Genomic DNA, 66,794 nt, shown 5'->3' on the forward strand with positions numbered 1-66,794 from the left:
CTCTTTCAGCAATTCAGAGACATAAAGAGTTCATTTTGGAAAGAAAATGGTATACTTCCTCGATTTTCCATGTAAGGAAACTTCCGGGGAGAGAAAAACTCCCAGTTGAATGACAGAAGCTTTAGCTTCAACTTTTTCTACAGAATATCCTCAGTCACAATGCTTTAATGGAGAGTTTAAATAGAAGTAATATTTTGCAAGAGTTACCTAAATGTAAGTGGATTTCCCTAGCTTCCTTTCTCAGAAAAATGCATTTTTAATGATATATGATTGGATAATTTCACATTCCAATAAATGAAAATGCTCAGTGTTTGTTACGAATGTAAGTCACCTAACAGTTATTTGGGTTGGAAAATATATAAACCAGGATAGACATTTTAATACTGTCTCTTTAAGGGAATGCTAAAATTGTAATTGGGTGTGGTTCCTCAAACGGCCATAAGATGGAGCCAGAAACCTGGCTTGTCCTGTTCTGTTCTGGTGTTTCTGGAGAGTGTTGCCATTCTCCATTTTTCCCTATTGACTCTTATTCTTGGATTTGATGTAAGTCTGTTACTAAACTGTTTTTGATACTGGACTTTGTTATTGGATTATCCCTGGACTGAAAACTGACTGCTTCAACTGTGAATGACTTGGACAGTTTTGTTGAACTTTGCTTAAATGTTTATTGGAAGTAAAAACCTACATTTTACTATACAGTGTTTCTGTGTGCTGTTTGTGTGCTATTCTTCACCACTCTCACTACATCTCCTTGTGTGCGCTCATTCTCCTAACAGGGAATTACCTCAACAGTGTTCAAATCCTTCTATTTTTACAACTCTGTGCTTCCAAATATATCTTTCATCTCAAATATGTAAATGCCACCCATACACTCTTCTACTTGACATAGTTCATTGCAACAGTGAGGTGGGGGCATATAAATTTAATAAACAGTTATCAAATAATCCAGTTCAAACAAGAAGTGTCTCTGCTCTCTTTGAGTTCATGAGTATAGTCACAAAATGGTATTGGGAGCAATTTTTTAAAACACCCATTTCGCAGAGTGGCAATTGGTAGAACTAACAAACAAATAACTTGCCTAAAAATCATAAGCTCGGGTATCTTTAAATTTTCCCTCTCTGTTCCAAGACCACTCTGCCTTGTTCCTGTTTTCTTTTTTTCCCCAAGTCATCCCAGCAGTTAACTTTTCTTAAAACATTTCGTACAAAAAAAAATGTTCGCTTAGACTAGGGCTGTCAAACTCATGGCCCGCAAGCCAGGTGCATCACATGCTGGCCATGCTCATGCCTGGTTTAGCAAAGGGGGAAAAAGTCACGATATGTCACATGACACTGCCGTGACGATGCAAGTTTGATACCCCTGACTTAGATAGAAGACAGAATACATGGACTCTTGTTTTTTCTCTCAGGACTGGCTCACAGCTTTCCTAGTGGCAATTATGCTTCCTTCTTCTTTCTCCATTGCCTCTCCTCACTCTATTGAATTGCCTTCTTTGGGTTACACCAGCATCTCCTTAGTTATCTCACAGCTGTTCCCAGGTTTCTTTACTTATCCAGCAGAGAAAATAGGACCATTTGTTCATCTCAGTCCCAGGGAACAAAGAAAAGGAAGCCAAACTTTCTACCTACAGATCCACGTAACATTTTAAGAAAATGTAAATAAGTCACAGTAAATCACAATTAGTTTATAAGACAGTACTGTAATTAAATCTACAGAGCACTTCACCACCTTCGTCTATCTCCCCCTTTCAGGGAGTGTGTCTCCAATGATAACTGAAGCAATAGGCATTTGTTTTCTTTCTTTCGGGATCATTATATAAAATACAACATTGTGGTCTCATATAAGAAAACATTGAGCACATTAATTCTGCTGGACTGAAAATGAGTTGTTCTTCATGTCCAAGAAAATGCTGTGTGTGCTTTGACAGCCATTATTTACCATCCCACCAGAACACTACAAATCAAAATTTGTGGGGTTTTTTGGGGGGTGGGGGGAGGCATACCTTCATGTTGAGTATAATTTCATACTGTCCATCAGTGTCAAACTAAAGTATTGGCAAAGAGAGGCATGAAGCCATGAAAAGCAAATTTAGCAAGCAAAACAGAAGCATTAGACAACTGAAAAGAGAATGGAATTACATAGAAATGGCACTGGAGAAACTCTTGGAGCAAGGATTTCTTTAGAGTTATTAACAACACTTCAGCACTGTAGTATTTCAGTAATCTCAGATCTTGCCACCAAATATGCTACACTATAAAGATATGAATATTCTTCACAAAAGATATTGTCAAAAATTACTATCCAACAGAGAAAAAAGCATGCTAATGTCATTATGCTGATAAACATGGGAGAAACCACTGTACAGAGCAGATCATGAATGAAGATTATATATTTAATAGTTTTCTAATTCTACTTTTAAAATCATAATCGCAATCTGAAGTTATGATTTCAAATATCCAAGAGTAAAAATCTAAAAATCTTCACTTCTTTGAAATTTCATTGAAAGTAAGATGCTGCACCTGGCCATTGAAAACTTGGTATCTTACTGGTAATTTAGAGAAAAAGAATGAGTTGAAAATATGAAGAGGTTATGCTTAGTTTCTTAGCTTTTGCCCAAGGACATGCTTCAAAATCTACATTTCTTCCTGAAGCTAAACAATTTTTTAAAAGCTGTTTGGCATACCAACCATCCTCCCAAATTTGTTCTTATGTTTAGGAACAGCTGTGCAGTAGTTCATAAGACAGCTGTAATTTAAGTTAAATTGCTCCCATGTATAGGTGTTTATTACTTATACTGAACTTCACTTTTTGAATCAACATATATAATAAAACTTCTCTTCATGACACAGTTATTTGACCATATTTTTTCTACAGCTATGAAAGTGCACAAAGTGCACATTACTAAACCATTAATTTGATGTTTGATGGCAACTAAAATCCACACAGAATATTAATAAGAAAACCCAAAAAGCAAAATGGCGTTCTCTTTTCTCCTTTTCTCAAGTCATTTTTTTTATATTTATGGTATCTTGGAAATAGATAGAAAGTTAATATTCAAATGATAAGCCGTATGGTTTGTATTCATATTAAAATAAGATAAGTTTCTACATAATTTAATTTCTGAATACACAGACATAAAAATATTTACTCTCCTTGGATGGGCAACACCATCCACTCCTGAAGCTTGCTCTTTACTTTAGGAGAGCAGAATGCTATAGGTCAGTTAGAAATGTTTTCTGTAGTAGTGCAATAACGGTAATCAGACAAAGTATTTTGCTACAAACAAATTTCATTTCTTTGATTTCACTGCCACTGAAATATCCAAAGACAAAGAAGCAGAGAAACCTACTTCCAGAGGGCAATAACTGTGTTTTTCTTCTAAAGAAAGCAGCAAATGAAGCAGCTCTTCAATTCACAAACCCCAAAACAGTTACTTTTGGTGTGTAAACTGTTGTACTGTCCTTTCACTTTCCTTTTTCAATTCTTCAATATGTGTATCCAAGCGTTCTAAAATATGATGGGACCTTTCTTCTTCTTCTTCTAGGAACTTTGCAGCAATCACATCTACATTTGCGGTAGGCAGAGGACTCTAAAAAGAAAATATGTTCAAGAATGCTGTGAACCAAAAAAATCAATTTTAACTTAATGATTATTTTTACTATTTAAACAATGAAAAGGAGAGAACTATACTACCTCTTTCACAATATAATTTCAACTCTAGCTGGTTTACTAGCTCCAGAACTCCAGAATAGCTAGGCCACAGTGATATACATCTTACTAACTTTACTCCTAGATTACTGCAACATGAGGTACAACTAATTCAGGAGACTGGACAGCCACTTATCAGAAATGGTGTAGGGTCACCTGCTTGAGCAGGGGGCTAGACTAGATGACCTACAAGGTACCTTCCAACTCTTTTATTCTATTTTTTTTCTATTATATTCTGTCCATGTATATCAATCCTTGCCAATTAGGAGATCTTAGGAGGCACTGTTTGTAGTGCCAAAAGGAAATGTTATGAAGCATTACCATAAGGAATGGTTGTGGCACTCCTTTGGTGAAGCAAGTCAAGTAGCTAGTTATGAGCTAATTTACATGTCCTTTAAACTTTATTTGAAGCATTTGCCTCTGACTCCTATATTGTTCGTACTTTATTGCATTGTATAGCTTTTAGTTTTGTTACTTTGTATTCTGCACATTGTTCTTAGTATTGGATACAGAGAAATAATAATAAATTGAAAATCAGAAGGCAAAGCTTCAGTTCTGCAGTGAGTACAAGAATTTAACTGCAAATGGAATCCCAATTTAGAAGCTGGATACATAAATATCTGCATATTTTGCAATATATATATATACACACACAAACCTGTACATGTAAATGTATATATATATGAAACCAAATCACTTAAATGGCTACTTTATTTGCATTTATGATCTCTGAAATTTTTTTTGACCAAGATTGAATATTTGGTTGCATATTGAAAAACATTTATTGAAAATGATAACTATCATTTGGCTTTTAAGGCATCTAGGTTTAATTTGGATACATACTCCTAGATCTGAAAGTTTCAATGAAATATATAAGACTGACTTCTCAAGCCTTTAACAGCTCCTTCTTAATTACTGTCAGTCCTTAGCAACCATATGACCTTTGAAAACTGAATATTCAAAAATCTTACTATTAGTTCATAATTAATCCTTATAAGCAACAGGTTACATTCTTCAGTTTATATAAATATTTATATTCTATGCATTTTTGTACATGAATTTGCTTCTGATAGTTAAATTAACAGTCAAACAACTAGTGACATTCCCAGTCATCCAGGTCAAGGTTGTCCCAAAGGTGCTTTTTCAAGAGGCAACTGGAGTTTCTGGACATTTTGCTTCTTATCCTAGAAACTTCTTCAGTTCTGACTGAATGGTGGGGAATGGAAGGATTTATACTCCTTGCAGAGAACTGGTCATTTGCATTCTTTTAGCAAGTCGTTAAGGCCACCTGGATGTTTATCTGTGTCATCAGGGTCACCTGACGGGTATGGAGCCTTCTTGGAACTGTTGTAAGGACTGTGTTGTAGATCACAGATGGGAGATGGCACATTCCTCCCCCTCTGTTGAGAGAGGGCTGTTCAAGTTTGACATAGATGGCCTCTTTGACCCCTCTTTCAAACCAGTGGTCCTCTCTGTGGACTTTGCTGTCTTCAAAAGAGTGGCCTTTGTCTTTTAAATGCAGATGGGCTGCTGAATCTAGTCCTCATCTAGTCTTCAAAGGAAAAAACAGACAGTCCAGTTGCCTCTTGGAAAAGCAGCTTTGGAACAAAAAGTTAAACATACCAACAGTTAAAGCACTCTGTATATCTATCATGTTTTAGCACTCATTCCAGCAGTCCCTTCCCCAGCCATGTGTTCTGTCCCATATTTTCTGCTAAATTCAAAGCTAATGGCAAACTAGCACCAGATTTACAAGTATTGTTCCTCAGCATTTAGAGAACTGCTTCCACTTATTATAGTTGGGAATTGGGAATTTATGGTTCTCATCTTTTTGTTCATTTCTTGTTCCAGTCAATGCAGATTGAAAGGGAAATAGCATGGCATTAGTGAGTGAAAATATTTCAAAGGGGACATACTGAAATGAATGCAAAACCTCACAGATTATGGTATCATCAGAAAATAGTATATCCTTTACAATCATGTATTATGCTTACCAAGGGTAAAAAGTCTTTCTCATGCTCTCTTGATACCATGTAAGAAAATTCTGGGTCTTCACAGAGCAAAATGTCTGATCTCTCAAGAGATTCATAAGGCAAAGATTCGACACTGTTTGTTCTATGAGGTAGTCTAGCAGCTGCATTAGAAACAGGAAGCATTCTGGATGGAAAGTATTTTGCTCTCTGGAGTTCCTCCTCATAATGTTGAACAGTCCTGTCATATTTAGCTTGAAGTGCTTTCATTTCTTCCTCATGCTTGTACTGCAGATCTTGCATTTTCCTGTAAATTTATTAGAAATAGTATGTTAGATCCAACAGAACAATGATTTTTAGCTTAAAATCTGCAAAAATGTTTAGTGGCTGAAATCACACCCAGAAACTACATGAATGCAATATAATCCACAGCAAATTTAAATGTGATTTCCCTCTGTGCTATTCAAAAGGCATATATTACAAATGCTTCTACCACATGAAACTGACTTTTACAAAACATGAGGGAAAAAGAGAGAAGAATATCTCTTTTCAAAGTTCTTTCTGTTTGGCAACAATGTAGAAAAAAATAATCAAATCTCATTAACATTTAATAAAATATGGGAAATGGCTAGAAATTATAACAAGATTTTGAAGTACTTCAGCATTTTTAAAAAAATCAAAATCTAGTATTTGTTAGGCTTTAAAAAAAATCTTCATTTTAAAAAATCATATAAATTCTTACTTGTTTTCTGCATTTGTTATCTCAGTCACCTGATGCTGCAATTGCTGCACAATACTGTCATATTTGCTCTGAGAAACCCAAGACGAAGCTTCCAAGGTAGTTCTAGTTTCTGCTAATTCTTTCTGTAGTTGCTTATTCTGAAGTTCCACTTGATTTAAAACCTTATTATAACTTTCCTGGAATTCCGCAAAGGAAGTACTTTTTGCCTTAAAGCATAGAAACACATTAGAAATATTTTTTTTGTTGTTTAATGAAACTCAGTTGCTTCTAAAGTTATTTTTCTGTTTTAGCGATTTAAGAAATTTACGAGTCTTTTATTAAGAAAGAACCCCATTGGATGTTAAGTCAATCACAAAATATCTGAATCATTATCTGACCTAATCAAATCTACAGACCAAAAGTTTCCCTTATTCATCTCAAATGAATATGAACTTCAAAACCACTTAGTAGATCAGTCGCAAATCAATGTGTTAAACATGTACTATATTTTTTGCTCCATAAGACACAATTTTTGTCTCCCAAAAGTGGCCAGTAATGTCTGTGCATCTTATGGAGCAAATATTGCCGAATCCCCACCCACACACCAATCCCCCGTCCTTTGGCCATTTTTGGCCTCCGTATGCCCCATTTTGGGCCTCTGTTTGCCCCATTTCGGCCTCTGTGCATCCTGTTTTGGGCCTATTCAGGCGATTCAGACCACTGCTACTGATCACCGCCAAATGGCCGTGAAAATGGTGAATGGCGGCAAACGGCAGCCACGATAGGTGGCAACGATTGGTGGCGATAGACAGCGGTAGCAATCCCTGCCAAAAACGGGATGCGCAGAGACCAAAAATGGGGCACACGGAAGCAGCAATAGCAACAGCAGAGATCAACAATTCCCACTGCCTGAACAGCTGATTGGCTGTATTCTGGGAGATTGATCTAACCACCAATCAGCTGCTCATGCTAAATCAGGCTGCAATAATATGCTGAAGCTGACCAGACTCTTTGGTATTTGCTGCAAGCATGCTAGCCAGATGAATACCAATGGATGCTGGGAGGCAGAGGCAGAAAAAAAATTCTTGTTTTCCTCCCTTAAACCTAATGTGCGTCTTATGGTACAGAGCATGTTATGGAGCAAAAAATACGGTATACAGTGTCATAATTCAGATCCAAAACAATGAGACTGTTCTCTGATTGCTAAGGATACTCAAAAACTCCTAATACGCCATTTAGTAGAAGCTATGATTAGTATTTTTCCCATATAAAAACCTAAATTAACCATAATGACTGCAATGAATCTAAAAGTCTTATTATGGACAAAGCCAAACAGATGCATAAACACAAATTAACATAATTTGCATAAACACATAACTTATAACTGCTTGCCTTGAGCAAAAGAATTTCTTAGTTGTCATTTCCGTTTTGTTTCTTCATTGTTACATGGAGAAACGATTAAAACTATTGGAGTTAGTTTCTGTATCCTAACTCATTAAAATTAATTTGCAAGAACTGCAATTTTTTTCTCGAATTCAAATAGTTCATTATGAATTTTCAAAGAAAAAAATCCTGTATAATTGTTAATTTTGTAAAAAGTATATTTTTTTTATTCTGAGGTTTCATTTGGTACAAAAAAAGCTAAGTCTAGTTTCATTTTATGCCAGATAAAAAACATTTGTAAGGGCTCATTCTCTTATGGAGTCTCTGGAAAAAATATCTTCACTTTATATAGAAATCAAGAAGGCAGCACTGAGACTATGAGCTTGCACTGACATCTAGTGGTCATATTAAATAAAATAATACTTTATTTACTTCTTTAAAAAAATACTCCACAGAATATATTGAGAAACAAATTTCCTAATCAACTTTATACCCCACTATTACTCTCTATAGTAGATGCACACAGTAGTTTGTTTTGGGGGAGAAAAATTATCTAAACATCTTCAACTATGTATAAATGTTGCATAAAATTATACTTGTCTATACAACAAACCATCTAAGCAACTCAATGCATCACAGGAAATAACAGAGTTCATTCAAAATATATTCTACCTTCTGCAGCTTTTCTGACAGATGGTGATTTTCTTGTCTGAGGGCTTCCAACTGAGACAGAACAGCCTTAAGACATAAATTTATTTTTTTAATTGTTAGTATAGATTAGATACAAGAAATAAATGGTCTCTTGTCTATACACTTATCAAGCCATGTGGACTTTTGTATCATAAATTATTTCAAGTATGAGAAGCCAAACTTGCATATTCGGAAGTTATTAATTATATTTAAATTTGAACAAGTGTTACCAAAAACAATAGTGTACAATAATGAAACCAAAAAACCCTCAAGTCTCACGTTACTATTTTTAATTGAACAAGTTGTAATACTATATTATAAAATATTGTAAAATTCAATTATTTTACCTTGTGCTCTATCGTTTTTTGCTCTGCTTTTTCAATCTCTATTTTTAGTTGTTGCTCTAAACTTATAGTAGAACCCAAGGAAGAAGCAATTGTGATCTCACGCTGATGCAGTTCCCGTGTTAGCTGGGTAACCTCAAGCCTCATTCCTTCCAATTCCCTGCTGTGACTTTGCTCTTTATGGGATAGCTCTTCCTTCAGCTGGACAGAATTGGATACAAATTTGCAGGTCAACATTTTTTGTGATAAATCATCAAGCATATTAAGTAATACCAATTAGCATAATTTCCTCCCATTACCTTGCTAAGGAATCATACTGCAGCAATGTCTCAGAAATCCATTTATTAAGTTACAGTTAAAACATTCCTGTCTGAAGTTGGAGTGTTCATCTGGAATCCTTGTATTCAATCAAATAACACCTAATTGACGATTTCCTGTATTTTCCTTGAAACCAGCGAACAACAGTGTACAAATATGACCAAGTAAGGCTGCTTTTAGAAAACAGTTTGAATTGCTAAAATTCTGCAGCTTAGGATGCAAATTCAACAAAAAAAGAACAACCTCCTAAAGCCATTCATAATAAATACCAGCTGCTCTTACAAAGTTGGAATGATGGGTTTAGTATAAAGCTGTAACCCTAAAATTCCGAGTATGGCTCAAAGAAACGATGGTATCTTAAGACAGTACTCTCAACTCCTCCAGATTTTATACATTATTCCTGCAGGACCATCATCCATCTTGGTCTGAGATAAATATTTCATATAGACTGTAAGAGAATGTAAGACAGAATGCTTACATTGCCATATGCAACTTTCAACGGGCAACTTAAGTTCAATTTAGATGAAACAGTCATTTTAACAAGCCAAGCTGCTGGAACGTGAACAAGCTTAAGCATTCCTTTTTCCCCCCACCTAATGCCCACAAACATTTCAATAGGTCTTAAAACCACAGCCTCATGTGAGATCAGAACTAAGAAACTTGAGTTAACAATTAAGCCATTGCCTCTGAAGTCAGCAGTGTGAAAGAAACAGATAAATCTCATACATTTAAATTTCTATACATCACAATTTAAGCTTGAACTACAGTAGGTATTTTTATTTCTTGTGATGCTGGATTGAATGAGTAAGTGCAGCTTCATTATACTGAGGACATAACTTTCATCTAAACAAGTGAAGATGGCAAATACTGTCATATACCTCAGCCCTTGACATTAATACCCATAACGATTTTGAGGGATGGTTAAATTTGAAGCCTTCATTCAGAAAACAACGAAGAGCTATAAATTTAGTGACAGTTCTTTTGTGCTTTATTTTTTCTTTCTTTAGCTTGATTCATATTCAAAATTTGTCTCAAGTTGAGAAAAAGAAAAACAAAAGACAAATATACCAGTAAAAATAACATAGCATTTGATAGAAGGTATCAGGTGGTATCTAACACAAAACTGTCCTTAACCATATTTCTAAGCATACTCTCTCAACTTCCATCTTCCATTTAATTTCAAGCTGCTGCTTTACATTACTGACATCTTATTGTGCACAGATATGCTCAGTTTTTCTTTTTAGCCAAGGCCAGATGACTTTCTCTGTCTGCAATTCCTTGCATTCAACTATTCTTCTGAAATTTTGGAAATTCTGCTAAAATTATAATAATGATACGAGACATAAGGGAAGTTCTTGTCATTTTTTTAGAAATATTCTACAATAGGCACTTTAGACAGTCCAAGATATAAACAGATATTAGTCTGTACTTTCTATAGCTATCTAATTTTACTTACATAACCTGAAATGGAGACTGGGCTATTTTCCATAAATAATTTACTTTTAAAATGGAAAGGTCATCTTGCAGCCATGAAGATTACAATAATGGAAGCAGGGAGTATTTTAAGTTGCAAAGAAAATGATCTTAAATTCTGGATTATCTTCTTCAATATAATTCATCCTTCCTCTTTCAGTACCCTTTAATGATAAATTGTTTCTATGTCTACATTTCCACAATGTAAGAAATTCCATATTGTCCCAATCGGTTTTAATGATATCTAAATTGGGTATTTTAATGTATTTATTTGCACATGAGATCCACACTTTTTTTATCTCGGTCTTGGCTTTGCACAGCTGTTCTTCAGTTAGTCGAAGCTCCAGTAACTTCTCCATTTGCTCTTCAGATGTCTGGATGCACTTTCCATCTGGAGATCCCAAGCTACATGCAAGATACATGCAAAAATCAAAAAGATACAGAAAGATACATGCAAAAATCAAAAGCAAGTAGTCTGTAAGCAACATAATGCCAAATTTAACAAATCCAACATATTTTTGTTTCATAAGGTTTTATTAATCTGAACTTGATACATATCTAGTATTTCACCCAGCACTAAGGTTAACAATTCAACAGAAGAAAATAAAAATGTGTAAATGGCCACTGAAGATGTATATCATGATTTCTATATTTTCTTTTTAAAAATGAAGAAATTTTTGAGGTCTTGTACCTGCCCTCAAGTTGAATCACTTCAGCACCATCAAACTTCTGGCATAAATGTTCCTCTAATTCTGTTCCACCATAGTAGTTTTCTTTGGCTACTGTAGTCTTTTGCAGCTGCCTAGACAAAACAATTTAATGCTTGAAGCCTTCTAAAAAACAAATACTATTATACCAGTTGTACAGGGATGCATTTCAGTAGACACTCATGACATAGATGAAGATGGCAATGTGTCTTTAAAATAACTTTAAATATTTATCAAAATTATAATAAAAGAAATTCTACCACAATACTACATCAGTAGGTATTATCAGTCAATGACATGATAACATAACCTCTTACCAATCATCTTTTTAAATTATCTTAACCTTAATTGTCGCTGGTCTTCCTAATATTGGAACACTGATTTAAAACATTTTATTAGAACATTAAGGGAGCTAGTTTGGTTTAGAGATTAGAGTTTGGATTAGAGCAGGAAAACCCGAGTTCCAGTCCTGCCTTATGAAGGTATCTGGGTGACACAGAGCCATTCAGTCTCTCATTAATTGTCCATGTAGTTGTTGGGAATCAAAAGTGATTTGAAGTCAGTCACACACACACACACACACACACACACACACCAAGTGAGGTAGGATATTACTTTTTAAAATGAGGTGGGTGGGTGGGTGAATCTCTGGGCCTAATTTTAAGGAAAGAGGAAAGGGGAAAATGGGGAGAATTACAAAGGATCGAGAAGTGGAAAGAGTGATTCCCTCTGGGCTTTTGGTAAGAGAAATCTTTTCTTTTCCTAGTAGACTCATATGCAGGACAAGAGAGAAAAAGAGACCACATGAGAGCATGCCCATGCTACCTACTGGTTCCAGTCTTATCTCCTTTTGGCAGCAGTTCACAACAAATTTAGGAAAGATGATGAGCTTTAAAAATACTGGAAACTTAATGAATTCAATTAGGTTGAAATTTCATGCATGCACTGGGCAGCAACACACATTCTTACCACAGCAAAAACAGAGTCTCAGAAATGTGATTCACAATGCATAAACTAGCTGAACTGAGAAGTTCGAATCTAGAGAAACTCAACAGCCAGAGGCACATTTTCACATTATAATAATGCACAAATACGTTTTGATAACGTTTCATTATATTTGCTCTGCAAGAATATTAAGAAAAAGTTCAATTTGCCAAATAAAATTATACTAATTTTCTATAAAAACTGTTGGCTTGCTGACTTCTCTCATACAGGCAACAGTTGTATTGACAATCAACATAAAGGAAATCCATCTGTTTTCCTAGTAAAAGAAATATGAAAATATTTTAAATTATGTTATAAATCTATGTAATCAATTTTCTCTTCCTAATTAAAGAATAATGATAATGCATAGCAAACTAAGTTCAATATTTTCCTCAATATTTGGTGACATACCTGATAAAAGTTTCTTTCACATTCAGAGTTTCAGTCAGCTTCAACAATTCTTTCTGTAATTGTTCATGATAAATCTGTAAATTCGTGATGAAGTCCTCCTGAGACAGCAGAGTGGCCCTGAGCTCCATCTTTTCATCATGAAGAACCTTCAAAGGAGAAAATGAAACTCAACCAGAAATAAATATAACGTATGGGATTAAATTTATCTTTCAATAGAGAATACAATCCCTTTTTTACCAAACCATGTTTCCTACTTAACCTCAATGGAATACTCGGAACAAAGTGGCTAAATAATAACATCCCAAGTAATTACTATTACACACAATATATTTATTCAGCTTCCAAGCAATTCATTCACACACCTCTAGGGAGTTCCGAGAAAGTTTCAGCTCGTGTAGAAGCTTTTGTTGTTCTTCCAGAATCTTCTGGTTAGTATCAGTCAAATCATCTACTTTTATGTTCAGCCTCTCCAGTTCCAATTCATTGGCACAAATAGTGTCATTGGCTCTTTCCAACTTGCTGGCTAAATGATGGATTTCAGATTGGCTTGCCAGTTCCACAGATTCAAACATTTGCTTCCTGCTGCACAGTTGAGTCTATAAAGTAGAAAGCATTATTCTGTTAAAATTAAGCAATATCTTTCAAGACTAAAAATTAAATTGGATGCAAATGTTACATGTCATTCTATTTTCCAATGTGAGAGGATTTTTTTCCCAAAGCTTATAATCCATTGTAGAAATAAGGAATTGTGGCTAGAAAAATTTCTCAGAGCGACTCAAGATATATTTAACTCTATCAGATCTTTAGCCAGCCACATCCAATTAAGAACATCATTCTATTGGGCCAAGGAGAAAATCGACCATCTTCAAGTTCCATTATCTGCAACTCAGTTTTGGTCCTTAAAAGAAAAGTTCAAAGAATGAATCTCAAAGATTGATTCTCAGAAGTGTTTTGAGAATTTCTGAAATGAAGAAATTCATTTTTCTAGGCTTCCTGTCCATGAGATATTCAAGTGCCTCCAAAGCAAGCAGAACAAAAGTCCAACTCAAGCTAGAAAAAGGGTTATTATCCCTGTAAAAGATTCAATATCAGGGATAATGAGACATCTGAGGCAACACTCTTTATTTTTCCATGTGAGCAGTACTGTAGATAAGAACTGATACATATTCTGGCTGATTATTGCAAACAGCCAAAATTTCTGAACTAATTCAAAAATAAAAGTTACTGTTACAGGATTTATTTTAAAGGCAGGAATATCGCATACCATTTTTTATTCTTGCTCACAAATTTACATTTTTTTTCCTCACACTCTTCATCTTTCAGTTCTACTGCAAAACTGAGAAAAGCAATGTGCTTGGGCTGCAGAACAAGTAATCAGAATTTAATACAGCACAGAAGGCTGACGTGGCTGTGATCTATCAAAACAGTAGAAGTTGGGAGAGCACATATGTGAGCAGTAACAAGCTAAAAAATATCAGAATATTAACTCAGAATATTTCAGTTATATATCACATGCATATTTTGTAAGATACCTATACTATTTATGAAAATCATTTACATCTATCACCTATACTGCAGCACACTATCAGACGTTTAATTTCTACAAAGCCTTTAACAACATAATTTTATAATCATACTATTTGTTTTCTCACCCAAAACATTGTTTTTGAACTTAATAGTAAAAAGGACCAGTGCCCATTAGTTACTGAACCGATTTTAGATTATTTCCTGACTATATGCACAGTGGTGCTTGGAAGTTTATCAACCTTTTTGAATTTTCCGTATGTCTACATAAATATGACCTAGAACATGATTCTACTGTCTACACAAATAATAAAGCTAGATATAGAGAACCCAATTAAACAAATGAGTCAAAGCATTATGCTTGTTCATATATTTATTGAGGAAAATGACCCAATGCTGTGTACTTATAAGCACCACTTTACATACTGAACAGGACAGGATTATACCACAATGGTTGCCTGAATAAACACTTATGATTGCCATAAATTATTTCCTGGTCTTCCCGGCAAACAATTCAACTTAACTGTACCTGAACTAGCTCAGACTTCTCAGCTAAAGCCTTCCTCTGTGCTTCCAATGAAGCAACTTGCTGCTGGTACTGTAGGCGTTGCTTTTCCCAATCTAAAGACTTTTCATGGAACTCCTGGAAAAGATAATGACTATTTATTTACAGTCTGGATGCTTAACAGTATTCTGGAGTTCCTTACAATATTAAATTAAATTCTGATATTAAGTTATTGGATATTATTGACTGCATAGACTTAACAGTTGTTTTTAAGGAATTAACATTCTGCTTTCCAAATAAACATTATAAGTAGAATATACCTTGCAAGTATGGCATAGCAAAATCTGTTTCAGAAACAATGTAGAAGAATTAATGAAAGAAAGATTAAGAACAATTTGGATAAAAGAGTGGATGCTGCTAAAGAACAGAAAGCTCTTGAGGTTAGAAAGATATAAACTGATAGTTGAGTGGCATGGATATTTGTGATGGCATGGATCTAAGAAGCAGGTGGCTGATCTCGCTAACATAAGGTCTCTGTCTATTTCTTCAGGCGCAATAGAATCAAACTGTTCCCAGACAACTGGGCAAGACTGTACCTCTGTCATCTTCCCTGGACCTATACCAAAGTTAGAATCCACATTGGAACTTATATGTAGGAAACATAAGAAAAAAGAACATGTTGGTGGAGGATCATGATTAAATATACTTTTTTTAACTGAGCAATTATGCAAAACTAAGAATCATTAATTTCAATTGGAATTATACTGAGGTAAAGGTCTCGCAGTTCCACATTTAAAATAAAGATCTTGAGATTTTTCCAAACCTATTCACATCTATTTGAATGTATAAATTCTGACCAAGACAATTTTCCCACCTACCTCTAATTTCTTGGTCAAAATCTTTATTTCAGACTGATCCTCCTCTTGGCTCTTGGAAGATTGCCTAGTTCCTTTTAACTGTTTCTTCATCAATTTTTCATAACTTCTCTTCAACCTAGCTAGCTGGAAAAAAGAAAATAGTTTTAACAGCATAAATACTAAAATACATTTTTAAAACACCTAGTCTGTTTTCAATGACTAGAAAATTCATATTTATAAATTAAATTAAGGAGAACTGTGAATATTTCTGAAATGTTGCAAAAACTAAATGGACTGATAGTTAAGAGTTCTTATTATGATTTTGTTTCACTGAAATGTCCTTATTATAACAAGTGCAAATTAACCATTTCATTGAAAATACAGTAAAGAAAGTAAATATCTGAAAATTCCAAACTGAACTATCAAATCAAGCATAAACAAAAGATCAGGAAAAGAGAATAGAAATGGAACAAGATAGTCTAAAAGTTTTTAAAAAGTAAATAAGGAAGCAATATTGCCAATAAACTGAATAATGTTATATTTCACTTCAAACAGTATGTATACTTCTTTAAGATAAGGATTTTTAATAAAATCAAATTAGCCTGCTATAAAAGAGTTACACTGTTGATGGAAAAGAAGGAAGTGGGCATTGCACAAGGATTTCATTTTTATCGTACAGATCAATAAGCATAAACAACCAATAGCAACTTGGGATACTACAAAGAGAGATATAATTATTCTTAAAAGTGAAAAATATCCCCATTATTGGATTTTAATTACTATTAGGGCTATATGTAAAGATATACAAGCTGCCTTTCATCTGACAGATACGATTATGAAGAAACCCACTGGCAGTTCTGCTATCTTTCAGAGAGCTCACCTCATTTTGGACTTTTGTTAATTGATGTTCATATTCTATAGTCATCTCATGATTCAGTTTCTCCATCTCATCTAATCTCCGGCATAATCTCTCCGTCTGGAAGATAATAGTAATAGAGCTTAATACAGAAAATTCTATCTGAGAAACATTACTTGGACAATGGAATGGAGAAACAGCAAACCTATCGAGCCACAGAACTAAATATATAAATATTTGTCCACACAAATAACAATCCAGCAATCCAAAGAGTCAGATCTGTAAATTAGTAAAGCAGACTGTTTTACTCTTCCTTCTTCTACCCCATACCACTTATTTGCCATGATAAGGAAATTAATAAACAAGGTTATTTTATAAATTGAAAGTAAAACTGAACCAATCTTCAGAATCATTTGCTGATATGAGTAAAAGTAATTGTCCATATTTAAATAAGAGATAAACAAAACTGGTGGGACATTATCATAAATAAGTCTTCCTATAAATTGTAACAACTATTACCCACTGCAAACATACTCTCCTAGAATCAAGATGTACAAGCAAGGGGTTGCTAAGAAGTTTCAGGTATTCATAATTACAATCTGGACCCACTTTACTCTTTGTAGAAGTAAATAGCTCAATATCAAAATTGTCTTAAATTTATTCGTGTTGGCATTGCCTAATTCAGGTGCTCTGATATTTTAAATATTGGAGAAAGGCCTAAGAGAATAAAACTTAATTTAAAAACTGGTTTTCAAAAACTAGTGGTCTTTCACATTACTCTCTTACGGGAAAAATAATCAGATATCATTTTTTATGAGTCGATGCGCCATAATGTAGTATTCTCTTTAAGAAAGGATATGCGACACTGAACTTTTCTATGCTATCAATTTATAGCCAAAACACCGCCCAGTTACTTTCAGTCACAAAGCTGATAATAAATATGTATCATGATCACATCCAACCAAATCACCAAAGGCAAAATGTATATTGCTGCAAGTCTCACCATAAATCCTCATATGAAAAAGTTCTCAGAGTCCAGTGCCATTTTTGCAATCTGATAAGAGATTGCATTTGAGATAGAAAAATAGTTTTCTTAGCTATTGCTGTTATGTTCTTAATCTTTACAATATTTTATCAATGACCTGTTAAATGATTTTGACTATAAAGTGTGAATCAAATCATGATACAATAAATAACACATAAAACCTTTCAATAGAGAAAGAATGGGAAAAACAGATGTTAAAAAAAGTAATGGTGAATCCACCACTTTAACTATGGCTAGTGTATACCCTTCATTTGACAGCATTTTTACTTAGGGACCAATCCCTTTAAATGACCTCCAGAAATGTTTTAAAGATGTGTTTTAATGGGGTCAATATCTGTTGTAGAATTTTTCAGAAAAAAGGTAATGTCCATTTAAATAAAATGAAAATTACATAAGTTCATAGATACCTCTTTGCATTTCTCCTCTGCTGCATTTTTGAGGGAGGACAGCTCCTGGTCTCGGAGTTCTAAACAAGACTCCAAAGCCTGAGTTTGAGTATCCCACTCAGCTTTTTTGTGAGCCATCATGATATCTATTTGCTTCATCAATTCTTGCAGCTCTGCCTCACATGAAGTCTGGAAACTTCTGCTGTCAAGAAAATAGATGGTACAATAATCAGAAAACTGATATTAGGTAAGCAAAGCTTTCTTCATTTTTTTTTTTTTTTGTGAGATCAGCCCCTAGCCATTGGTAATATTCTGTAGCCAGGCTATGTAGCAGATTTAGATTCTCATTCAAAAAGATGCTTCAGATTATACAAAAATGCAAACATAATATCCATCCATAACTTCTTAAAGCAGCTCTACTTATTCCTGGCATTGTGCAGCTACGTAGAATAAGTAAAGATAGTTGTTGTTTAACGATCACTTGTTAACAACCATTCAAAGTATCACAAAGCTGAACAACCGGTCCTTGTAATAGTGGCTGTAAAGCATCTATGGTCATGTGATCAGCATTTGCAACATTCAGTGCTGGCTTCCCACAAGCCAAGTCAATGGGGAAGCCAGCAAGAGATTGCAAATGGTGATGTGGCATCACACTTAATGACAACATGAGATTTGCTTAGTTAGATGTGTCAGAACTGCTATCGCTAAGCAATGCAGTCATATGATATTGAGCTTTGGGGGAGGGAAACTTCAAACCTACTAAAGACAAATGGAAAAGATAATTTGATAAGAAAACACAATTACAGTTAGTGGAAATGAATGTCTCAAACTTTTCAAAACCTTGACTGGAGATTTTGGTTCTTTCAAAGCAAAGACATAGCAAGCACAAAAGGAAAAACATTCTTTTAATAAATAGAAAACAATGTACAGTGTAATTCTACTCAGATAGAAGATCTAAAATGAATGAACCAACTGAATAAATTCAAAACGCAGCTAGTGCTTTATATTAGCAAGCTGACAACAAAGAGGAATAGCATTTTTTCCTTTCCTGCTTATTTTCGATTATAGACTTTAAAAAAACCCTCTCATTGCATTCAGTAGAAGTGAATTTGTATAAAACATTCACTGCTCAAATATCTTAAGCATATCAGAAATGTTAACTTGCAACAGTGCTGTCCTAGAATCTGTGAATTCTAAGTGTGTCCCAGTCTTGCCCATGACACGATACTCATTTTTACTTCTACCAATGTTACAGCACTGACATCAAAATGTAAGACATTCAGATTTTTATATAGGCTGAATAAGGACATTTAAGGTCCAAATGTGGTATCTAATATCCCAGTAAACATAAGACTGCACTTTTGTTTTTTCAGGTTCTCTACAATAGTGGCCTCCAACCTTTTGAGCACCAGGGACGAGTCCGTGAAGAATGGTTTTTCTGTGGCCCTGAGGGGGCATGATTTTGCGTGCTGCCTGCATCCCCCACACATACAGATTGTGCTTCACTCATTTGCACAGCCTAATTTCTGACTGGGGCCAGTCCAGGGGCTGGAGACTCCTGCTCTACAAGACAGCAGGTTTTTTTTTTTTAATTTCTATAGTGAAACAATTATGCACCTACTTCATTAATTACTCTAAATAAGACCTGGGCATTTCACAGCCCCCAATTCACATCTGCGTTTTAGGTGACCCTGTCCGGCTTGCATGAGGTCAATCAGAAATTAAAAATCAAATGTAAATAAGTGCACTGCAAGGAACTGGAGAAGCAAGTTGGATCCAGCTCAGCACAGTTACCATCACAGCATTTGCACAAAGACAAATTCCTTGTATGTTCAATCACACTTGGCCAATAAAGAATTCTATTCTATTTCCATTCTATTTCTATTTCTATTCTACTTCTATTCTATTCTTTTAGTTGTCTAGTGGCCATAAGAGGGCAAGGAAAGCACTTTTTCTGCACCAGCACAGTACTTGCCCCTCACCTGGAACACCCTCGGGAGTTAAAGTGATGGAGTTTGAGGACATCAAATCAGGTTATATTGGTTTGGCACTCCACAACAGTCTCAGTTTCTCATATAGCCCGTTGGGAAAATTAATTACCCATCCCTGTTCTAAATTGTACTAGGTATACAACAATTTAGAATATGTACACTCAACCTCTGTATACCTCTCAATTCTGATGCCCATACAGTGTTATTTTTTCATTATCAGAACTATCAGTATAATTATATATATTTTTCTGAAACTGAACATAACTGATGTATGTGTTCTAAAATTAGAATAACCTAATAACTATTCTTAGTTCTACATAGCTAATTCTTAAGGATAATTACTTTATATGGAGTGCACTTAAGTGCACGTTAAAATGGCTTACATATCTCTCTGTAATTAGCCTGAATTAATCTGTACAGCAACTTTAAAAGGTAAGTATAGTACTACTGTTTTAAACAACCCTTGCAGTTACATTTAAATAAGGTATTAAGAAAGAAGCAAAAATATAGCTGTTTCTGAATTACAAAACTTTCCTAAGTTTATTTAAAATAATACTGAACAACACCATTGTTAAATTGGTTTGCTTTAGTAAAAAGGGATACAAATTATAAATGAATGCACTTTTCTTTTTCCCAATTCAGAATTTTTGTATTGGAATGGAGAAAATCACTCCAGATTGGTGCATTTAATAAATGTGGATATTTTACTGACAATTTGGTAAAGGAGGTAGCTAATATATTTTTGCTTTTATATCATATATTATTTTAATAACATTCTCAAAAAATAGCAAATACACACCTGCCATGTCTTTGGGTTTGCATTTTTTCCAACAATGCCTCCATCCTGAAATCACTTCTGTTAAAGCTGCTAGGAGAAAAATGAAAATTGTGGTACAGTAAGCTATCATCATTTCTACCACTCCTATCAAACTAAGAGTACACACACAGTTGCTATATGCCCTACAATTAGAAAAAGGGAAAACACTGAAGAATTACACAATTTATAGTAGTTGATAGTTAACTCTTCAATAGCTTTACAGTCTAAATATTGGGAAGACTATAACCTATAGTCTATAAACTAAAAATAATACAAAAATAAACTAGCAAACAACATTTGCTGAAACTTTACCTAAGCAAGCTTTATTTCATACTATATTGTCATAGTATTATAAAATTAGGGATTCTAAATAGCTTTGAAGCTATTCATAAAAACATATTTGTTGCAATTATTTTTACTTTGTGTCTCTTTTTCAAAACAGGAAAAGGCATCACCCACCCCAAAACATGCATTATAGTTTATTTTCAGATTGAAGAACTACAATTACCCAGGAGATGTTTCTTTTAAGAAATGTTGATGTATAGATTAAACATCTGGACTAGAATTATTTTCACATACACAACAGTTTTATTGTATTTTTACAGAAAAACTGCCAATTGATACTAAGATTAGAAACCTGAGATATCAGGGGCAAGCATACTGCCTTTATAAGACTGCAGACTGGTTCACAAATTGACCTAGCAAAATTTAGCATCTAACATATCCCATTGAAAAATTGCACCACATGAGCCAAATACAGAAAACACCTAACCCTCATTATTTGTGGGAAGCCATTTATGTTAGGATTTTGCAGATATTTAAGATATTTGTACTGTGATTGTAAATGTTATTGTATATATTTTATTGCTTTTGTATTATTTTAACTGATCTTAGTTAATTATTTCTTCATTTTGATTGTTGCTGGATTGTACCTTTCTGAAAGGAATAATTTGGTTTGTACTTTAAGTATGTAAAGAATCCACTGAGAGAATCCATTGAAAGTCTTATCTGAATACTGGAAAGATCTTGCATATCTGCTCCCTTCACCATAGAATGGCTATATTTAGTCAGCTATATGTAAACCAGCCTGGACTGCTTAAGTTTGCCAATAAATTGTTAAGACTAACTACTAAGTACTTACTCCTTAATAAAGTTTCTTAAATTCAGAATTTACCTGAAAGTTGCCATCTAGTATTTAATACTTAATATAAAAAAGACATCATTCCATTTTTTTCAGATTTCTTTCTTCTAAAGTCCTAATTATTTTCATTTCTATTAAGGCAAAAAAATAACATATAATAAGAAGCTTGCCTCTTAGATTTAATAAACATTTTCAAGTTTTGCTATTTTATTGTTCATATTTTTCTCCATTCTTTTTTCAAACCTAAGAATCACCAGATTAAAAATTCACCAATGACATTTCCTAAACTATATTTAACAGCAAATTACACTTTTGACTGTATCCCCAGTGTGTCTAAAAACATATTCAGTCAGTGGTGATTGGTGCATATTTATTTATGGTATTTCTTATCAGACTATTAATGTAGCAACTTAAAAAGGTCAATGAATAGAGAACATGAGGTGATGGGGTAAATAGAATTTAAGAGTTAGTAAAGACCTAGCACATCATGGCAAAAAATATCCTCTAAAGATTCACAATAATTAATTGAACTGCAGCTAGTTTAATTAAGCTTCTAATAACTGCCTAAATACGTACCTTCCTTTTTGAAGTAAAAATGAAGATTATTTATTTATATATACCATATCCAAAACAAATATCTCCCATCTTTTTTTCCAAGTGCTGATTAGCCAACCAACTAGAGTGCAAGTTTGTTACAAATTATTAGAGAACCACCCTACTTTAAGTATTACACTGAGACTTAAATCCGTGAACTGAGGCTTCCTCTGATATGAAAAGAAGTGCATCTTGATTTTTATTCAAAACTTCAAGCTTTTCAAATAGGACCTGCTCAAGTATCTGTAAAATAGGATCTCAAATCATTTTTAAAGTCTGCATTGGGCCTTCCTACCCTGCTTAGAGAGAATACTCTAATACTCCACCTAACTCTACCTGACTCTGTGGTTTCTTCCCCAAACCCCAAAAACTTTAACCTTAGACTGTCTACTATTGACCTCACCCCTTTCCTAAGAGGTCTCTAGGGTGCGTGCATAAGCGCCCACCCTCTTGCCCACCCTCCCTGCCCTATTGTTTCTTTTATTTTTCTTATATGTATCCATGTATTCATAACTATGTTTTTACTTATACCTATTATCTTGTAAGCAATTGACAAATCAAACAAAATAAAATAAATACATAAATAAATTCTTGTCTCATCTGTTGTGAAGAAAAGTAGTTGGGCAAAGACCTGTAAATGAGACATGGGGATTGAAAGACCGCATTCGCACGATACTTGCCCTGCATCACGGTTTATTCATTTAATCCAATTTTCCTGGATTCACATAACATGTTGAACGACAAAGTAACCCCACCGGCTGGGTTCGCATCACAGATGCTACAAAATGAGTAAGGGCGAACCGACAAGAGAGGACTAAGAGAATGGAAAGCAAAGCATCAGGAAGGGAGCCAACTCGGCGGCCAATAACTGATGCCAACTATTCAGAGCACTTCAGAGACATAAGGTTCCCCGCCAAAAAGGAATCGACGAAGCGTACAGACGACCAACCCGCACACCAACACCACCTTCCCCTGAGTTCTTCCGTTACCTCCGAGCCGCTCCGAGGGGAAGAATTGCGACCGCACCCCCCACCTTCCCTTCGATCCTCTCTCTCTTTCTCTCTCTATGATTTACGCCTACTAGAACCGCTCCCTGTGACGTCACGTCCTTTCGTTCCAAAATCGCGGAACGGCGGTGTATATCGCGTGCTGCAGGTGTGGGTCGAGGCGCTGGCGTTGCGAGGCGAAAGCAGAAAGAGAGGGAGAGTTGGGGTGGGGCGCGCAACAGAAGGCGGTCCCGAAATAGCCCCGTTTGGGGGGATGAAGTCGAGATGGATAAATGTTAGGCTTCGTACAGGGGCAGGGAAACTGTAAGAATGTAGTCTGTAGAGATTCTCAGTCATCCAGTCAAATATTTTTTCTTACATGTAGTTACCTCCTTTTTCAGGAGGCAACTACATGTAAGAACGTAAGTGCTGCTAGTTTCGTATGCCAGGAGAGTTTTGAAGGTCCTCAAGAAAAATGAGACGTGGTTGTGTTTATCTATAAGTACTATTTATCTGTAAGTTATACAAGCAGCCTTGTAAAATAAGTTATTTCTTTATTAAATGGTATTACAGTCAGCCCCTGCAACAAGACACTTGCATAGTGTGTGTATATATCCAGATAATTAAAAGGGATGGGAGGTTAAGAAATACTAAGATAAAATGAAGCAAGTGGTCTGGACTTATTAAGATTTTCAGAAAGATGCTGGCAAATTCGGAATTCCTAAGTATATTGTAGATAGGAAAGTGCTGTGACAGGATTTATAAAGGTTAAAGAGCAGAAATACCTCCAGATGGATATTATTTAATGCTATCCATTATGTATACCTGTATTTTCCCTTCATAATAGTCTTTTTAAAGGAAAAATATTACAAGTATTGATAAAAAACACAATTGTCATATGTTTTTTTTCTGTCATACTTCCCCCTCCCCCTCCCTTTTTTCCCCACTAGTCTCTTAAAAGCTGCAGTTAAGACAAAAAAATTGCAGGGCAAAGTCTCAAAAGTATATGAAGCAGTGAATATATGAAAGATGCTGAAATACAGAAAAAAACAACCATTGGAAATGTCCAAAAATCTATATTGGTTCTGTTTGTCTTATTTAATAAGTTACATTTAATAGGGAGAAGTTCAACACCAATTTTGAAGATTATACTAAAAACATTTTGAGAAAAGAAAAAGCACTTTGCGAAATGTTGCCAAAAAGTTTCTTGCAAACTAACTGGTCTACTAAAAGTGGAGTTAACATGATATGTAATATACAGTTTCTCTATATTAGATTTTTAAAATATATAGGTATAATACGATCACTGCTGATTAGCATTGGAGGGATCTTGGTGTCATACATAGCCTATTAAAGCAATGTATGGCTCAGGAAGCTCATTTATGCTTCTAAAATTGTAAAATAAAATAATGAATTTTGACTTTTTAGGAAGAACTCTAGTTTTATCAGATATGGCAGGTTGGCAAGGGTAATTTTTTAAGGACACTGACATGGATTCATATTCATGATGTTGAAGAATTCATTCAAAATGTGTCCCCAGGAATTATAAATTGTCTTTATATTTTAAAATGAGAAAATAGACCAATATGTTTTTGTATGGTCAAGATTTCATTGGAGGTTGATTTAGATTATGTGGTTTCTTTTTACTTTAATCCGTAGTTTCTCTTTCCTCCTATATTTAGTTTACTTTACTTACAATAAAGTATGAAGCATTTAAAATTATAAACAAATTATTATTTTTGGTTCATCATATTTCACTAATTTACTTTTTAAAAAATACATTCCCTTCACTTCAATGGATTTTTTTTGGCAATTGGGTATAAAAGAAGCAGTAGTGTGTATGTGTATGTATATGTATATGTATAAATATTTTCTTTCATAGCCCTTATTATAAACTGCAAAAAATGGACAGTGAGGTACAAAGAGATGGGAGAATTCTAGATTTGATTGATGACGCATGGAGAGAAGATAAGTTACCATATGAAGATGTGACAATACCTTTGGTAAGTTCCTGGATAATTAATATATTTTTCCCATTTATTTTAGAACATTTTCTCAGTTTCAAAAAGCTTTCAATGAAGTTTTTGCTAATAATTTTATTTAAGCCCTGTCAAGAATTAACATTCCAAAAGCCTGATAAAGTTCCTGCCTATGAGCAGAAAGGCAAGATATAAATAGTACAAATATTTATAATAAAACTAAAGCAACAGTGATGCAGCTGCTGTTAATACAGATACATGCAAACGTAATCTTACAGATGCCACATACCGTTCTTTTAATATTGTCACCTACCTACTTTATAGCTGTTTGAAATGTTTTTAATACAAAAATTGTTAAGTGATTTATGTTTAAAGGGGAGAATCTAAGTGTTAATTGAGAAATATGTGACATGTATTAGCATTTATTTATTTATTGACTCCAGGAAAAGAGCATTTGATTTAAGGAAGTGTCAACAAGTGGAATGTACTGAAGCAGGAATGGAAATTATCTTTCCTGTTTCCCAATAAAAACTGCTTCAGCAAACGAGGACGTGGTTTGGTTTCTGTTCATTTGCCATCCTATACCAGTCCTAAAATTGTTTTACTTAAAACAAATAAAAGTAAAAAATTACAAAACATAAAGCAAGCAGAGCAATTCGAGATTGGGTGGATGCACATTTTTATGCACTTTTTTAATACAAATTTAAAAAGTGCATTTAAGAACAAAAAATCAATGTTGGTTTTATAATGGTAATATGAATAAACTATTAAAATCACAGCAAGCAGACAAAACAGCATGTTTTCATAAAATTGTTTCAACTGCATTATTAAGAACCATATCTTGTACTATTGTATATTATGTACATCAGTTGTGTTATTTTTATAGCATGAATATATTAACCATAACATCTTTTTTAGCTTAAGTGTATAATGCAAGAAACTATTTTATTAACCCTTCAAGTTGTACACTATTGACATATATATCAGGTAGAACTTTTAATTTTACCATTTTATGAATGTTTCTTTAATATACTGATAGTCCTCGATTTACAGCAATTGAGACCAGAATTTCCATTGCTAAGTAGTATCATCATCATGAAATATAACTGCATCAGTTAGCCATGGCAATCTTCATTGGCATGGCTAACTGAATTCCATGGTCCAAGGCAACTTCCTACCTGTTTGTTATAACCAAAGACAATGGAGAAGCAGGAGAAAGTTGCAAGTCCCAGGCCCACAGGCAGATAAATGGCTGCTGCCAAATGAGGAGTCAGTGTGGGGGAGGGCCAGGGAGGGGTTGCACAAGTGGGCAACAAGAGCACAGAGCGTCTGAGGGATTTGTATGGGACAGAGAGATTTACCACAATGACTTGTGTTCTTCCCTGCCATCTTCTGCTTGTATTTTTTGAGGAAGCTAGTATGGAAGATTGCAAATGGCAGTCATGTGATTGCAGGGCACCTGACAACCAGTCATAAGTGCAAACAATTGCTGAGTATGCAGATGACAATCATATGACAGCAGGGTTGCTGGGATGGCTGCAACTCCAAGTACCAATCATAACCACTGTTCATTCAGTGCCGTTGTAACTTCAAATAGCTACTAAATAAACTGTTGTAAATCAAGGTCTGAATGCTATATCATCTGAGTGATTTATTTTCAGTATCTATGGGGAGAAGGAATTCATCATTTAATAAAACAAGGTGATATAACATAGATCCTGAAGAATCAATAGGATACTCAATGTAATAAGCAAAATTTTAATTACAAATTTAATTTCCAAATGCCTAACATTTGAGCCAATAAGCTATTAACAATTGCATACTCTTATGCATGGTGCACTTAAAGATATTTTAGGTTTGTAATTAAAAATAAAATATTGCTTACTTTCTCATTTATAGATTTTTGTAAAAAAAACAACCCATTGATTATTACTATTGAAAACAGAGCTTTTTTTCCACTGAGATCTATTGTTTCTTTAATTATTCAGTGATGTTTTTTTATTTTCAGAATGAACTTCCAGAACCAGAACAAGACAATAGTGGAGCAACAGAATCAGTAAAAGAACAAGAAATGAAATGGACTGATCTGGCTTTGCAGTATCTTCATGAGAATATTCCTACAATTGGAAATTAATCTGTATAAATTAACATAATAACCAATAAGTCAGTTTTGGTTTGCAGTCTTTTGCCTTGTTAGTCTTGTTTTGTGACAGCTGATACTTAATTGTTTCAATTAAACAGTTGCTGAAAAGGCACTAAAAGTATTTTGTAGATCCTAAGAGATTTCTTACATTTCTCCAAGTGCTAAAGATTTTTCTTGAAGTTTCCAGCAGAGGTCGCAGAAGTACACAGTTTCCTTGAGTATGAATTGCTGTTTAATCAACTTGTAATATATTGCAAAAATTCTATAAGTTTGCAGTTCTTGATTTCAATAAGTTCTTATTCGTAGTAAATGCGTTCTGTCAAAATGTAGGCAATTCTGCTAATAAAAGCTTTTTCACTTCATATTTTTAATGCCATCTAAATGATGGATTGAAGATACTCAAAATACACATTACCACACATTTCATTTTTCATTTATTTATTTGTCAAGTGATTATAACATAACAGGTATAAGTATAACATAGTTATGAATACATGAAATGGATACATATAAGAAAAATTAAAAGAAACAATGGGACAGGGACAGTAGGCACGTCGGTGCACTTATGCATGCCCCCTACAGGCCTCTTAGGAGGGAGGTGAGTTCAATAGTAGACAGTCTAAGGTTAAAGTTTTTGGGGTTTGGAGAAGAAACCACAGAGTCAGGTAGAGTATTCCAGACACTGACCAATCTGTTGCTGAAGTTGTATTTCCTGCAATCAAATTTGGTGCAGTTTACCTTGAGTTTTTATCTGTTGTGTGCTCTTGTATTGTTATGGTTGAAACTGAAGTGTTCATTGATAGGTAGGACATTGCAATATATAATTGTATGTACTATACTTAGATCGGACCGAAGGCAGTGTAGTTCCAGGTTTTCTAGCTGCAACTATAGACAGGGTTAATACACTGGAAGCCAAGAGAAGAATATTCAGCCTTTTTTCTATCTACTGATTTTCTAGAGCATTTCATTTCAAATGTATCATCACACACTTTCTGAATATACAGATATGTTCATAAGGTATATACTCAACTATAATATTGTAAACAAGAACAATAGTGAAAAGTCAAAGTGAGGTCATTTAAGTACTTTGTTGCATGCTGCATTTCTTAAAAAGATATACTAAAAAGTTTATTCTAGAAAATTGGACCTTAAAATAACAACATTGCATCAAGCTTGTAGAGAATAGAGGTTCTTGGTGAGATTCTTCACGATATGAAAAATCCAGAAACAAAGCCATTTCTACACAAATTTAGTGTCACTATTAAGACTTCAATCAGTAGTATTTGACTTACTACCAGAACTAGGACGAGAACACAAATTGCATGGAGACTAAGATATAATTCTTTTAAAAATTCCATATAGAAAATTCCATATAGAAAATTCCATATTGCTTGAATTAACACTTTAACTGTCTACTGAAATGGACCTCTAAATTTCTTCAAGAAGTATAATTGATTACTAGAGAAAACCTCCCTTTTACTTCTCTTCATTTTTTTGTCCAAACCCCAGTAATACAATACTTTTATGCAGCAGCTTATAGCTGCTACTATTTTGGGAGGGAATTTTTTCTAATTTTGCTGATCAACAAAAGTATACAAGGGTCACAATGTACAAAAGAGAAAAAGAAAAAACAAAGCAAATTTATGTGTATTATATGTGCCAAAAATTTTCTGTAGTAATCTATTTGATATAAACATGATACATGTTTGCTAATTCAGGATGTCTGGATTGTAATGATTGATACCATGATACTGAGACAGATCCTGAGCCAATCAAATCAGCAAAAAATAGTTTTCTTAGTTTGGAATGCAGCCACCAACTTTACTTGGCCCCTGATAGCCCATTTTAGCTTTTAAGGCTGAACTGAGGGAAAATCAGGTTATGGGTCATGACCTCATAACTTGTCCATATAGAGCAAAAACACAATTTTATGTGATATCTTAATACAAGGAAGGGGAACCCATTTTTTTAAAAAAGTTATATCACACATTGTTTTATATATAATATTAGCATTTTAACACAAAATTAAATTGAATTTGCCCTTAATTGTAGAAAATACATTCTTTGTTTATATTAAAGACAACATATTCTCTCTTAACACTTGGTTTTTATTTTTTCAATTGGAGTTCTAGGCAATAGACTGTGCTTTAGGTAAAAATATCTCCTTAGTGAAATAAATCTCTGAAATATATTTCAACATCTTGTTTTCTATGAAATTACAATATGCATCCAATCTCGACTGAAAAAGACAAATTGTTCAAAGTCAAATAATATTCTGTCATTTTGTCCAAAGTGTACCATTGAAGGCAGAAGTAAAAATACTACTAAAAAGTGATAACAATAACATTTTCTGCGAGCTAGTACAATAGATACTAAAAAAAATGCCTCATTCATTATCTGAACAATTAAAATAGATGTCCTTCAGTCTGGTGTCCTATAAATGCAAGGGGCTTGCAACTCCATAATAGTCATTATGCCAGAGTACTCTAGAGGATCCAAGACACCAGAGGTCCCCAGACTGAGAAAGTTGATTTAAAGTGTTTCATATCCTACTTGCGCTCCATCTCCCCAGTAAACCTTTCACTTCCCAGGTTTCATAGTATCCGTGGTTTAAACCATTAATTACAACAGGAAGAAAAAAATAGTCATTTTCAAGTCACATAGCAATGGAAATTATTAATAGTGTCAACACGAGTTTGACCTTCTGGTTAAAGTATAGAAACACAATGCATCTGAGAAGCCATCATTTCAAAGAGCACAATAGATACATATTTTACGTTAAGGAAACTGAATACAGGGCCAGATGTGTATGTCACACTGAATCATAACTAACACTTTAGCCTAGAAAATTGGATGGATCCAGACGGTATGATTAGTCTACAGTTGCAATTTCATTCATTGTGCAATTCAGGAATCTTAGTGCCTTCTATGATTAAGATAATGTAAATACATTGTGAAAACAAGTGTCTTTATGAACAATCACTTCCATAGGATATGAGGGAACCACTATAATCATCTGACTGCAAATGCCCAATTCTAATTCACTTCACTTAACTGATCCCTAAGATGCTGATGAGTAAATAAGTTCATTCAATTTTCCATTGTATTGAGTTTCCCAGGATCAGGCTTCTTATATTTCATGTTTCCATTCTGCTTTTGCAGCTTCAGATTTTATTTTCCTGCATGACAACATCAGCAACAATATATTCATTATGTTTAATCTATTCCATGTCATAAAGATCATTAATATCGCGAAAGATCTTCAGCTCTCCTTGAGTAAAACGTTGAGTGCCATCCAACCTTAGGGGCTCATCATCTGTCCCTACATCATCAGTCACTTTTTTTTCCTATTTGCATGATTTTCCTGTTAAATCAGGAGTGATTTGGCATTGCCTTCTTGTGCCCATATGAAATCATGCCTTGCCATGGGATTGAAATTATCACTAATTATATTGCTGCTGCCAATATAGATGATTGCTTGCTTTAGCGAAGCAACTGGAATGTCTTTGTACCTTGGGTGAATCTGCTGATTATGTACGTGAGTGTATGTACACATTTTTAATATATACTCTTACAGCCACCATCACCACCACAGTGAGCCACAGAGTGTATGATGCCAAACAGGATGTATTCCAATGTCTCTAATGCTCCCATAATTTCTTCTCATTGTAAAGTGAAAAACTGAATTGCCGGGGAAAGAGTGGAAAAGGCTTCAGTTGTCTTCTTTCCCTCATCTGCACTCATTTTTGTCATCTTTATGCACATATGTACCCTCCACATTACTAAATGTTTAGATATGTTTTTATATTTTGGGAGACAATTTAAGGAGCGAGCTGTTGTTGGCAACTGAGACAACATTGGAATGTTAATGTGGACCATCTGGACTACTTGCTAATGTTGAAATATTAGTGTGATGTGGTAATTTTGGAGTCTATGCCAGAAAAGGGAAAATGCGCTGTTGGTACTTTTTGCCCTAAAATCCAATAACAATTAATATATTATTTAAGACTCCATAGGAAAAAAAATGTATGATGTATATGTACATTGGGAGAAAGTGAAGATGTACATTGATTCCCTTCTATCCCTGTGTTTTCTTTGGAAGCGAGCTGGGGGAGGTAATTTTCCAAGGAGATCTTGAAGTATGGGGTTTGTTAGGCATGGAATCTGTATCTCCATAGAAACTGGCCATGAGGAGAGCAACAAATAGAGGCGAAGGAATTTCAGCATTGCCAGACAGGCATCAGTGAAACAAGAAAAGTTCTCTTTTAAAAATGAAAAAAAAAAACCCTATCCAAGGAATATATGAGGGACAGAAGTGCTACTTATTGCTGGGAAATCAAGTATGAGGGTAGGAGATTCTTGCTCTTCAAAAAAAAAAGTCCAAACTCTGCCATACTTTATTTATTTTATTTATTTTTGTCAATTGTTTACAAGATAATAGGTATAAGTAAAAACATAGTTATGAATACATGGATACATATAAGAAAAATAAAAGAAATAATAGGACAGGGACGGTAGGCATGTTGGTGCACTTATGTACGACCCTACAGGCCTCTTAGGAAGGGGGTGAGGTCAATAGTAAACAGTCTAAGGTTAAAGTTTTGGGGGTTTGGGGAAGAAACCACAGAGTCAGGTAGATTATTCCAGACATTGACCACTCTGTTGCTGAAGTCATATTTCCTGCAATCCAGTTTGGTGCAATTAACCTTGAGTTTGTATCTATTGTTTGCTCTTGTATTGTTATGGTTGAAGCTGAAGTATTCATTGCCAGGTAGGACATTGCAGTGTATGATTTTATATACTATACTTAGATCGGACCGAAGGTGGTATAGTTCTAGCTTTTCTAGGTCTAGAATTTCAAGTCTGGTGGCATAAGGTATTCTGCAACGAGTAGAGGAGTGAAGAACTCTTCTTGTGAAATATTTCTGGACTTTCTCAACTGTGTTAATATCAGATACGTAATGTGGGTTCCAGACTGATGAGCTGTATTTAAGTATTGTTCTAGCAAATGTTTTGTATGCTCTAGTTAGTAGTGTAATATTACCGGAGAAAAAGCTATGTAAGATTAGGTTAACAACGCTTAACGCCTTTTTGGCTAGGTAGTTACAGTGGGCTCTAGCACTTAGATCATTAGAAATGAGTATTCCAAGATCCTTGACAGAGTTTGGATCATCAACAAGGTCTTGACTATTCAGCCTGTATTTTATTTTCTGATATTTTTTTTGCCAATATGTAAGACAGAGCATTTATTTGTTGAGATTTGAAGTTGCCATTTGTTTGACCATTCTGATACATAGTTGAGGTCTTTTTGAAGGGTAGCAGTATTGTCGGTGGTGTTGAATAGCTTTACATCATCAGCGAAGAGAATGCAGTTTCTCTTAATATGATCACAGAGGTCATTTATGTAGAGTATGAAGAGAGTTGGTCCTAGAACACTGCCTTGGGGGACACCACTGTTGACAGGTACAGAATTTGATAGGATGCTCCCAATTTTGACCATTTGTTGTCTGTTTGACAGGAATGCTTCTATCCAGTTATGCAGGTGTCCAGAGATACCATAAGATTTTAGTTTTAGGAGTAGTTTGTCGTGTACCACTGAATCAAAGGCTTTACAGAAGGCTATGTACAGTAGATTGCGTCTATTGCTTTGCCCTGACTTAGTAAGGTTTTTATTATTATTTTCCTTTGCAAAGAGAAAAACCACCCTATAACATGCTTTGTAAGAGATTCTTAACTAAAATACAAACTCTTAAGGAAAGAGATATTCTCCAAATCTTTACACCCTAACTTTTGCCAGAAAATATTGAAGACAAGTAAGACTGTGTCAAATAATCTAGAATGGCAAGAAAATAATCCCTTAACAGAAAATTAACATGTAAACAGAGTATAAACTGTAACATAACAGTACTATGTTGTAATTTTGAAAAGTACCTAAATGGCAGGAAGAAGATGGTCAAAAGCTTAGTAATACAGATATTTTATACTTGTACCTGTTTTTAGGCATTTGAGATCCATTTTCATATTATATCCTCTTTCTTCCTTAATGGACCCCAGAACAGTTTGCTATCTCATTAATTATATTTTCACAACAAGGATAGGCTCACCAGAAAGTTATTATTGGTTATCACTTGACTATTATTGAGTAATGTCCTGGAAGATTTCTTTGTGATCTGCAAAGCTATAGGCTCAGTTTTAAAACAATACTCTCTTAGACTGCTAGAAAATTTATTTGGTGGAAAAAAGAAAAAAAATAGGTAAAGATGTGTTTAGAAGCAGTCCATTCTTCAGTCCTTAGTGTATCTCTGGGGTTGCACTTGGCTCTAACTTATAGAATTCAGGGTTCTAATGAAACATTCATACCTATCCTGCAATTCATTTTCAGTGTAAGCTGAAAAGGAGTAGGAATCAATAAGAACAGAAACGAAAGGAAGAAGAAAATAAAACAAAGCCAATTCTCAGTTGTATCAACAGTGTTCATTATTCTTTCCATATCCTTGTGTCCTTCCAAACCATGCTTGCTTTCAATATTTCCATACACTACCTCATACATGTCTATTTGTAGTTAAATTTATCTCTTGTCTAGGTTTAAGGATCTCATCAGCTGTATTCATCCATGAATTTCTTTATCTTCTCTTTCCACTAAAACTGGTCACTTTTCTTTCATTTATTATTTATTTATTTAGTCAGTCAGTAAGTCAGTCAAATTGTACAGCCACCCATTTCAGAGTGACTCTGAGCAGAAAACAACTATTGTGGTTAACCAACAGCAGGTGCGGACAGTGGAAGAGAGCGAGGACTCAGATGAGGGGCTGGGACCATCAGGGAGTGGACTGCTGCCTTCAGGGATTGTGGGAGCTGGCAGCAGTGATAAGGAGATTCCTGAGGAGCCTGTGCCAAGTGTGTGTGAGTGCAGGATGATTCGTAGAACAGCTGGAGCAGAACAGGCGACTCGGGAGTAAGGATGCAATGTAATGGCTCCTCCCTCCAGGGAATATAAGCCTGGTTTCAAAAGGTGTTTGCCTTTGCAAAAAGCAAAAACGTTCTAAGGACTCCGCATTGTGTGTAGAGACTCTAGCTTATCTGAATAATTCTGTCAAGGCTTTTCTGGTGGGATTAATTGGCTGCAAGCCATCTTTTATCTACAAAGAAATTATTTGTAGATTAAAGATGTGAAAGTTTGAGTTGCTGCATTTGTTTGAGATTTTCTTGCTGGTAACAGGGTTGGGTCAGAACAACAACCTTAAAATAAATTAAGAACAAATTTCATCATAAATACATAAATATTAAAATACCAGGCAACAGAACCTTCACACATTCAGGGCTCAGGCCTGGGTATTTATTTTCTTTGTGATGTGATCATCATTTTTCTCAATTCACTTCATACTAACCAAACCACTTCAATATGGCACAGGTCATTCACTTTTCTCTTTTATCCATATATGTTCATCATGTTTTTACTACAAACACTCTTCAGAAATCCAGTCCCACTGCAATCTACTTTCATATTTGTTCACACAAATGGAACGCTCACTTTCTATTCATCCCTTTCTTGCTTTTATGATAGTATTGATTCCTTAATACTGCATTAATTACAATTTTTTTCAATATTACCATTTTCCATTTATTGTCACATTACTTCTTTTTCTTACTTTTTTTGGTCTTCAACATTAACATAGCAATTTTTGATACATCATTATTTCTGTTACCCAAGTTATAAAAAAAATTCTTATCACTATTTAATGTTATATCATTTTTTTTCAAAACATGTATATTAAATATACTTATAAAATTTTGCCTGGGACATGGTTTCAAAGAAAATTGAATTTTTAATCTCTTATTTAACCATCAGCACTTGTTATTTTGTGTCAAGCCTTGAAAGGGCCAAGGGCATCATTGTTAGGCTGCACTTTAAAAACTTTGTTTAGTTTTACTGATTTTCTATACATTCATTCCTTAATGAATGAAATAAAGAAATGTGGAACAATTCACTTTCCCTGAGAAGCCTTATACATCCAAAAAAATATTTCTATCTTTGCTGGTGTACCATCTATCACAATTGCTGAAGACTTATCAAAATCTTCAATTTTGTCAATAGATTTGTTTACATCATAAGTTTTACTACTTTTGTGATTGCATTAAGAGAACATACTTCAACTAATTATTGCTTGGAAGAAAAATCTTCCTGAGTCATAAGTATAAATATCAAAATCTGGTTCACATCTTTTTGATCAGTGCTATTGCCAGGACATAACGAAAAATAGGAACTATTTTGAACAATGCCAGACCTTGTTTTTCCCATGTCAATACCCCTTCTGTTGGAAAAGCAATACTGATTGAAAATGTTCAGCAACTCTAGTTTCCCCCATTTCTCTTTTCAGTAGCATACATTTTCTTACACAGGTAGTCCTCGGGTTACATTTATTTGTTCAATGACCAGTCAAAGTTACCACAGCACTCAGTGAGGGGGCTTATGATGCTCCTCAGAGTTCCAGCTGTTGCAGTGTCCCAATAGTCATGTGATCTTGGGGACAAATTCACAATCACAATGTTGCAGCAAGCTATGGCCATGTTATCATGATTTCTAATAGCTTCTACTAGCTTTTCACAAGCAAAGTCAATGGGGAAACTGGCAAGAAGTTGGAAGTTATTGTCACGTGGCTCCTTCCTTAACAACCCATGTTCCTTAAATAATTCTGGAATTAACATTGCTAAAAGTTACCTGACGTTGTACTTTCTGATTGTGTTGCTTAGCAATGACAATTCCAGTCCCAAATTCCATATAAGCCAAGGGGTATCTGAATTCCCATCTGAAAAGTTGGGTTTTTTTTACCTTAACAAGCTCAGGATAAATCAACATATCATGTATACTAAGCTTATGTTTGAATATATTTATTTTGCTAGAATTACTGTTTGCTTGTTTGCTTTTTTCTTCAAATCTCCAGTCAACACATTTAGAGATTCCCTTCATATTTCTTATATTTCTGTTCATACATGGTTGAATAATGCCTTTCCACATTATATTCCTTGATCACTGATATGAGTCGCATATGCACCAAACATTTTCCCCAACCTACCTGATAGGCTCTATTTTGACTTTCAGTCTTATGTTTCTTCACACTCCTTTTCATATACTTCATAAAGCTGAAACAATTATCAAAGACTTATAAAATAAATATTATCCTATCTTGTGAGAATGTGCACTAATAATGATTCTCTCTGAGGTACACAGTAGTCACAGAGTTGCAAACATGGAGGGAAACAGAGAAGTTAGGCTGGCCTTAAATGTACAAATAAGCCTGCAGTGTCAGAATCAGTAACACAAATTATATTTTAAAAACAGAGTTCAGGGTATTTTATTGTTGACTGCATTGTCCATTAGAGCTATGATTATTTCATAAAATAAAATTCAACATGTCTTTACTAACAATATTGTAATGAAATAATTGATATTTTCATAATAACTTCACAAAATAAAGCCACATAGTTCTGGTAGGTTGCCAGTTGGACACTCCTTCTAACAGCAAGACATGAATACTATCGCAGGAGTGAGATTATGTAGCATATTTGTGGTATATTCAAGCTGAGTTTCACTCTATGTTAGAAATAACAATAAATGCAGCTATTTGTAAAGTTGGAATGATGTCCTGATTTTTCTTTTTCATTCTTATATCTTTGCAGTTTGTATTCGTTTTTAATTTTTTTCCAATTACAGCTTTTTAATAAACATTTTTGTAAAAAGAATGATGTTTTAATGCTCCCAAATAAATAAACATTTTCACTAGGCTTAAGAAGGAATTTACATAATATTGCTCACCAAGTCATTAAAGAACTGAAGTAGTCTACATTCCTGTCAAATTAGTCAGAAAATTGTGGCTCCTGAATAAATGCTAACAGCACATCTTTGTACCTCAAAAGATATGAGTTATCTTGCTCATAAGTGGTTGAAAAGCTCTTTCTAAGGAGCATACAGGGTTGCCCATGAAGAAAACATTAAATCTCTCTGTCCCCTCCCTCACTCTTCAGGGCTTCCATATGCTGGCAATATTTTTCTGGGCTGTTTAGAAAATGGTAATCCTATGGATCCTTTGGTATGCCTGGAATGTTTGCATTTCCAGCTGTGTATGTGTATGTTTTAGGCATGCTGGAAAAGGAAGAGCTTCCTAGTCATTTAGCAAAATTATACTAATGGTACCAGTCTTTGGGTTTGTTCGTTTGTTTTTTGCAATCCACAACAACATGTTCAAAAATTGAGAGTGAGCATTTAGAAACTTTAACAGCAATTAATGGCACAATACCCTACTGGTTTGCAACAAATTAAAAATACAACACTATGGCCCTCCACCACAGGTACAATAGCTTGAGAAGCACTGCTCTAAATTATCTTTTGGTATTTTATTAATAAAGATGTAATGAGATATCTAGTTGAATACTTCATTAAAATTTGGGTACATTATGTCCATGGCATTCCTTGATCTTTAAAGCTCTTTTAAAAAGAGATAAAATTAATCTGACATGACTAACTTTTGTTAATTATTGCATTCGCCCACAAGAACTAAATACTGTACATACCCACAAGTAAACCATTTAATAATCTGAGTGGGATCCTCAGTGCTCTCAGAGCTTGGTTGCTTTCTTGCAGAAGTTTGATTACCAAACTAGGTAACATCTTCAGTGCTAATAGGGAGTGGGACCCTATTTGAGAGCATAAGGACCCGCAGATCAACTCTGAGGTATCAATATTCTTTTCTATCAATATTCTGAGGGAGAACCTGGCCTAAAATAGATATAAGAATATAATTTCCCAGATCCTTCTCCTTCCCTTTTTGTGGAAACAAAGACAACATTTATGGTTATTCAATCTCCTGGGACTTCCCCAAATCTGTAGGAATTCTCAGAGAGAATTTAACAATTTTGTGGCCACATCTACTAGCTCCTTTAATGATTATTCTAGCCCTGGACACTTGAGTTCATTTAAATTGGTTACATGTTCTTCTTGTTTCTCTGAGCTACAGCTCTTTCCACCAGGAGCACAACAGATGGCAACTAAGATTTGTTTCCCTTCTAAGAGAAGAGAGATGCAAAATACAAAGTGTTCTGTATTAACATTCTTGTAAACTCGCATTCTGATTGGTCCACCCGGACCGCAACCCGATTGGTTCACTGAGCGCCTGTGATTGGAGCGCTGTGAATCTACCGCGATTGGCCGAGCCGATCGCGGGACATTCAAAGCGCTGCCATTGGCCGCCGAGCCGCCGGCCGGCTGTATAAAGCCAAGCAGCTCACACACTTTAGCTGTCCTTGTTCTGAAGTCACAATAAAGAGCTGACTGTTCAGTTTCGCGTCTCGCCTCTTATGTGACCCGATCCACCGATCTAACACTGGCGACGAGGGTGGGATCGTGAGGCGAGGACCAACCAGCACGTGGCAAACGGCGCTCTACGACCTGCAAGATGGCCAGCACCCCACCACCCACTCCGTTCAACCCAGCCACCGAGGACTGGGAGTCGTACACCGATTGCTTCCAGATGTTCCTGGAATGCAGCAACCTCAAGGACGCCAACAGCCAGAGGAAACGGGCAGTGTTTCTGACGCACTGTGGCCCCACGGTATTCAAGATGGCCAAGGCGCTGGCCAAGCCCGCCGATGTAAAGGAGATGGACTGGGCTGACCTCGAGCCCATCTTGCGCCGCCATTATGCCCCTGCCGTGCCCATCCTCATCCGTAGGCACGACTTCTACCGCCGAGATCAGCGCGAAGGCGAAACCATAGGCGACTTCGTGGCTCAACTGCGGAACCTGGGAGGCCTCTGCGGATTCACTGACCTGGACGAGGCACTTCGGGACCGAGTCGTCCTCGGACTCAGAGACCCCGTGCTGCAGAGCCGGCTAATGGCCAAGGGCGACATCTCCCTCACCGACGCCCTCGCCGAGGCTACCGCCGCCGAGGCCACCCACCAGTCAGCAGCCCGGATGCGACAAGCAAACACGACTGAACGGCCACCGACCAATGAAGCGACCCCAGCCTCAGCGAAGCCCGGAGAAAGCCAGCCGCCGAGAAACAACCACACATCATGGTGACCTCGAACCCCAATCCGACACCGAAGATGAAGACGAGGAGATCCATCGGCTGCAGACCAAGCGCGACCGCCGGGATCGCAGGGGACGTAAATCGGGCTTCCATTGCGCCGGCTGTGGCGGTGACCACCCCCGCTCCGAATGCCGTTTTCTCGACGCCATTTGCCGGCATTGCGAGAAGCGGGGGCACATCGCCAAGGTGTGCCGGAACAAAAAGAGCTACAGCCCGCAGCGACGAGGAAACAACCCCCGACGACGAGACAGCACTCCCCCCAGGCACCGAGACCACCAGACCGAGAGCCGGTGGAGCCACGACAGCCACAGCAGACGACTCAGTGAAGCACAGCGGCGCGAGGAAACCCACCAGACGGTCAACCATGCACGCCCGAAAGGTACACGTGGCGCTGTGCATCGAGGACCAGCCCTGCGAGATGGAAGTGGACTCCGGGTCCTACCTCTCCATGGTCTCTTGGTGCACAATCAAGCGCCTAGTTCCGACCATCCGCCGCAACGAACTAGACGACCAGAAGCTAATCCTGAAAGACTACCAGGGAAACCGCATCCCTGTGGCCGGCATCAGGCACTTTAAAGTCACATTCAAGAACCACACCAACATCTTGCCACTCACAATCGTGGACCAGGACCGCCCCAGCTTGCTCGGTCTGCAATGGTTCTCCCCGCTGGGAATCGAGGTGACGGGCATCCATCACACGGACGAGGCCGACTGGGAAGTGACCCTTGTAAAAGAGTTCCAGGAGGTCTTCGATGACTCGCTAGGCAAGTACCGGGCATTCAACATCGGGGACACGGTCTACGCAAAGAACTTCATGGGAGACCCCCTCTGGGTACCTGCACAAATAACACAGGTAACCGGGCCCCGATCATACAGACTCCAAACGACGGACGGAAGGAACTGGAAGCGGCACATCGACCAGCTACGGTCCAGACTAGCCGCCAACACCCCCGACGCCTCGGCAACAACAACCACGGAAAGCAGAGAGGGAGGGGAAGCCTCAGCAACCAAGCCGGTGAACGACGAAAGGCCGGAATCATCAACGGCACACCCCCCAACACAAGCTGAACACCCCCCACCAGAAGACAGAAACGTGCAAATAAACCAGCCATACTCACCAGCAGACCCCGAACTGTCGCAGACGGGATCTTCACCTGGGAGGGACAGCCAAGCCAGCTCAACCAGCCCGGGAAGACCGAGCGAGAGCAACAGGAACCGCAACTCGACCGACCCAGGCAGTCCGGGCGGGAGTTGCGGCAACAGGCCCGGCTCACCCTTCCAGGCGGTTCCATCAACGGAGTTGAGAGCGACGCGGAGCCCGTCCGAACCGGCCGACGATCACACACAGACTGAACCGCGCAGGTCAACTAGACAGAGTCGGAGTCCCACCTACCTGCGCGACTACGTCACGACGCTGCGTCGGACAAAACCATGAGGGGAGGGGTGTTCTGTATTAACATTCTTGTAAACTCGCATTCTGATTGGTCCACCCAGACCGCAACCCGATTGGTTCACTGAACGCCTGTGATTGGAGCGCTGTGAATCTACCGCGATTGGCCGAGCTGATCGCGGGAGATTCAAAGCGCTGCCATTGGCCGCCGAGCCGCCGGCCGGCTGTATAAAGCCAAGCGGCTCACACACTTTAGCTGTCCTTGTTCTGAAGTCACAATAAAGAGCTGACTGTTCACTTTCGCGTCTCGCCTCTTATGTGACCCGATCCACTGATCTAACACAAAGTGTAACAGTCTGCTTTCTTAGCATCATTGTTGCCATTTCATCCCATTCTCTTCACAATAGATTTACAGTCCCGTTACCTTTTCCTTTGTTTCTGATGTAAGTAAAGACCTAGTGTGGCTCTTTGGGGCATTTCTTACAAGCCTTAGTTCAATCTGAGCATTAGCTTTTCTTAGGATTACCTTGCATCCATTATCAAGTAATAATGATATTATTTCCACATACTTGATTTTGGGGAAATACAATGTCACATGAGAATATTTGGTGATATTGGTCTTCTTAGAAATGCCTAACAGTTACATAATTTTTGGGATAGACAAACAACTGTTGACCCAACTTAAATCTTAAAATGCTCACTTAGTCTACTTCTTTTCCAGTGTTATGTTGGTCCCACTCCTATGCCCTTGTTTGAACTTCTTTTAATTGTTTTTAAAGAATAATTTCTTTTCCAGAACTGTTCTCATCTGTCTAGAAATAGTGGAAATACTGCAATATTTAACAACAACCTATTTTTCATATCTTACAGAAGAGCAACAAGCCATGCTGAAGTGCTCTCACTTTAATTAGGGAATATGAATGATTCAGGCAACAATATGCTGTCATACCAGTTAGAGAGAGTGAAGGCATGCTTATAGATTGTTGTAATTATTGATGAACAAACTTCATTTCTTCCTTTGTGTAACTTTGGAAGAGCATCCCTGTTTACTTTATACAACTGGAAACAATTTTACCTACACATTAAATGACTACATGGCAAACAGATGCAAAGATTTTGATCCATACTCCTTTAGATTTTGTTTCTGAAGCAGGAAGCACCTGTAAATTTATTTTGAGATTGAATATGATGACTTCTTCAGAACTGGAAGGAATTACTCTACACTTAATACAATGAATATTTTCACTCTATGGCAAACTGCTAAATTCAAGCTCTGATGCAATGGCAAGAAGTATTCTCAAAAACATTGGCACCACTGCTACCATCTCTATCTGAATATTATTAATAAATAGCTTATTGCAAAAACAAAGAGTTTTTGTATGCTTTTCAAAAAGTTGTTTTGAATGGATTTTTTTGTTTTATTTTATTTTTTGGAATAGCAAAATACAATTAAAGAGTGCCAATTTCTTAATTTTCTAATGAAGACATGTTGGTACTTATGTAATACAACAGAGTGATCAGTCTGATTAAACATCAGGTTTGTTTAAAAGACTAGGGTTTACTTGATTGGCAGGCCTAGCAATAACTTGGATTTTTGCCACACCAAGCTGGCATTTTCCACATAATGATAGAAAAGTTACACATAAATTGGAATGATTATTATGTTCCTGATTATGCTGTGCAGCCTATTTCTATTGTATAAATGTTTGCCATACATGGACAGGTTATGTTGAGAGGGAGTAAACAATCTCTCTAGGTACATTCCCTGCATCTATAACATTCAGGCTACTGTTCTGGAATGTTACACAGACAAAGTAGAGCTTATTCTTTTCAACAACAAAGAAAGTAAGTCCTTGTTGTTAGTATCACCCTATATATCTCATATGACTCTCAATGTGCATGCATATAATATTTTTATTCCTAACATAAGACATGGATCTTTAGAACTAAAAACATATCCAAGACTAATAGGTAAAGCACTCTTATACAAAGCACAGAAAAAGAATTATAAATAGTATGCTAAGCAATTTTTCTTCATATTCTTTTCACTCAGTCATTATTGTCATGTTTTGGGGGAAAAATACTCCAATAAAAGAGAATATTTGTAACTCAGGCTTGAAATGAAGGATCTTTGGTGCTCTCTGAGCTTGGTGATTTTCTTGGAAAACTAAGTAACATCATCAGTTCTGGAAATCATTCCTCAAATCAGATTAAACAGATTAAACAGATAATCAGAGTTGGAAGGGACCTTGTAGGTCATCTAGTCCAACCCCCTGCCCAAGCAGGAGAGCCTACACCATTTCTGACAAATGGCAGTCCAATCTCTTCTTGAAAGTCTCAAGTATTGGCGCTCCCACAACTTCCGAGGGCAAGCTGTTCCATTGGTTGATTGTTCTCACTGTCAGAAAGTTTCTCCTTAAATCTCTCAGGTTAAATCTTTCCTTGTTCAGTTTCCATCCATCATTCTGGCCTACAGGTGCTTTAGAAAATAGCTTGACCCTTTCCTCTATGTGGCAGCCCCTCAAATATTGGAAGACTGCTATCATATCTCCCCTGGTCCTTCTCTTCACTAAACTAGTCAAGCCCCATTCCTGTAACCATTCTTCATATGTTTTAGTCTCCAGTCCCCTAATCATCCTGGTTGCTCTTTGTACTTTTTCTACATCTTTTTTATAGTATATACAGACCATTTACTATTTTTCCACCATAGTTAGCACATCTTAAAATTTCTTCTGTGTTCTACACTTTCACCATTTATGTACAAATCTGTCTAACAAATGCTGGAAAACATTCAAGGTCTCAGTGAAGGATGTGGCATTGTCTGAATACAAAGTACATAGACTTTACATGCCCCACCATGTTACTGTAAACATTCCTTACACGTTTATTCATAAATATATTACACAATTTAGAGGATATACATGTCCTTGTCTCTTCCCTGCTAGTATTGAATCATTTGCTAAGCATTTCATTCTTACATATTTCATTATTCTTTACTTCCAACTTAAGATTGCTTACATTCTTACATATTTCATTATTCTTTACTTCCAACTTAAGATTGCTCTTACTACATTCAATTCCACATTCACGAACTTTCCAGAATTCAAGCCAATTCAAGTTTCCTAAATCAGCTTTCTGTAAATCACCAAAAGTATAATGTGGTCTTTGAAACCTTCTGTCCATTCTCAATTTTTAAGAAAATTTGAAAAAAAAAAATTGAACAAATTTCAAATTCTTGTATCCCATAACTTTCAGTCAAAATTCTGCCAGACACCTTCCCAAACACTTTTATCAAACCAATTGATAAATCAATTCCCCTACAATTTAGCATTCTGTAAGTATAGTGATACGCTTATAGTATTTTTCCAATTGTGAATCAGAGATTCCATCTTGATACATACATTAAATGTTGCACAGCCATCCTGTAGGAAAATACATCCATTTTTTTATCATAATTTGTCCAATTATACAGTGTATTCCAGCAGCCTTGCCAATTTTGACTTCCTTTCTATCACTGTTTTCTGAGACATTAGCATATACAGCATTCACTGTAGTTCCACGCTTTGATATATCACTGCCATTCCCTTGTTTGACTGTCTGTGTATATGCACAAACATGTATACACACATTTTTGATTCAATGTTATCTTTATCTATTCATCTATTCATCTATTTATCTATTTATCTATCTATTTCTCTATCATCTTGTATGCTGCCTATCTGATTGATTTTGACTTCTGCCACTGTGTATCTATCATCTTGTAGGCTGCCACTGCCACTCTTGACTTTTAACATACAAGCCCCTACAATTTTCTTGCCAACATTTTTCAGAAGTACTCTGTCCTCACCTTCTTCTTAGGGCTGAGAGAAGGAGTAAGGCAAGAGGAAAAAATCATAATCTCTCAGTTTCTAGCCTGGTGCCTTTAACTATTACCTCAAACCAGCTCTCTTTCCCATTGAAATATCTAAATTATTCTATCCAGTATTCTTTCACATCATTTATCTGAAATTATTTCATTACTTTTATTCTTAATTCCATGCAGTCTGCTAGAAGTTTCTTTTTTCTTTTTGTAAGGCCACCCAATTCAGACGCTGTGACTCTGGGTGGCATACAGCTTAACGAAGAACCAACTAGTGGTCAGAACACTTTCCACCAAATCATATAATATTAAACATATACAATATAGATAGCATTTGCTTAATCATAATCATTAGGTCTTGAATATCCATTTGTAAGAAATCCAGTCATAAAGCATGATGTCATGTGACCTCATCCCTTACCAACAAGCAATTCTGGCAGTCCCTATTGCCATCATTAAATAAAGATCTTATGGGACTGTGATTTGTGACTTCCTGTCAGCTGCCAACAAGAAAAGTCAATGGGGAAGCAATTGGCGGATGGCTCAGAAACAGACTATGAGATCTACAGATGGGTTGAGAAGAGGAAGAGACTGAGTGCTGTGGTGCTATGCCAGAGTGAGTGGCAGTAGGCTGCAGTGGCACATGAGGACAGGCGGATGAGGGAGTACAGAGGCACCATGCAAGTGGAATCATATAGGCCTGTGCTATGGAGTATGAAATCTACTATCACATAACACAAGATACAGCAAAGAAATGCTTCTGTATAAAAATTCACTTTTGTAGGCATGAACTCAATACCGAAGGCTACATCATATATCATCCTTAGCTGCTCATGCTTGCAATTTATAAGCCAAAGCAAGAACACAATAATTTGTTTGGACAAAACATTTCATAGTGTGCAACCATTCTACATTAATTTGAATTACTTTTAATATAATTCAATATTCCTCCCTTTTATGGTTGGGCAAAACTGTTCTTTAGTTGCATTTGTCAGATTTCCTTCCTTGCAATCTGGACTGGAAATTGTGGATCCAAGAAATGAAAAGCCAAGACTTCTGATTAATAGTATTTCTTAGAAGGTAAAGCTGCAGCTCCAAAATGCCAGCAAGAATTCTACTTTCCATTGAGGCTCCTACAAAGGAGGATAGGGCAGCAAAACTCCTAAAGGTTTCCTCCTTTTTATGCCAGAGAATGTCTTTCTCTTTTCTGACGTAGGGTCAGTTTCTATCTGTTCACTGTCTTGATAACTCATAATTTAAGGATGGTTTGTAAGTAGCTTTTTAAAAATCCATTGTAAATTCTACCTGTATAAATATACCTCAGTTAACAATCACTTGTTCTGTAACTGTTTGAAGTTGCAACGGTACTGAATGAGTGGTACTTACAAGTCTTTGAGGTCCTGGCTGTCACACCATCCCCATGGTCATGGAATTGCATTTCAGGTGCTTGGCAGCTGACTCACACTTACAATGATTGCAATGTTTGAGGGTCACCAAGATCATCATTTGCAACTTTCCCTGGAGGGGAAACTGGAGGGAAGGTCATAAGTTGTTGTTGATAAGACACTCTCATTGCTTTTTGTCCTGAGAAGCCTGCTACAGAGTAGAGATCCCAGGGATTCTAATCTGTGAAAAGGATGTGAAATTAAAAAAAAATTGGAATGGCGATTCCAAGCAATGGCAGATGCAAGCAGGAAATCATTTCAGAGTAATGTGTTTCTTGACTGGGCATGACTTCCTGGAGTATACTAATGGAGCTCTCTTGTCCAATTCATTGTCCCTGGTTCAGTTTAGGGATCAGGGATTGGGGGACTGGTTGATTTGGTAACAATGAAAGCAGCAACCAAATGCTCTGACTCAAATACTCTTTCTCAAACTCAACCTTTCCTACCAGTAAATAACAGCCAGAAATCAGACAGTTACAGATCTGGAGAAAATGCTGTGTATTATCAACTATATTTAGGACTGGTATTGTAAACCATTTATTAGCTGAATGTATAATAGGGCATGAATTAAAAATTAAACTAAGCCCACAATAGGACAAGCAACTGGACAGACATCACCCACGGCAGCAAGAGGGAGGCTGGCAGCCAAAAGTTATTGTCAATTTCAATGAAATGGCAAGATTGTTCTGTGGCCAATGTTAATTGGGATGAGGTAGGAAGAGCATTAATTTCTGCTTTCTCTGATTGTTTTTTCCTTTCTGCTGTCCCTGATTTTCTCTCTATTTGCTTTTCCTGAGAGTCAAGAACCAAATGATGGAACAGGTGGACACACCCATACCTCCCTTGCACCTTCTGGGAAAAACAGAGTCACAAACTGTCCAAACGCTGTCTGTATTTTTTGTCTGCCTTTTACTTACAAATAAGTCAGTTGACTGGAACATGCATAAAAGGTTAAGCAACGTTATCAAGGAGTTGAAATACCTTCCACATGCATAAGTATATTATTATTCAATCAGGTAGGCATACATGCAAAACTTTAAATTTGAGTCATCGAGTTGCTCAGTTGTCTCTTTCGATCTTGGTTGATCTGATATAAAAACAGTAATGCTTTGTAAACCTTAACTAGTATCTTTCACAATATAGGGAAAGGTTAATATTTGCATGTGTAATATAGAGGAAATAAACAGCCTTCACATGCAGCATAGTCTTGGTTATGTAACAGCTGTGAACAAGAACATGTGAATTTCCCCCAGAATTTTCCTCTGGGGCAAGAGTTACGCTATAGTAACGCTATAGATATAACAATTTTGTAACACTATAGATATAACAATGGGGAAAAACCTGTCATGTGCTGTATTAGATAAATGAATGAAAACATGTCATTAGAAGTCTACTCCTTGAGAAAAGATTTTATATAAAGATTTGAGAAAACTAGGAGAGGCATGTTTTTCCTATGTATGTCTGAAAAAAGGTATATGCTGAATATTCCAATTCAGAGAGACTTAGCAAGAGCAAGAAACTGACTGTTTCTCTACTCTTAAGAAATAAATCATTACTAGAGAAACATTTTATTTCAAAAACATGAACTGGGATAGTAGACCTGGGACTTTTTTCACAGTCCCAGATCTGTGCTTACAGGTCTTTTTCTCCCTATCACGACTAGCAACCAGCTGCAGGATGTAATAAGGTATGTCCTGTCTGGAATACTGCAGAGGAAATTCCCTCCTTAGTGTTTGAATTTGAGAAATGTGCACCATGTGCCCATTGTCCTGAGATGCTCTTCTCAAAACAGAATGTTGGTCCATACCTTAGGAAAGTAGCAGAATTGACTGCAAAAGTTCTCATCTATTGCACATTGCAGGAGATTGACCAGACTCTAGAAACTTGGTGCATGCTTCCAATGATGAAGCCATTTTCAAAATTACACTCTGGATTTCAATCACTCTTCACCTTTGGTGGAAATATTATTAGGAGGGCAATTTATCTCTTTTTGACTGGTTGATTTCCTGTTTCTTTACCCCCTCCTACTCATGCCTGGACAACAAGCCTCTTTGTCAGGATGGATCTTTGAAGATGTATGATTTTCACTGATAGAGGTTTTTTATAAGCTGCCTCCATTCCTCCACTTAGACAGTTGGAGAAACTCCAACTATCACTATGTTCTCTGAGAAGTGAGGTCATGGAAGATATGCTGGACATTGCCTTCGTAACAGGATAAAATAGGATTAAATTAAGAACATGTCTGGAATGAAATAAGACTCTTCCGTAGGGTCACAGAAGGGGGAAGTACTCTGGAGAGTGCTGTTAATACGCCTAGGCTGGATCTCTGAGTTCCTTTGGCCTGTATAGGTGTGCTTTCTTTAACTATACCTCCTGCTTATAATCACTGAAACTTAATGAGATGAGTTACATAGAGCATCTCAGAAAATAACATTCTATGACATGAACAATAGTAATATGTTAAAAATTTGTTCTGATTTGCAATTCCTGAATCCGTCAGGCATATGTTTTTAACAGATGAAAGCTGCATTTGAGCCTTAAGTGACAGGTAGGGCTCTGAGTGTGCAAAAAATAAATTTGGTTTACCTTGTTTATAGCTACACTTGTTTAAACTTAATACAATGATATCAGATATTTATCTTTCGCTTCCCATCACATTAAATATTACGTTTTGTAACAACATTTGAAACTCTTCGGGATAACACCCATTTCTCAGGTTGTACATCTCTGTTTTCATTCCTTACCATTCTTTTTCTTCATTTTTAATTTTGGAGGCAGGAATCTCATTAATGTTCTTCTGAATTCATGCTTCAAAAAGCAAAACTGGACAGTGCTGCAGAACCACAATCTGTAGCATTGGAAAGAAGCAGAAGTTCAGCTAAATTTCAGTTTCCAAGTTCCAGGCATACTTTTATGACTTCTATGATGATGGAGCTATATTTTGAGTCATAAAAAAACACTACCTTATTGTATACGTGAAACTTAAAATATCCCACAAAATAATCATACTGCTGTGGTTACATTCCTGCATTTGAAAAGTAAAAAAATATACATTATACTGTAATGTTACACCAAGAACAATTAAGATCTTGTCTCTGTTGGTCTCTGTCTCATCTTCCAGCTATGTAAGTAGTGTGGTTTTGCAGAAGTGGCATTTTTGGCAACTAGAGAATGTTACTTATATTGCCAGCATTACAACTGGAATGTGCAGTGTGGAAAAATTCAGAGAGTTCATGCCTATCATTTGGCAAAGGGATCACAATACATATCTGATATAGCACATGAAATAAGGATAGAATAGCATTTTGAATGGAAAGTGACTTTTAAATGAGATATAAATTTATTAATAAATCATACCCTTCTTATGCAGGAGACATAAGAAAGATCTTAAATTGGAAGATTAATTTTACAAGTACATGGGTGATGGAGGAAAAAAAAGTATAGACTTCTTCAGTTATGTTATTGGCTTCCCTATGGATGTACAAATAGACATCTTTGGGGACTGGGGACCATACTTAACTCTTACGCAAAATAAACAGTGCTATATCAAACAGAGTGAAAAATAGGTTTTTCTTGAGATTTGGGTGAGTGGAAGTGTTATGAGGGTTTACATCACAGGTTGTATTCAGCAGGTTCTGACCATTTCTGGAGAACTGGTACCGGAAATGTTGAGTAGTTTAGAGAACCAGCAAATACCACCTCTTACTGGCCCCGACCCCATCTATTCTTTGCTTCCTGAATCCCAGCTGATCGGCTGTGTCTTCTTTTATTGCCCTGCACAGGAGAACAGAGCTGGAAAGCAGGGTAGTGGGGTGGGGAGGGAATGGTATTTTGCAATATCCTTCCCCTGCCATACTCACCAAGCCATGCCACAGAACCAGTAGTAAAAAGTTTTGAATTCCACCGCTGGTTTACATGATAATTTTACATATATTTCCAGTCTGAAAATAGTAGAAAAAGAAGTTATTATTACAGCAATTGTAGGTTATTTTTATCAAGTTGTGGGAAAATTTAAATTATTTTTAAATTATTTAAAAGTAATTTAAAAAATTAAAGATAAAAATATTCCTTTGTATATTTTGACTCCTGGCTTCATTCACTTCTAGGGTCTCTTTTTGCACAATAGTAGCTACAGCTATCAAGCTGATGGAGTTGTACATCCTTATCATAAACCAGCATCTTCAGAGCACAATCGCTGGATTCAAATATGGTGCTAAGGCAAACCCAAATAAACCACGGGGATTGTAAAAATGTGTAAAGCTCAGTGACTTGACTATAACTAAAAGTTCTGATAAGTATGATCAAAGGTTATCAGAACTGTCTGTAATAAAAACACTCTGGGCCAGTCCACATGTTGCATTAAATGATAACACCTCCATTGCCTATACCTATGGTCCAGGGGTGGGCTTCAAAAATTTTAGCAAAGGGTTCTCTGCCTGGGTTGCTGGGTAGGCATGGCCACGGTGGGCATGGCCTAGTCAGCCTCCTGCACCCTGGTGGGAGGGCACGTTTGCCCTCCACGGGCTCCAGAGGTTTTCTTTGAACCTCCAGGAGGGTGAAAACGGCCTCCTGGGGCTCTGAAGTCTCTCTGGAAGCCGAAAACAAGCCCATTTGCAGCCTTCCCGAAATTCCGGGAGGCCTATTTTTTGCCATCCCCGAGCCTCCACGTGTGCCCTGCACTTACCTGCATCCAAAATGGGCTGCATGGGGACTCCTGGGAGGGAGGATGGGAGGGGTGGGCTGAGCTGGCCAGGAGTGGGATATGGGGTTCTCTGAACTGCACAGAATCTTAGTTAGGGGCTCTCCCAAACTCTCAGCAGCCCACCCTTGCCATGGTCCCCAAATCTATAATTTAGTTAGCAAAGTTTTATGTTTGGCTCCATCCACTTGGTTAAAAAAAGACCTAAAAAAACATTAGTTGGTATGTACTAGATAAATCATTTGTTCTCTAGCTCAGAGGTGCCCAAACTTTTGGACCTCTGGGATCACCAAACTCATAATTTTAAATCCTGCAGACCATTAATATGAATCCAGCATGCCGCTTGCTGAAGTGCCTGGACTCCCACAGACAGGATGGGGTCCTTCAGGCACTTAGCTTGGCTGCCTGTTTCTGCAACCTTAAATACTCAAAGAGTCATATGGACCTGTTTCCCAAAGAAAACAAAACACCAGGCTCTCTCACCTCTCCCTCCCTCAGTCTCCACCCCTCATCTCTCTCTCTCTCTCTCCTTACATTTCCCCTCTATCTTTCTCCCTTTTTCCCTCCCTCTCTCTCTTCCCCCCTCTCTCTGTCCCTGGGGGATAGGGGTGGGGGGAAAGGACACGGGTTTGCTAGGGAGATTGCAGGATTGCCCCACCTCCATGCCAGCCATCTGGTCTTCAGCATGTTGCTTGTCAGCCTCTGGACATCAGATTTCCATACCCAGCACCAGTTCAGAGGTTCCTTTCCCCCACCCCCACCCCCACCCCCTCACAGGCCAGGGAAGACCCGGGAAGGGCTCCGATGCTGCAATCTCCTGCGTACTACCTTCCTTCCCTCAGTCCATCCACTGCTGGTATCACCCCTGTTGCAGACACAGGTGCACTACGGCCCACCAAAATTTTCTCACGGACCACCAGGGCTGCAGCCCACTGGTTGGCAACAACTGCGCTAGCTTATCCAGATAAATGGAGCAGAACCTTCTATTTACATATCACAAAATGGCAGGCAATTTATATAATATATTGTGCACAATCACAATCATACTGTAAGTAAAGTTGGCTGCATTATTTATAATGCAGCACAACAGATGTACTAGAAAGAATCCAATCTATTTAATTTGGAATCATTGTGGATACAAGTTTAAAAAATTCAAATTCTGATTAGACATAACTTTGACATTCCAAGTCTAATCTTCCCAAAAGATTGCTTTAAAACAGGATAACTGATTTCCCTAGAAAAAAATTATCAGAATTAAATAGTAACAGCAACTGCATCATTTAAATACTTTCAATCATCCAACTAAAAATGCTGGCTAGACTCTATTGGCCATGTGATAGTTAATCAGCCTTTAAAGAGATCCAGATGAAGCAAGTTTTATGGTATTAGAGCAATGAATGAAATGATTTTTTTCAGATGATAACAAAATATTGAGCTGTGGTGGCGCAGTGGTTAGAATGCACTACTGCAGCCTACTTCTGCTGACTGCTGGCTGCCTGCAATTTGGCAGTTCAGATCCCATCAGGCTCAAGGTTGACTCAGCCTTCCATCCTTCGGACATGGATAAAATGAGGACCCAAATTGTTGGGGGCAAGAGGCTGACTTTATAAACTAATTAGAGAGGGATGTAAAGCACTGTAAAGCTCTATATAAGTCTAAGTCTATTGCTATTGCTGTTGGTATATATTAAGCTGATCATAAAAGATTTGCCTTGCTTTTGCTGGAGAGAAACTTTCAAATTCCATAAGTAGCACAATACTTAAAAACAGAAGTACAAAATTCAGAGGGGGAAAACCATAAAGCAGAAGACCACTTTCCCTTACTTTTCCTATCCCAGACTGAATATTAGAGTTGGACACTTAAATCACATAATCCTAACCTACACCTGCAATTACAGCTATAGTCATGTTGAGACACATAACTTATTTCTCTTTCCCCCTTCTTGGGACTCAATGCACACATCAAAAAATGTTGTCAGTATTGTCTGGCTTTTTGTTACTGCACTAGAATTATCAGACTTCTGACATGCTACTATTTGATGTGGTCTCTGATGAAATATGTTGCAAGATAGACCCAAGCACAGAGAAAAAAACCCTTGCTTATGTATTATATCCTACATCATAAACCTTCTGAAAAACATCTGCTTTTTTGGGTTCTGGCACAAGATCAAGATTCAGATGAAACTAAACTAAAAACTAAACTTATAATGGACTCCATAATGGTCTCCATAGTTTCAACAACAGTTTTTTTATTCCATCTTTCTACTTCATTATCAAAGAGTTTTTGAAAGCTTCTACATGCTAAATTCAATTCATTTTTTTTTTTAGTGTAACTCAGAGGCTGCAATTTAGTGCCCATGGATATGAAATCCCTGGGAACCCAGACAGGTGTCTGTAGCTTCCCTACAAATATTATGATGGTAATTAATATATATATCCAAAATCTCCTGCTATATCACACAAAAATACTAAAACCTTGCAATACAGTTGATATTTCTACACATTATGAAATTGCTGTCCTTTGTTGTTTTTGCTTTTGATTCTGCATACGTTTTTCCTAAGACTTTTTAACCTCTATGTGAAACTTAGGGGAAAAGTTTTCCAGGGATTTAAATGTCATCAATATGCATATGCTACTCCACTTTAGCTTTCCTTTCCATCTACCATGGAACCAGGTCTAGAGAAGGACACTGGGCAAATGAATTAAGGCCACTGGATTTCTCTGTTCAGCTATTGTGAGTAGTGGTTACTCAATTCGGTAAAGGTTGCATTCCCTTAAGCAGGAGTGATAAATCTTTAGTGAGCTGGAGATGCTCTTAACATGTTTGGAAGAGTACAGCCTTGTTCTTTAAGCTAGGAATAGACACCCAATAATCACATACTGTTTCCACTCAACCATCATTTTTGAATTCCAAAATTCCTCCAATTACAGTAAATGTTGGTAGTATATCAGCCTTAAGGTTAGACCAGGTGAAGACATACATATGATAGAGATTACAGGAATGTTCCTTACTATAGTAAGGTAGAATAACAGAATCTTAAAAGACTATCCAGGTTTCTCTCTATCCCATTTTATATTAAACAAAATCAAGGCAGACTTATTTTGAATTTCTTTCTTGTGCTTTCTTTTTTAATCAAGACTGTATAATCTTTTTTTTCAAGTCCTTCTTAACAGTTCCTTCATACCTTCCCCTCTTAATAGTTTCTCCAAGGTCTGCTTTATATTCCTTTACATAGAGTAATTGCCAAAAAGGAAGGACATTTTCTTTTTTTTAAATTTTTATTCTTTAAAAAACAAAAAATACAAAAATCTCATTTCCATTAACAGTTATTGTGTCATTGTATACACGTTTCTTGTTTTGTGACTATACATTATTTTTATCTTTATTTTTCACCCATTTGAAACACCTCTCCCATATAGCATAGTATTCTCGATCATCTTTGCCTTTCAGTTCCATAGTGAATTTATCTAGTTCAGCACGGTCCATTATTTTTTGAATCAGAACATCATCTAGTGGTATTTTATCACTCTTCCAATTTTGTGCTAAAGTCATTCTTGCTGCAGTTAAGATGTGTACAATAAGGTATCTTTTATCTTTACTCAAATTCCCTATAATCATACCTAATAAAAATGTTTTGGGTTCCAATTTCAATTTATATTTTGTAATCTCAAAAAGCTACCTCTGAATTTTCTTCCAGTATTTTTTGACCTCTATACATTGCCACCACATATGGAAAAATGTTCCTTTCTTTTGTTTGCACTTCCAGCATTCAGGTTTCAAGGTTGGATACATTTTCACCAGTCGCGTTGGTGCTAAGTGCCATCTTCAAAACATTTTATATTGATTTTCTTTGAATGCCATCAACAAAGTCAGCTTCCAGTTCTTGGTCCAAGTCTTTTCCCACTCATCCAAATTTATATTATGACCCACATTTCTCGCCTAGGTGATCATTGATCCCTTAACAATTTCCTCCTCTAATTCCACCTGCAGTAGGTAATTATATGTTCGTGTTATAAATTTTATATCCTTGCCTGTCAAGATTTCGTCCAATTTTTATACATCTTTATATATCCCTAGCTCCTTTACATCTTTCTTAAATTTAGTTTGAATTTGCAAATATGCCCACCAGTCTAATGTTATCCCTTGTTCTTTTAGTTTATCCAGTGTTTTTAATTCCCCCTGTTCATCTACCAATTCTTTATATCTAATCATTTTTTTAAATGTCCCTTGTATTTGGATATAATATAGCTTCCATAGGTTAGGTCCAGTTTGGTCTTTTCAAATAATGCTTTTTTAATTTTCTCCCATGTTTGTAAAAGTGAGTCCCTTATCAAATGACTATGGAAATAGGAGTGGATCTTGTTCTTTTTATCCCATAGAAAGGCATGCCACCCAAGGAAGGACATTTTCATTGTTTTATGGAACCAATAGAAAATCCTAGCCATATATATGATGCGGTCCTTCATCATGTTAACCTTAAAACATCAGGCTCCCTCATTGGGACTGCTGTTGGATTCATCATTATCATTAGAACCACTGTGCCTTTGAGTCAATGTTGACTCTTGGTGACTGCCTGGGCAAGTCCCTGAAGTTTACTTAGCAAGGTTTAAGACATGGCTTACCGTTATATTTTTACTAAGGCTAAGAGAAAATGACCAGCCAAAGGTCACTCAGCTGTTTTTGTATTTAAGGTGGGACCAGAACTCAAAATTCTCCTGGTTTCTTGCCTGATGCCTTAGCCACCACACCAAACTGACTGTCATTATTCCCTTCTTGTAACCTCTAAGTTGTGACATTACACATATGTGCATCTGCCTTTGAAAACATGTTGGAAATTTCAATCAGAGAATAACTAAGATAAAAATTATTCCTTGACTAATTTATAAAATCTTACAGTACTGGTTCCTTATAATCAATTCAAAATATTGCTTTAAAAAGAGTTTGGAAACTTTTAGTTAGCTTTTCTCATATTAGCAACATATTAATATATCATATTCAAATACCATTTTAAAGTTCAATAAATATATCACTATATTCAATTGTTGGAATTAAAACTTACAATCAAGACAGTATGGTTAACTACCAGAAAATATGTTCCATGATAAAGTTTGGATCTTTCTGAATAACAGTTTACATTCTGAAAGAGTCTGGGTGTGGAAATACAACACATTTATTTTAAAGGCATTATTTTGGTGGAAAATGATGAATAGAAACAGGCAATATAAAACATATAATCACATACTTTGTCTTAAATGGACCAGAATATAAATTTCTACCAGATGCGCTTAAGTCTTACATTTTTTGTAATACTGTAATATGCCAAAGCTTGTAGGAAAAATTAAATCACGGAATGAATCTGCTATAAAAATTCCTCCTGAAAGCCCCTTATGATTTCATCAGCTTCTGGTATCTTTTTCACAGGATAACATCACTGAATTGTTCCTAAACCACAAAAATGTTTTATTATAGACTTGAAGTCAAACACCAATTCTACCAGTGAATATGCACTTCACCTCTCTAACAAGCTGCAGTTTAAAAGTCTGGTTTATGCTTGAAGAAGAGAGAGGGAGGGAGGGAGAGATAAAAATGACTTGGCACATAATCAAATCAAAGAAATACAATTATAGATATAGGTCCATTTTATTTTAGGATGTGATTATGTATAACGGAAAGTTGACCTATTTAAGCAGAACCTTTTGAGAAAATGTTTAAGATTAAGTTCACTTCTTGAATATTGATGATTGCTCATTTCATCTTTGTCCCAAAATCTAGCCAGACCAAAGCTGACGAGGAAAATTGACTTGAATGGCTAAGCTGTGTGTCACAAAAGGAGGTCATGAGTTCCATATTTTGCAATCTGCTTTGGTTTCTGTTCTGACAAACTAATTCCTTAAATGGTTTGACATCTGACTAGTTTAAAATCTATAAAGCAACTATTATTCTCCCCTTTAAAAAAAAATCCCAAACTCAAATATTATGTTAATTAAATTACATTCCAAGGAATTCTAGTTCGCCCTGAATAGTCTCCTGTATTTTCCAGCTAAGGAGATGATCACAAACACTTCAATTCTTCAGTTCTAGGTAGGAAAATAACGTGTAGTAACCCTGTGTCATAGAAGCCACATTAAACCTAGGGAAATGGTGTTCTAATAACAGCACAGCAGATGACAGCATTAGAAATTCGAGTTGAAATAAAAGATGATTGGACATTAAATAGAAAAAGAAGTTTCCTAAAGTTATATGCATAGATACTGGGTCGTCTGTTCCTACCTGTCCCATAGATTCTTTGGACTTGCCTTTCATCACTATACAGGATGAACTTCCTCAGATTATTCAACGTGCTGAATACCAGACTGGTTTCACTGGAAAACCAAAAAAGGTTTTGAAGATTCCCTCTTCATTAATCCATACCCATTACCGGAAGAAGAAAAAACACCCTATGGTTTATAGGTTTCAGCTATAATAAGATAGGAATCTTCTGTCAAGGTTTATTAGACTGTGTCAGGGATCAGAGCTACAATCTTGTTAAAGTAATGTCTACTTCGCTACTTTGTTCCTTCCTTCATCTCCCAAGGATTCTATCATACACGCAGATGAAGACTTTTTCATTAAAAAAAAAAATCCTTGTAAAATTCTTGTTTAGGAGAAAGGGAGCTGAATTATTTTCTTTTTCGGTCCTGTTTTATCTTACTCAGTCCAAACTGATCTCCTTTCAGTTACATCTCCATTCCATAAATAGACCTGAATTTCCAGGACTTCACAGTCCATGTTGATAACAATTTTGTTTCTTTGTTTTTGCCAAATATTTATTCCAGCATGGATTATCTGTAATCTTGCTACATTTTAGATAGAATAGATAGAATTATTTATTGGCCAGGTATGATTGGACACACAAGGAATTTGTCTTCAGTGCATAAGCTCTCAGTGTACATAAAAAATACATTCATCAAGCATCATAAGATATAACACTTAGTGATAGTCATAGGATACTAAATAAGCAATCAAAATCATACTAGGAAACTAAATGAAACAATATAATCGTAAAGATACAAGCAACAAGTTTATAGTCATAAGTAGAAGGAGATAAGTAATAGGAAAGATGAAAAGAATAATAGTAATATATTCTTAGTAAATAGTTTGACAGTGTGATGGGAATTAGTTGTTTAGCAGAGTGATGGCTTGAGGAAAAAACTGTCCTTGTGTCTAGTTGTTCTGGTGGGCAATGCTCTATAATGTCATTTTAAGGATAGAAGTTGAAGCAATTTATGTCCAGGATGTGAGGGGTCTATAGATAATTTCACAATCTTTTTTTGACTAGTGCAGTATACAGGTCCTCAATGGAAGGAAGGTTGGTAGCAATAGTTTTTTCTGCAGTTTTGGAACTTGTTTTGAAATATCCTTCTTCTAGACCAGTGATGGCGAACCTTTTTGTTATGGTGTGCCAAAAGCACACTGCAATGTGGCCCGCCCTTGCACATGCGTGCACAACACCCCCGCCCCACCCCCTTACCTGTGCTGCACATGCGCACCTCCCAGCTGATTTTAGGCTTGTTTGAGGCCATTTTCACCATCCCAAGGCTCAAAGGAAGCCTCTGAAGCCTCAGGAGGGTGAAAAATGGGCCTTCCGGAAATACAGGAAGTGCCCATTTTTAGCTTTTAGGGGGTCTCTGGAGTTCAGGGGAGGCCGTTTTCACCCACCCAGAGGCTCGAAGGAAGCCTCTGGGGCCTCGGGAGGCTGAAAACAGGCCCATTTCAGCACTTCTGGTATTTCCGAAAAGCCCAGTTTTCAGCCAGCCGAGGCTGCAGAGGCTTCTCTTGAGGCTCGGTAGGGCAAAAACGGCCTCAAACAGGCCAAAAATCAGTTGGGAGGTGCGCGCATGTGCAGTGCAGGTAAGTTTGGCTGGGGCTCGTGTGCCTGCACAAACGGCTCTGTGTGCCACCAGTGGCATGCGTGCCATAGGTTCACCATCATGGTTCTAGACAATCAGCACACTTTTGTTTTGGTCCATCATAAGAAACATTGATCACCAGAACTCTTATTTTATTTGATTTTTTTGTAGATGCAGCTGCATCCTCTCTGTTCTTCACAGATGCCTCATCCAATTTCCTGTTCCCCAGGATCTTTTTCAAGTCTACTGAAAGCTTGGAGCTTTTTTCCTGTGCAAGTGCCTAAAAGCTCTTTCTCAGTTCCAGTACTGCAAAATATCTTCTGAATTTTTGTTTCTGGTTATCTTTTGTTGGCTGGCCTTCGTCCTTTGTTTGTAACTGTTTACTGTTTATTGTACTCTATATTTTTATTATATTTTTTCTGATGTATTTTTTCTCTTATTGTTTAAGCATTTGTATATCATTTATCTTTGTGGTTTGCTTGTGTACATTTGATTCTTTTTCTATTATTATTTTAAAAGCAATAGAATTACTTTAAAAAAAAAAATCCAAAATATTACATGTTGAAGTTGAAGATTCCTATATATTTAACTTCCCTTGTTTTAGAACCCATTTTTTGTAGTCAGTTTTCTGTCTTCCTTGGCTCTTCTTCCTGGATTCAATTGGCAAACTTATTGACTTAACTTGCTTAGTTAGGGATGGAAACAAAATTGCTTTAGACTATTGGGGTTGTTTGTTGTTGAGGAAGGTTACTTTTCTCAAACCAGCTACAGTTGATTGGAAGAAGATCAATAGCAACTTGGCTAAGACTTCAACATTGTTCCCCAAATAAATCCAATAAAAGAAATAGACATGTGAAGTTCCTCACTCCTTCTGAATAGCAAATGGAAGATGGACAACAGAGGTGAAAAAACAGCAAGCAGTGTGGGAAATGCAATTTCAAGCCTAAGTGGTTGTTTTCAAAATCAAAGCATTTTTATTCGGGGGGGGGAGCAGTTTGCATTAATGGTGACACAAAGCTGTACTTATACAGACAGAAAGACACACACACACACACACACACATACACAAATACACAGGCAAACTGTTAAATTTCTTTCCATTTTCTATCTTAGAAGCTAGCGTGGGAATTGCAGGGAGGGAAACAGATGAGCCATAGTATCTGCTAATGCTGTGGCCACTTACACCAACTTTGAATCATATAAATGCATTTGCAAAAAAATAAAGCTAAAATAGTAATAGTAACAGTATAACAAAGTTGGAAGGGACCATGGAGATCTTCTAATCTAGTCCAACCCTCTGGTCAAGCAGGAAACCTCTTTCAAACTCCCAGCCCACGGGTTGGATGCGTCACATGCTGGGCATGCCCACACCCAGTTTAATGAAGGGGGAAAATCCCGATACATCACATGATGCCTCTGTGATGCCCTGAGTCTGACACCCCCTTGCCCTATGCCATTCCGGATAAGTGGCTGTGTCCAGTCTTTTCTTAAAAACCGCCAGTGATGGAGAACCCACAACATCTCAATGCAAGCCATTCCACTGGTTAATTCTTCTCAAGAAATATCTCCTTAGTTCTAGGTTGGATCTTTTCTTGATAAGTTTCTTCTCATTACTTCTTATTATATAATGCTTTCTTGATCATATGGATGACCAAAATATCTGTATAGATTTATGAGAATGAATCCAGTAAGAAATATCTACATTAAATAAATCTACAATGTAGACATACAATTGATACAACTATTGGACAAAATATGTTCTTTTATTTTGTAATATGAAGTGATTATTTTTACAACTACTTTATTTTCCTATAAATCTGTAATTAAATGTGTTATTTGCTCTAGCTCTTATCAAACATATGATTTGTCCATAATTGCTCATACATGGAAATGTAGCAGTACACTATTTATAACTGATTGCAGAGAAGCAATTGCCTCCAAACTTAAATCATGCTAATGCTCAATATGAAAAAGCTGTAGATTTTCCTTTACTCTTCCTTCAACTCACATGAAAGCGTTGAAACCGCCCATTTTTATGTAACCATACTTTACCATAGATTTCTATAAAACAAGCCAGCTTCAAACATGAAGACTGCTTGAAATAACTATAGTTAATGATGACCAGAATTCAGGGGTGGGATTCTACCAGTTCGCACCTATTCGCTAGAACCGGTTGTTAACATTCTAAGCAGTCCGGAGAACCGGTTGTTAGAAGAAATTACTGGCCTAATCCTGTAAGGAAGGCAGGAAGGAAACATTCTGGTGTTGCTTACACAAACTGCCTCTCTGTTAACACTTATTACATTCTTGGCAGGACTAGATTTCCTGTCTCAGGAACCTCTCTGGATTTTTTCCCCCCTCCTTTGCTGATACTTTCAACTTTGACCATTCAAAGTTACAATGGCATTGAAAAAAGTGACTTATGACCATTTTTCACACTTACGACTGTTGCAGCATCCCCACAGTCACGAGATGCCAGGCAAGGAGATGTTGCCTTGATGTGAGTGATGTTGAGTTGGCCATGCCCAGCCACTAACATGACCACCAAGCCGTGTCCACCTAGTCACATGACCACCAAGCCACACCCACCAACTAAGCCACGCCCACAGAACTGGTTGTTAAAAAATTTGAATCCCATCCCTGCCAGTTTAGATAACCCAGCAAACTGTAGTGAACTAAAACTAGGATTGAAAGTATCACCTGGAAACATCTCTACTGGCCATAAGCGATTGGTCTCACCCAGTAACCTTGCAAGGATTGAATGATATTCTGAACACTTTCTCTTCAAATACTCAAACCTAATCATCGTGTGTATTATTAGGATACTATTTTGGCTTTCCCTCCGTTATTAATAAAATATACCATTGCAACAAGAGCCCTAAAAATAACTGGGAGAAATATTTCCCTCCTGATTAATTTCCTTCTAAAACTTTTTTTTCTATAGCCCAAAAAGAAAAAAAAAATCAGGCTGGTTTGTGAATGATAAAATTTCTCATTGCTTCCCCCGACAACCCCCGCCACCCAAACAAATGTTTCTGCCCCTTGCTTGGGGATCCTTTAGTCTTTTCAGGAGAATTTGGTTTATTGTGGAGCTGCCAGAAAATCCCAAGATTGCTGCGGGTGTTTGCTCTATTTTTTTTAAAGGTACTGAATACTAGCTTTATAGAACGCATGTTTAATGTTCCATGCCTAATTAGCAATTTTGTCTGCACCTGCCCTGTCCCTCTCTTCCACTGCCACACATGGACATCCTTCTGGCCATCTGCTGTCTCAAAGCCTTGCAGACAGCAGCAGCTCTGCATCTGGGACAGGAGCTCTATGGATACATGTGTTTCTGGGAGAAGAGTTAGAATACAAGAAGGGGTTTCTTTTAGCTTCTGCTGTCAGTGTCCTTGAAAACAGCAGGAAGGTTGAGTGCCAGCCACATTCTTCTGTGCTGTGCCCAGGGGCTTTTAATGTCCTGAGAAGTAATCTGAGCTGTTTCTTGGCTACTATTGTTAGGTGATAACTATTCACAACATACAGGAGCTTTTGTTAAGTCCTGGGCCATTTTTCCAATCCCCTTCCTTCAAAAACAAGGAAGCAACTTTAAAGAATTAAAAGCCTGATTCTCCCATTGTTATGGAGGCAAATAACATAGAAATTGTTTGGGTTTTACCCCAGCTAATTTTTTATTGGTTTTAAAAAATAGTCTTCAACCAAAAATATATTTACCTTTGTTTATAATTAGACTATAATATTAATTCCAATCCTGTACATTCCATTATATTTTTCTTCAGAAAATGCATTAAGAAATATACAGAAGATTCAATCTTATAAAAGTCCCTATGGAGAGTGCAGTTAAGACTGGGTTTATTGCATTTGGATTGGCCTAAACTAAATTTCCCTTTTTCACTCAATTGAAAGGAAAAAACAATCTCCATGCGGGCTATTATTTTAGACCTGTATTTTTAATTATACTGATCAAAACAACAGAGCAGATGGCCTTATATGAATCTACTGCTCCCATTTTATTGATATGACTAGGTCAATAAATCCAATAAACTCCTTTATCTGATTAATGTGAATCATTGGAATCTGTAGCAAAATATAAGAATGTGGAATGTATGACACACATGCAGTGACATCATCAAACCAACCCTGCCCTTACTTACTTGCATCCAAATATCTGTTACAAGTACAAACATTGTGGAATTTGCATGATGATTTGATGATATACAAGTCCCTGTTTGCATATTATTATGGCTCATTGCAGACACCATTAATTTATAACCCAGTCCAGTGATTTAACTGATAACTATTTGTGGGAATATAAAAGCATGGAAGCAGCAGATACATATAAGTTGTGAAATAAGTTGTGACATTCCTTTGCAAATATGCTTTTATAAAATAAAGACAATTCTAACATAGCCAATTAAAATTATTCGTTATCCCCTATTACATGAAGGTTAAAGCATTTGTTTTATTCCCAATCTCTGTGACTTTTAATTGGAATTGATTCAATGTCTGTGCTTAAGCATGGCAGGCAAATATGGATCTGCTTTTTGAATCAACAAATACTGTTATGCATGATCAAATAACATCTATGCTTCGGCATAGCATCAGGCCGAACTGGGCAATTCCATTCAAGGAAAGACAAATACAATAGCTTCCCTTTTTCTTGGAGTTTTTCCACAAGTGAGCTGGGAAGATAGAGCCAGTATTAGAACCTTTGATAAAGTCGCATTGATTAGTACTGATTTTCATGATGTCATGTAGGCGTTGGTTAAGGATCTGCTCAAAGATTTTCATTATGTATAAGAGGCAAATTCAAATTGGTTGATAGAGCAATCTTTCAGGTCACCTTTATTCTTGAAGAGGGGAACTGTGATGCTTGTAGCCCAGTCAGCAGGTACATATCCAAAGTCCACAATGGTGTTGAAGAAATACGTTAGCCAATTGGCTGCTTTGCCGCTAAATTCCTCCAGCTTCCAAATGTCTGCTGGTAGGTCATCAGGGCCTTGTGCTTTTAAATTCTTCATGCCGTGGGTAGTTTTGGTAACCTCTTCCAGCAAGATGTATAGGACTGGGCCATCATTGGGCAAGCCATCAGGCAAGTATGCAGATTTGATATTAGTCACTGAATTGTTGCTGCTGGCATTCCAGAATTTTGTGTTTGTTCTGCAGTCACCTCTCATCTTTATCTTTCACGCACATATAGTGCTCGATGTCTTGTCTTTCCTTGGCATGTTTTGCTTGCTTTTCTTCATATCTAGTTGTTTCTCTAAGTTGCAATAGTGTTCAGCTCTGACCTGAGTATCTGACCTGAGTATTTTTCTTTGCCATTCTTCTCACAGTGATGTAATTTTGCCAGTTTGGGTAAAATTGGTCTTATGTGTATACCAGTTCTTTAGGTCACCTTCTGTTCCTGTACTTTTTGCTGCCCTTGTTCAATCCAAAGCCATGATTTCTTGTCAATTTAATGAAGGCCTGGTCTTGTTCTGCCCAGGGTCATTCTCACAGAAGTGACAATAGAGTCTCAAAGAGCAGCAAACCATGTGGCATCAATCAAGCTTTCAGTAATTGGAGGAGATGTAATATAGTTGATGAAAGCTGCCTTATGGTTGCTATGTAAGCTAATCTACACATCAGCAACAAGTATCTTATGTTGTGGGGCTAACCAATCAGGTGGTTTGATCTTTATAGTGATAGGTAATATAGTTACTATATTATCAAGGTCTTGTTCATATATCAAGGTCTGTTACACTACAAAATAAACCAATTTTAAAACACTAATAACTTAGGAAAGAAGGCAAATATACATATCTCAAGGATAACGCTGCAGAATGTGCTAAAACAGTGATGGCTAACCTTTTAGGCACTGAGTGCCCAAAGTGTGCAATGCACAAAATCCCCTGCGCATGCATGTCAGAGACCTGAAAACCAGCTGGCTGGCAGGAGGCACACACGCATGAGCCGTGGAGCTGACCTTGGACAATGGCTTGCGTGCCCACAGAGAAGGCTCTGCGTGCCACCTCTGTGCCATCACAGTGCTAGACAGAAGTTTCCTGAGGATGAGCTCCAGCCAGGGGTGGGATTCAAATTTTTTAACAACTGGTTCTGTGGGCATGGCTTAGTTGGTAGGCATGGCTTGGTGGTCATGTTATTGGCTGGGTGTGGCCAACTCAATGTTACTCACATCGAGGCACACATCTCCTCGCCTGGCCTCTCATGACTGTAGGGATATTGCAACAGTCGCTGGTGTGAAAAAAAGTCATGTCATTTTTTCAGTGCCATTGTAACTTTGAATGGTCACTCCACACAAGCAAAGTGCCAGCAAAGAAGGGGGAAAAAAACTTCAGAGAAGTTCCAGAGACAGGAAGTCTAGTCCTGCCAAGAATGTAATAAGGGTTAATGGAGAGGCAGTTTCTGTAAGCAACACCAGAATGTTTCCTTCCTGCCTTCCTTACAGGATTAGGCCAGTAATTTCTTCTAACAACTGGTTCTCCGAACTGCTTAGAATGTTAACAACCGGTTCTAGCAAATAGGTGCAAACTGGTAGAATCCCACCCCTGACTCCAGCACAAGTCCGAAAGCTCAGAAGACTAAACTCTGATCCTGGTGACCGACCCAGGTTGAATCCTGCACTAATAATTTATATTACCTATAAATTTGGTAAAATATTTATTCAGATAAGCTTTGAAGATCTTTTTTCACCAGTCAAACACATGTCAAATTTAGGGTACCTTCCCATTTTTTTGACATGCAATTAAATTTAATTATGAAAAAGTCTGAGGCTATTTCACCAGCCATATGTCAGAAAATCGAGCATCAGCTTTTCAAGGCTCAGAGTGTTGTCCATCAGTAACAGCCATCACACCAGTCTTAGTCTAGTGAAAGACAAGCCACAGAAGACCGGAGGATATGTGGGTCTCTGTGTTAAGATTTTTCCTTTCCAGTGCTGCTGATGTAGGAGCAGGCCTCCTGATGGGAAGGCATGGGGCTTTCTAACTCCTGCTGAGATAATGGGTTGGTGAGAAGGAATATACAGCAGGGAATCCTGGTGTTCAAGGAAAGGCAAAAGAGCTAGTCTTTGACCTGAGATGAGCAAATTGCTGGCTTTTGTCCCTTTGCATTGTATTGGGAACAGAAGAGGAAATAGCTGCATTCCAGACATTACCATGTCAATGTAAACAGAGGAGGGAAAAGAGAGGGGAGGGAGATTGGGGCATGTGTGACTTTATACAAAGGAATCCTTGTCTCCCTTCCCAAGAATCCCACCTTCAGCATTAAAAAGGGATTTTTTAATGAAGCTACAAAATTACGCTACATATAAATAGAATCAGATTCTGCATTAATGTACAAATGACAATGAATCTAAATTTCTTTCTAAAGGAAATTCATCATATTTTTAACAGCAAAACCTGCACAGTGGCTGGTGGATCTTTCAGAAGCCAGCAGGTTTGTTATAGTGCAAATTTGTATCTCATTTATCGGAGAGAATAGCAACGTGGAATGTTTTAAGCTCAATGTAGTGGTGGCTCAAAATTATTGAAACCCAGGGGGATTTAAACCTTTTCCCCTTCTACTTAAAAGGTAAAGGTGCTAATCTCTGAGGGAGCCAGTGTTATCCAAAGTTTTTTCTATGGTCATGTGACCACTATAGCTATGCACCAAAGGCAACTACTTCAAGGTATCTAAAATCTATTAGATTTGGTCATTCGTTTCTTTAGGGGGATGTCTATTTCTATTTATTTATTCATATTTATTCATATTTTGTTATTTTTTTATAAATAACTCTAGGTAGTGAACACACCTACTTCTCTTTCCTCCTTCTGTTTTCCCACAATAATTATTTGGGGTGAATTGGGCTGAGAGAGAATGACTGGCCCAAAATCACCCTTAGGCTTTT

The 66,794-nt window shown here is 36.8% G+C and overlaps 2 protein-coding genes across 11 annotated transcripts; one reads left to right on the plus strand and one right to left on the minus strand.

The window, feature by feature from the left end:
• Positions 1-1,679: 1,679 nt before the first annotated feature.
• On the minus strand, positions 1,680-23,641 carry CEP63 (centrosomal protein 63). Of its 8 annotated transcripts, none has more exons than XM_087933106.1 (16): positions 23,415-23,504; positions 21,865-21,962; positions 20,673-20,738; positions 17,904-18,081; positions 16,476-16,571; positions 15,617-15,739; positions 14,763-14,876; positions 13,072-13,305; positions 12,710-12,855; positions 11,299-11,409; positions 10,898-11,012; positions 8,820-9,017; positions 8,455-8,520; positions 6,421-6,626; positions 5,703-5,985; positions 1,680-3,589 (listed from the first exon to the last, which is right to left on the minus strand). In XM_087933106.1, exons 2-16 carry the CDS (start codon positions 21,876-21,878, stop codon positions 3,431-3,433), a joined length of 2,109 nt encoding a protein of 702 aa, XP_087789232.1. In that variant the 5' UTR covers positions 21,879-21,962; positions 23,415-23,504; the 3' UTR covers positions 1,680-3,430. The 8 variants fall into 8 exon arrangements, with proteins under 8 accessions (XP_087789232.1, XP_087789229.1, XP_087789230.1 ...); XM_087933103.1 differs by having other exon boundaries at positions 20,673-20,741; positions 23,415-23,500; XM_087933104.1 differs by having other exon boundaries at positions 17,904-18,084; positions 23,415-23,478.
• On the plus strand, positions 23,472-27,843 carry ANAPC13 (anaphase promoting complex subunit 13). 3 transcript variants are annotated; one of them, XM_026701399.2, is made up of 3 exons: positions 23,472-23,580; positions 25,294-25,414; positions 27,399-27,843. In XM_026701399.2, the coding sequence occupies exons 2-3, from the start codon at positions 25,316-25,318 to the stop codon at positions 27,522-27,524; spliced, it is 225 nt and encodes a 74-aa protein (XP_026557184.1). In that variant the 5' UTR covers positions 23,472-23,580; positions 25,294-25,315; the 3' UTR covers positions 27,525-27,843. The 3 variants fall into 3 exon arrangements, with proteins under 3 accessions (XP_026557184.1, XP_087789238.1, XP_026557186.1); XM_087933112.1 differs by having other exon boundaries at positions 23,510-23,637; XM_026701401.2 differs by lacking the exon at positions 23,472-23,580 and adding an exon at positions 23,779-23,926.
• Positions 27,844-66,794: the final 38,951 nt, after the last annotated feature.

This window comes from Pseudonaja textilis, chromosome 4, assembly GCF_049901715.1.
Source record: "Pseudonaja textilis isolate UNSWEBS1 chromosome 4, rPseTex1.2, whole genome shotgun sequence".
In the NCBI taxonomy this organism is placed as follows: Eukaryota; Metazoa; Chordata; class Lepidosauria; order Squamata; family Elapidae; genus Pseudonaja; species Pseudonaja textilis.

Excerpts from the sequence above, each read along its gene's own strand:
- CEP63 (XM_087933102.1), bottom strand. Across the intron at positions 18,085-20,672 it reads CAAACCCAAAGACATGGCAG|CAGAAGTTTCCAGACTTCAT; the intron begins GTGTGTATTTGC and ends TTTTCTTGACAG. Across the intron at positions 15,740-16,475 it reads TAACAAAAGTCCAAAATGAG|CTAGCTAGGTTGAAGAGAAG; the intron begins GTGAGCTCTCTG and ends TCTTTTTTCCAG.
- ANAPC13 (XM_026701399.2), top strand. The coding sequence starts at position 25,316 with ATGGACAGTGAGGTACAAAGAGATGGGAGAATTCTAGATTTGATTGAT. Across the intron at positions 25,415-27,398 it reads AAGATGTGACAATACCTTTG|AATGAACTTCCAGAACCAGA; the intron begins GTAAGTTCCTGG and ends TTTTATTTTCAG.